Raw genomic sequence first — 53,280 nt, 5'->3', positions numbered from 1 at the left:
AAGTATGCTCAGTTTAAGTTCATGGAACATTATGTTTAAAGATTAGCCAGGCGGTGGTGGCGCATGCCTTTAATCCCAGCACTTTCGAGAAACCCTGTCTCGAAAAGCCTAAATAAATAAATAAATAAATAGATTAAATAGACAAGACTGCTCCTGAACATGCTTATAGCTTAAACATGAAATGAAGCTGCATTAATGTAGGCGTTTGGCCCGAAGGTGATTCTCTAGCTTAGCAGAGAGGCCATGTCCTGTAAACACAGTGTCTGGCTGAAGATTGGGGTGGGGGTGGGGCAGTTCGCAAGGAAAGGAACCCACTGTGAGTAGGTAGGTTATTTGAGCTTAAGGACCACTGTGGCCACATTGAGGAGTTTGGATTCCGTGCTAAGAATATTAGAGAGCCACGGAAGAGCTAATTGGTGGGGCTAGAAAGTTGACTAGGCTGTTTGAGAACAGCTGTGGCTCTTGCAGAGAGCCCGGGTTTGGTTTCTCTGAATCTACAGAGTGAGTCATAACCATTCATAGCTCCAGTTCCAGGGGAACAGACCCATCTTATGACCTAAGCAGGGATCAGACACACAGATGGTGTGCATAACACAGGTATGCAAAGCCAATTACACACAGAAAGTTAAATAAATAAACAAAGTAAGATAAAAAGTTACAATAAATACATGTTTAAAAAAGAACCAATATGTTTTGATCTACTTTACAGTGCAGTCTAAGATGCCCAGCACATCCCCTGGGAGTTTTGTTTCTGTACTAGAGTAAGAATGGCAGAATCTTCCTTAAGACTTCACCAGGGTTCTAATCTCCAGTCTGTTGGAGGACCAGGGCCTCCTGGTTTTTATGAAGACCTTGGAGAAGGAGGTCTGGGGGTCAATTAGGTTCTACCTTAGAGGCTTGATTGCAGGTGACCAGTGCTGTCTAAGAAGGGATTTGATACAGCCTCCCAGGCCTTGGTGGTCACAAAAAGCCCAGGAAATGTTTCCAGTGAAACTGAATCTTGGGAGTTCTACTTCACAGTGTATGCTCAGGATTTTGGGAGATGTTTCTTGAGATGGTGGCATGGAACCTATGAGTGATGGAGCTGTCAGCTAGAGCACCTGTTTTTATTTATACTATTAAAACCATCAGATCATGCTATCATTATGGCATATAAAATTCTATCAATAAAGTGTCAGGAATAATGTTAATAATATTCAATCAACAGTGACGGCTAGAAATCTTAAAGAAGCCTGAATCTCTTCTGTCTCACAACTGGCTCCCCTGTATGAATCTGTTGTCCTTTAATAGCTGGTTGGTGTTTTATTATTATTATTATTATTATTATTATTATTATTATTACAAGCCCTTGCCACCTGTTTCTCTCTGTCTAGTCTTTCTTCAGGCCTCATTGTTTCTATATTGGGGTTACTCGACTGATACTGCCTGAGTTTGCTCTAATTCCTACCTCTGCAGTCCATTTTCTTCCTGCTCTCTGAAAGATCTCTCTACGTTGTAAACCTGACTGTTGTGGTTTGAACTGTCCCCCAGAGTTCATGTTTGGAAAACTTTATCTCCCAGTTCCTGTGTTGATGGCATTTGGGAGGAAGGCCTTTGAGCAATGATTTAGATTAGACATTAACATGCAATGTGAAAGCCCTGGCCAGGTGCCAGAACTTTGATACTAGACACTCTTCATTTATTCATTATGTCAGGAGTTTGCTTTATTGTTGTTGGTTGGTTGGTTTGTTGGTTTTGAGACAGTCTAACTATGCGTCCCAGGCTAGTTTCTAACATGTGATGATCCTCCTGCTCTGTCTCTTGAGTTCTAGGATTGTAGGTTTGCACCACGGTGCTGAGTTCTTTTTTTATTTTCTTAACTTTAAAAACATTTAAAATCTCATGATAAAGGCGTCACTTGAGTGTGTGATGACCCCTCCTGTCTTCGCCTGTCAAGTGCTTAGATTACAGTGGACATCCCATCCTATTCTTTCGGTTTAGAAATGGGATGCCCAGCCCCTCTGGGTTTCTGAAGCCCACGATTTCTCAGTTTAGCTACTGTTTTACGTGGGAAATCTCTGACCCTCTCATTGATTCCATTCTCCTTCTGTGTTCCTGCTCTCCAGAGCAGGTTTGTTTCTTAGGACAATTGTCAGTAACTCTATTTCTGACTAGCAGCTTGTTCAACTGCCCTGCATTAAACATGATTTCCCATCTCTAGACACCCTACTTGACAGGAAACATCGTAGACATTTGTCATGAGTGTGTGTAGTGGGGTGTGTAGACCAACCAAAGACTTTCTCAGATGCTCTGTTGAAAAGATAACAGGAACTTTATTTAGTTCTGTGTCCTTGTTCAGGGATGAATCTAGTAAGGCCAGTTTGAGGCTGAAGCCAGTACCTTGAGAGAGTCAAAGCAGCAATTGCTGGTGACATGGCACTTTCTTTGATGATTAGGACTGACTTAGCTATGTCTAAGACATCTTGTGTTCTTTTTGACAGCTCTCTGATTGGCTCTCTGCTGACCTTGGTGAGGTTACCCTGGTAACAGTATAAAAGATGCTAAACTTCTTAATAAGCTTTCTTGGCATAAGTAATCAGCTGATACAAGACCTCTTGGCCCCAGTTACTGCTCTTGTCTTTTTCATTTCTCATCCCTAGTCCTCCCATTTGGTACCTTTCTGTTTGGAACTCTTATTTCTGAAGGTTCAGGTCAGTTTGTTGAGAGTAGGTGAACTGTTGAAAGCCTCTGTCTAGCCTGTGTGTTTCCACATGTAATGATGACTTTGGGTTCACTTACCACCTTTTCTGTAAGCTGTCAGAAGGTGTTAACTCTGGCTCTGTGCTTCCAGGTATTTCTTTTACAGTGAGTCACAGCTCAAGCAAAGGAATTATATGTTTGCCAGTTTCCTATAATGAAAGCACCAGGGAAAGTGCTACCAAGGAAACTGTGATATCCCACTGTATAATTGCAGGGAGAGGGACCTATTATGACTCCATTAGTCACAAAGAGTCCTTTACACTCTTCGTTTGCCCTTGTATTTTCTGTTTCAGTTTCACGGCGCTGCTTGAGATGAATTAAACCTGTAACTGGAACAGAACTTATGCTTCTGTCTTTCTGGCCCTCCCTTATTTTTCCCCTAATCTTTTTTTTTTTTTTTTTTTTTATTGTTTTTAGAGTGAGTCTTAAAAGTAACTTTTATTTGCCTGTTGTAATTGTTCTTTTGGAGACTTATTGCTGAATAAGCTGACTCTTTCTAGTTCTTCAGAACTCTGGCTGACTGGTTCAACACAGCTGTTCTGATTCAAACTCCTCTTCAAGCTGACTGATTCAAACTGGCTTCTCTCAGCTTCTGACTGAATAGTTCTGCCTAGCCTCATACTCACTTTGGCAATATGTTCTAATTGTAAGGCCCCCAGGAAGGGAAGACCTCACCCAAGCCTCAGGAATTCATAGCCACCCATTAACTTACAAGATACCGAACTTGATGCAATCAGCAAGAGGTATATTTCGATCAACATGTTGAGGTCAAGACCCATGACCCATGCAGGGGCAGTGGGGTTTGACCCCAGGGCTTTGGAAACAGAGAGAATTTAAAGCCAAAAACCACAACTCAGGGGGGAAAACCACAACCCAGGAGGAGTAAAGGAGGGCTGTTGGAGAGTACCTGTGGAAAGTGCCAGTCCATTATGCAGTTTGTGACAGGGTCCAAGGAACAGTCATGGGGAACATTTTGTATAGACTATTCTCTAAGAACCTATTCGTAATCAACCATCTATCTTATGGTCAGCCAAGTTCCTGAAACACAGAGCTCATGACCAAGCTGACCTGCACTCTTGGTTCTGCTCTGTCTGTTAGGAGTTTTTGAAATTTTTTAACCCTTTCATAATCTTATGGCTCCTTCTCATTCTTTGGCTCATTCTGTTTTCACCTGTCTAGCTTGTTCTCCCTGCAACCTGTCTCTGTAAAACTGACATTCACATGTGCGTGTGCGCGTGCACGCGCGCGCGCGCGCGCGCACACACACACACACACACACATATATACACACACACATCATACCCCCCACCTCTCTTTCTTTCTCTCTGCCATGTTCTCTTAGATCACCTCTCTTTCCTGTCTATTCTTTTGAGAGTTAGGCATCTATTCTATCTCTGACTCATTCTGTGAAATCTTTCTCTGATTCGACACTTTGTCTGCCCCTCAATTAGACATCAGTTCAAACATAGCTGCTTTTTTTCTATAAGATAGGTTACTTTCATTGTTTAGGATCAAAGGTGTATTACTGGCCGGGTGGTGGTGGCGGCGGCGCACGCCTTTAATCCCAGCACTTGGGAGGCAGAGGCAGGCAGATTTCTGAGTTGGAGGCCAGCCTGGTCTACAGAGTGAGTTCCAGGACAGCCAGGGCTACACAGAGAAACCCTGTCTCAAAAAACAAACAAACAAACAAACAAACAAACAAGGTATATTACTAAGGTTTTCTGGCCAGAGGGTGTCATTCCATTAAAGGTGTGTCATTCCAGCTGGTTCACACAGACCCAGAAAGTCTTTGGATGTGACCTCTTGCCAGAACAGCCATGTTGCTGGATTAAAATTCCTCTATAGAGTCTCATGTATTTCAGGCTTATCTCAGACACTCCTTAGGTGAGGATGACCTTGAATTTCTTATCCCCCTGTCTCCACTTTCCAAAAGTGGGGATTGTATGCAGTATTGAGGACTGAATCTGGACAAGAGCTATACCAACTAGCCAAAGCCCCAGACACACCATTACAACTTTTTTGTTTTGTTGTGTTTTTAGTTAGAATCTTACTATGTAGCCTGACCTGGCCTCAAAACCTTTCTGTGTCTCAGTCTCACCAGTGTTAGAGTTACAAATGTTCACTAGGCCCAACCTCCTCTTTCTCTTATCTGTTTTATTTTCTTTTCCTTCTTCTTCCTCCTCCCTGCTTCTTGTCAGGTTAGGGTCTTGCCATGTAGCCAGGTTGGACTCTGAATCAGAATTGTTCATTCTCTCTGGGACTACAGTATGCTTTTCTTTTGCTTCATCATTTAACAACCCTGCTTCATCTACAGGGTATCCTAAAGTTTAAAAATATCATTTAATAATCATCCTTTCTTTTTTCCTCATCTCATATGAATTGTCACAAAAAATATTGTGTCTTTACCGGTAATCCCCAGAGGTCAAGGACTAATTGATTTTGATGAGGATGAAGAGAAAACAGAGATGAGCATTACTGTGAGGAAGACCCACCTCCCTGTGGAAGGGCTTTTGCATATAAAGATGGAGCTCTGAGGCAGAAAAGATTGTTTTTTTAGGGCCTGTCACCAGCATCAGGAAATTGAATCTGATGCAGATGACTAGGTAGCCTGACAATCCTCACAGAAGCAGGGGTGCTCATGTACTTGAGAGGCAGAGGGGCTCCTTCATGACTCAGGTGCCTCTACTCAGGAGACAGAAGAGTCTCCCCAGACTCATTTGCAGGATGAGTGAGAGTGATGTGGGGAGCCGACAGAAGGCGGCTATCATCCTTGCAGCCATCTTGAGCCATATACCCTGACAAGAGACTTGATTACAATAGCCTACAACAGCTGAGCACATTCTGATAACATCTTGTTTTAGATACCCAGAATTTCCCTTGGGTGTGTGAGACTTGAAGGTGTGTGACTTAAGGGTGTGACTTAGAGATCAGATTTAGAGACAAGACCTAAGGGCATGACTTAAAGGCATGACTTAAAGGCGTGGCTTAGAAGTGAGACATATAAAAGGCGAGAGGCAGACGGAAGAAATTATTAGGTAGTAGGCACTTGAGACTTGAGACAGGCAACTTGGATTAGATTAGACACTTGTACTTGGAAGAGTACTTGAGACTTGAGACTTGAGGCAGGTAACTTGGAGCTGGGAAAGAAACTAGTATTTTAGAACTAGGATCAGGACCTGAGACTTGGTACTAGGAACTAGGGACTTGGAACTAGGAACTTGGAGAGAAGAGAGACTGAAGAATAAACGGGATTGAATCACACTCTGTCTGGTCTCCATTCTTCGCATCCATCCTCAATCTCTCTCTTGCTGAACCCCAACCCTCAGACTGGAGCAGCTTGGGGCAGTGCGGGCTCTAACAATTTAGCCCCCAAGGCTTTTGGCAGTGTGGGTTCCAACATTGATAGAGCGGTCCGCAACATTTTGACCCCCAAGTGTGGGGCAGAGAGGTTCTCAACATTTTTGGCACCCAAGTGGGGCAGAGCAGTCTGCAACAGAGTGAAGCAGCCAGTGAGTTTACTGATGAAGCAGAAAGACAAGAAGCACTTGAATGGAGTCAGGTGCCTGCATCAGGAGAGGGATGCTCATATGGACCTCAGCAGTAGCTGTGTGTGGGGTAGGGGACCATCAGGATAATAAGCTGTAACTGAGTTTAGGTGTCAGGGAAAGTGTGTACTACTGTAATCCCCCGTCTTATCTACAGAACTTGAAGAGGAGACAGTTTGAAGGTGTTCTGTGCATGCTTGATGCTGGAGCATGGTATGCTTATAGATAGAAAATGTTCATCACTGGATTCTTACTAACACCTGAATCACAAGGAGGGTAGAGTGAGGCTTATGTCATCAGCCCCGTTAGACAGTTGTGTTCAGGATGCCCTCAGAAAGTCCCACTCAGCTCCTTTTACAGATTATAGATCTCAATACACAGAAGCTCCAGTGTGTGAGCCAGAGAGATGGAAATTGGGGGTGTGGGGGGGACTTCCTTTTCCCTCTGTTTCCTAACCAGCAGTCCTGACTTACGCCATCAGGAATAAATTTATTTTCTTCTGATTCTGTCTGTCTCCCTGGTTTCCAGGACAGCAGAAAGTAGCTTAGAACCTGAAACTTAAGCATTTTTTTGTTTGTTTTTTTGAGACAGGGTTTCTCTGTGTAGCCCTGGCTGTCCTGGAACTCACTCTGTAGACCAGGCTGGCCTTGAACTCAGAAATCTGCCTGCCTCTGCCTCCCAAGTGCTGGGATTAAAGGCGTGCGCCACCACCTCCCGGCCAAACTTAAGCATTCTTTACAGAATGAACTTGCTTTCTTTTTGTTTCTACTTTCGTTCTGGTTAGGCTGTGTATCCTAGTCTCACATCACAGCACATGTGTTGCATGAATATTAAAACAACATATGCCCAACTATTACCTACAACTAGTTTTCTGCAGCAAATAAATATCTCTCAAGTATTATTCTCTAAAAAATTGCAACTGCTAGTCATTGCTGTGTATGAAGTAGATTCCCCCTCACCCCTGGTCATCCCATTTTTCTGGCCTATACAGAGTTTGATAATCAGTCTGTTCAAATATATAAAGTAAAACAAGAAGGATGGCAATAGTTTTGTGATGATTTGATGAGAATGATCTCCATATACTCCTATATTTTAATATTTGGACCCTAGTTGGTGAAACTGTTGGGGAAGGATTAAGAGGTGTGGCCTTATTGGAGGAAGTAGGAGGTACACCACTGGTGGTGGGTTTGAGGTTTCAACAGATTGGTACCATTCCCAAAGTGCACTCTGTCTCATAATTGCTGTTTGAGTTGTGAGCTTAAGTTTCCCTTTGAATTTTGGCACTGATTTCACTCCATGACAGACTGTGATTGGGAAATATAATCTGAAAGAATCCCTTTTCCTTTGTTCATGGTGCTCATCACAGTAAGAGAGAAGCAACCTAGAATAGTAATATGATTTTTTTTCAGTTATTTCAGATAGAATGCTTTCCCTAATATAGTTTTCTGTGAGTTTGTTATTGTTATGTGTGAAGAGAACTGATGGTTGTATTTTGATTTTGTATCCTGAAAATTTACTTATATTGTTTGTAGGTCTGAACTGTTTCTGGTAGAGAATCAAGGATCTTTTAACTATCCTCCATGTCGTTTGCAAATAGGGATAATTTGACTTCTTCTTTTCCTGTTTTTTTTTTTTTTTTAATCCCTTGTATTTGAACACTACATTGATTAAGAGAGGTGATAGTGGACATCCTCGTCTCATTCTTGAAGTTATTGAAAGTGATTTCAGTTTTCCCCATGTAGGATACTGTTGGCTATAGGTTTATTGCACATGATGTATATTACTTTGAAGTACATTTCATCCATTCCGCATTTATCCAGCACTTTGGCCATGAAAGCATGTTGAGCCTTATCAAGTGTTTTTTCTGCATCTGTCCAGAAGACTATGTAATTTTTTTCTGTGAGTTTATTGATCTACATATGTTGAATTATCCTTGCATCTCTGGGATGAAGCCCATATGACATAAACTCCATAATGTGCTCCTGGATTGGGTTTAGAAGTATTTAGTTAAGACTCTTTCCATCAGGAAAATATTTATGTCAGGGAAATTGCTCTATAATTTTCTTTATTTGTTATGTCTTTATCTGTTTTCCATATAGGAATAATTCTGGCTTCACAGGATAATTTTGGCTTTTTTCCCCCTTCAATTTGGTTGAATAATCTGAGGAGTATTGGAGCTAGATCTTCCTTTAGTTTTAGTAGAATTCAACTGTGGGTTCTTTTAGACTTTTTCTTTGTGAAAAAACTTTTCCTTACAGTTTCAATCTCATTGCTGGTATCTTAGCTTGGGTTTTATTGCTGAGAAGGGATACCATGACCAAGACAATTCTTATAAAGGCAAACGTTTAATTGGGCCTGGCTTACAGTTTCAGAGGTTCAGTTTATTATCATCGTGGTAGGAAGCATGGCATTGTGCAGGCAGAATTGGTGCTGAAAGGGTCAAGAGTTCTACATCTTGAACTGAAGGCAGCCAGAAGGAACTGGCTTCTGCAGACAGCCAGGAGGAAACTCGGTTCCATATTGGGCAGAACTTGAGCATCAAAGCCCATCCCTACAGTGATGCACTTCCATCAACAAGGCCACACCTCCTAATAGTAGCACTTCTCATGGGCCAACCATATTCAAACCACCACAGCTGGTGATGGCTCTATTGCAGTTATTTATATTCTGGCTTCAATTTTAGTGAGTTGCATGCATTTAGAACTTCATGCATTTCTTCATGGCATTCCAGGTTTTGAAATAAAACTTTTCAGAGAATTTCCTAATAATGATATAAATTTTAGTGGACTTCTCTCCTTTTTTACTCTCTCTCTCTCTCTCTCTCTCTCTCTCTCTCTCCCTCCCTCTTTCTCTGTTTGCTTGTTTATTTTTTCAACAGCATTTTTTTTTATTTCTAATTTTGTTAATCTGGGTGATCTCTTTTTTGTTCGTTTGTCTAAGGGATTACCAGTCACCTGAATTATTCTGAATTTCTTTCTGAGAACATTTCCTTTCAGTTTTATTTTTTAACAATTCTTTTACAGTTGGATATATTGCTGACTATTAAGACCTGAAGAGGTCTCAGGGAGATATGCAGACCTCCATTGCAATTGCCATCACTGGCTAAAGAATTCAGAGAGGAGACAATGTAAGGAATTTGGAAAGAGCTTTTATTACACAGCTAAAACACTCAAGGAAAAGTGTGGGTATTTTCACAGTGAGTCAAATGTACCAGCTTCTGGCAGCTTATCAATGAGCAAATTTTAATGGAATATTGATGAATTAAGTTGGACTGCAGGACAGAGATTCTGAAATTAGGGAGAGTGTGTTCCATACTGTTGGACTAGGGTTTACTCTCCCTTTCTGTCCTTAAGTAATAGGGTTTTCAGATGCACCAAGACATCAGGTGCATGATGGGAACAGCCGGCACTATTGGCATGTCATTATAATGAAGCAAAGGACAGCTAGCTGACATGTCAGAGGCCATGTGAATCTCATTTGGTTCTAGTGAGGCATCATCATCATCCTGGGCTGGGACCTGCTGAAATTGCTCAGCCATCTTGTTCATCTTTGGTTGTCTAGCCTGCCTCAGGCACACTGACAGTTGTTTCTGTTTGTTTTCCTTCTTCTGGGGACTCCACACCACAGATATAACACGAGTTACTTCCATGATGTGCAGATTCTGGAGTCCCCCTTTCCTTTCTTCCAGCATTTAAAGACTTTTTGCGTGCCCGGCATGAGTTTGGGTGACTCCTCTATGTCCTCTACTGTCTAATGTTGGAGCTGTTCCTCCATGCACACATGAATCACCTTACTGCAGTCTTTTCCACTTTTTTTTTTTTTTTTTTTTTTTTTTTTTTTTGCTTCTTCTAAGATCGTTGTGTTCCATCCAGAATCTATGGCACTCATCTTGGCTGCTATTATACAATCTCCTGTCTCAGCTTCCCAGGTGCTGAGGTTAAAATTCTATAAATCCTGCTTATGATTTTTGATTTGTCTTTGTCCTTCAGCTGTTTGGTTTTGATGTATGTAATAATTTTTATCTTGTTTGGGGCTTTTTGAGATTCCTAGATATGTCAATTTGTATCTCCCATCATGTTAGAGAAGTTATTAGTCAGGAGCTCTTTGAATATCTTGTCTGTCTCAGTACAATGTCCTTACCCTTTCTTTGTGCATGCAGTGATGATGAGATCCTATCCCCGGCGGTGGTGGCACACACCTTTAATCCCAGCACTTGGGAGGCAGAGGCAGGCGGATTTCTGAGTTCGAGGCCAGCCTGGTCTACAGAGTGAGTTCCAGGATAGCCAGGGCTATACAGAGAAACTCTGTCTCGAAAAAACCAAAACAAACAAACAACAAAACAAAAAAGAGATCCCATCCCCAGTTCATGTAGCTGCTGTACATTTTTATGTCATTTTGATGTCTTTTTTTCTAGATTAGCTAATTTCTACTGCTCTGCTCTCAAGTTTATTGATACAATCCTTTCTTTTCTCAATTTGCTGGGGTGCCTGCATTGTGCCCTTTTAATGTTGAGATGTTCTCCTTTCTAAATTCTCCTTTTTTTTTTTTTGGCTTTTAAGTTTAACATGCCCACTTGCATGGTAGGCAGGAAGACGACAATGGCTGCTTCTTCATGCCTAATCCTATTGCTTGATTTTTTTGCCTCACAGATTTGTCCTCTTGTACTTGACTCTTCAAGTTTTCCTGCCTGCATTGGGACTCCCTTTCCTGCACTGCCCAAAGCACAGGGCAGTTGTGTACAGTGTCAGACCGAAGACATGACTTGGATCCCCAGCTGAATTATGATTTCTCTTTCTTCTTCAGTTGTGATGAATGACCTGCATCATGTAAAAATAGTGGATTCACTGATGGAAAACTCACAGGTCCCATCTAGCCAATGTCACACTCTAAACATCTTTAGGGTTTTATGGGAGAGAAAGTTAACACTCACTTCATTTCCTTCAAGATCTTAAGCCCAATTATTACAGAAAATAGTCTTCATAAATCTAATGACATGCTGTGCTGTGATGTCATAGGATGCCAGATGGAATTCATGTATTAAAGCATCGTTATCAGTCATAGGCCAAGAGGACAAATAACTCATTTATGTGATTCATGTAAAATGACTTATCTGCTATTCATCTGCCACAGGCATCTGTTTCATGGAGGGGTTGGCAACACAGGCAAGGTTGGCATATTGGCAACATTCATTTATTCATTCATCAATCATGTCCCCAGAAATTGTTTATTGATCATGCCTTGGGTGCCAGGCACTAGCAGAGGACACTGGAGTGAAGCTGAGGCTTTGTAGTGGTTCACTGTGTAGCTCTGGGGTGATGAGTTGGCTGTGGACCTCAGGCTTCTGCTCCTCTTGCTATACAGAGTGAGGACAAAATATTTCCACTAGTGTCAGTCCCAGGAAGCCACACAATGACCATCTTGTATTGTGGGTCCATAGGTTTGCTATGCAACATTAGCAAGAGTTCAATAACGATGAACTTCAATAAGTCATGCCCAGGATCACCAATGAGCCACCATTGTTTACAGGTATTGTCTACAGAGTACACTGTTTTTGTTATTTTACTGACATGAAATTGAAGGCCAGAGTCCATGTAGATTTCACAGTGTCTTAGAGCTAGTGATTCTGTCATCTGGGAGCTCAAATTTATGACCACGGTGATTTCTCTATTAATTATTCTTATGAATGAACAGAGTTAATAAGAATTTTAATGAACATGAGATGTTTCTGTGAGGCAATCTTTTTTTTTTAAGTTAGGAAATGTAAATGTTTTATCAAAATTCTAATCACTTAGTATTTTAATGCTAACAAAACTAATCTATGTAAAATTGAATTTGGGTAAATGAATGGAATATTGTATTTGGCTTTTTTAGAGAACAGAACTGATAGAAAGACCCTATCTTACAAATGGTATTCATTAGATTGGCAGATACAATGCACACTGGGTAGTTCAAGATGGCTGCATGTGCACTGAGAGGCAGTTAGTGGGCTCTTGGCTTCTCACTTCTTCTTACGGAAGCAGCACTACTTTAGCTAAATTCTAATTTGTGTACCTTAGTATTTACTAAGCAAAATTATTAGTAAATTCATTATAGCATCAATTTTACTACTTCAAGTTTCTGGAGAAACATCACCACCTCCATTCAGAGAGAGTTATAACTATAACACATACATATCCTTACTAGCTTTTACCACAGTTCATCTGAGCATAGCTAATCTTTTTACTTATCAAAGCTCTTCAAATGATGTTGTCTCTATCTTCGTGGTCCCCAGAGAATACAGCAGGAGGGATTTCACCCCAAAGATCAGTTAATATGCAGAGAAAGGAGCTTACAGAGTTAGTATGTGACCCACTCTGACCTTCAATGGCACTTTTTCACTTCTTAAAGTGAACTCTTTAATTTTGTTCTCGGTAACAAAAGGTTTGGTCAGACAGATTCCTGAAAAATCTGTCATTATGGCTGTGACATTTGTCCCAAGAGTAACTAGCCCATCCCAGGTGAAGTGAAGCAATAGAGACTGCTGCCTAGATGCCTAATGTTGAAATAGAATGTCTGGGTGTTTCAAGTGGAGTTTCATCATGTGTCAGTTAACTCCTCACCCTTTAGTATTCCCAAGCACTGACAAATGCCTACATGACATATAACAGTGAATGATATGGCTTTTCTGAGACCTTGTCAGGAGTCTGCCATGCCAGAAACAGTCTCATTTATGTTTTCCCACAATGTTATATTTTTTAATAACAGTAAATTTACAAGTTATATTTGAGTGTTGTTGACTGCTGTTTGCCTAATTGTCCCAATTTCCCTTGATAGATGGCCTCTGGCAAACATTATTATTATTATTATTATTATTATTATTATTATTATTATTATTAATTTAGGTACTAATGTGGAGGTTTGAATAAAAATTGACATCATAGGCTCATATATGTAAAAGCTTAGTCTCTAGAGAGTGGAACTGTTTGAACACATTAAAAGGATTAGGAGTTATGGCCTTCTTGAATAGTGTGTCACACAGGTGGATTTTGAGGTTTCAAAAGTCCAAACCAACACCACTCTCTCTCTCTCTCTCTCTCTCCCTCTCTCTCTCTCTCTCTCTCTCTCTCCCTCTCCCTCTCTCCCTCTCCCTCTCCCTCTCCCTCTCCCTCTCCCTCTCCCTCTCCCTCTCCCTCTCCCTCTCCCTCTCTCCCTCTCCCTCTCCCTCTCCCTCTCCCTCTCTCCCTCTCCCTCTCCCTCTCCCTCTCCCTCTCCCTCTCCCTCTCTCCCTCTCCCTCTCCCTCTCCCTCTCCCTCTCCCTCTCCCTCTCCCTCTCCCTCTCCCTCTCCCTCTCCCTCTCCCTCTCCCTCTCCCCCTCCCCCTCCCCCTCCCTCTCTCCCTCTCCCCCTCCCCCTCCCCCTCCCTCTCCCCCTCCCTCTCTCCCTCTCCCTCTCCCCCTCCCCCTCCCCCCTCCCCCTCCCCCTCCCCCTCCCCCCCCTCCCCCTCCCCCTCCCCCTCCCCCTCTCCCTCCCTCTCTTTTTCTCTGCCTCTGGATCAGGATATAGGTATCAGCTACTTCTCCAGCACCTGCATGCAACCATGCTTCATGACATAATGTTAATGAACTGAACCTCTGAAATTGTAAATGCTTGTTTAATGCTCAGATCACACATCGAAGTTATGTGTATCTATAGATGCCACAGAATGAGTACAGGCTACAAAGAATTTAAGAAGTCTCAGAGTTTAAAGAAAGCACTGAAGAAGTAGAACGAAGGGCTGGAGCAGATGCCTGGAAGCCCTGAGGCTGCAGATAAGATATAAGATAAGTGAGCTCCTAGGAAGGGTGTCAGAGAGCATACAGACAGACCTGTGTTGTAATATGAGACAATCTGCAGAAGCACAGGACTGGTTTGAACTGGATAAAAAGGCTGAGAGACAGCAGGATGGGCCAAGGGCAAGTCCTGTGCCCTCTGTCAGGCAGTGGGGACCATGCTGAGCTGTAGCCAGAGAAAGGGGCAGTCTGCTTCTTTCTTTTGCTCTCTCTGTTTTCCCATTGCAGCAATCCAGGTAGGGGGGTGCCTGACTACTGCCTGGACAACCAGAAAAGGGACTTCACACCAATCAGAAGTACTAGGGAGATGTGAGGGAAAGACAGTGACATTAAGAAGACAGAGCCAACAGTCACTTGAGAGTTCCCTAGTCTCTTAGGGACATCCCTTCAAGTTACCCAGATCCTTGACTGTGCCATAGAAAAGAGGTTCAAGATGAACCAAAGTGAGTCAAAGTTAATGGATTAAATATTTAGACAGGAAGTTACATAGGGAAAGGACAGTACACAGTCGCAGAGCAGGAGAGTGGGCTCCTTGAAGGAGCCATGCTTATGTGTCTCCCCCTATAATCCTGTGTGTTCCCGAGTTACCAGCAAAACTACAACATGACAGAAACCTTGATATTTAAGTAAAGTTCTAAAGAGCAATTCAAAATATGTGAGCTGGTTCACTTACTCTTTACCATAAGAATTTCCTTTTGTAAATGACATCAAGGTGGTCGTGTGAAGTACATTGTATAGATTCAGGGACCAGAGAGGAAAGCTAATATGATAAAACTCTGGCCACAGTCGTTCTGGCCCTAAGTAAGTATATTTCATTTTTTATTTTAAACATCTTTGTATGAAGCATCATTAGGAAAACACATGTTCTGGGAAGCCTTAGCTTACCCTGTTGTGTTGAATTTCCTTGACTCTCAATCAGTGGAAAAGATAAGCAGACGCCAAGGTGAGGAAATTCCTCCCCTTCTTCTGTCTTGAAAGTAGAAAAAAACAGTATATGTCTAATGCAGGAGTTTTGAAGTTGAGCGACTACAGAGTTCTCATCAGAAAGCATGGGGACCATGAGGAAGTGGAACCAAAATTTAAAGTCCTAAAGGACAAAACAAAGGCACACTTACATGAAGAAAAACTAAGAATTTGTGTTCAATAGATCTACTTCAGAGAAAAGCTATCCAGGTCCTTAAGGCCAGAGGCTAATGACCTGGAGAAAAGCCTGAACTTCAGAGAAAAAGAAACAAGAATAAACCTTTGAGTTCTCCCATCTTCTGATGATTGGAAGCATGGATTATAAGATCCTGACGGCACTGCGCTGCCTGATGGAATGTTCTACCTCTAAAGAAGTAATGCACAAAAATCAAATAGGACTTTTGGAAACTCTAATGGAAATGACAAAATTATGCCACTGAGGTTGGTGTGGTTAAGTCTTGTCATCAGAACATTACAGTGAGGGATGGTGGTCTTCTAAGACTTGGGCCTATTAGAGGTCCTTGGGTCATCCTGGGTGTGCCCTTATGGCGACTGTGAGATAAAGTTCCTCTTTCCCTCTTTTCTTCTCCCTCTCTCTTATTCCACCCACCCCACCTTTCTTTGCTTCCTGATATAAGATATGGGCACTCATTCAACATACTCCACCTGCCCTGACACATCACCCTTGCAGAGGCCCAACTCAATGTGGCTGTCTGATTTTGACGTTTTAAATATAGAGTTTTATGTAGCCCAGGCTGGCTTCAATTTTGCTATATAGCTAAGGCTGGCCTTGAACTCTATCCTTCTCTCTCCAACTCCTAAGTGCTGATATTAAAGATGTGTGTGAAACTTGGAAACTTTCCTAGCCTTAAAAAGCGAAACCTCAGACCAAATTTTTATCCATTTCATTAAAAAATTGAAAATCTCATAGAAGCTTTTGTTGGTATTCTGAGTATTAATTGCCGAAGAATACAGTGTCTTCTAGTTGAGAGTGTTCAGCAGGGTGGCACAGCCTCCAAATGAGAGGGTCTTTATTTTTATAACTGGAGTCTGCTGCTATTGATGCCATAACTTTCTTCTTGATTCAACAGATGGCTATTACTTTCTATAGGTAGAAAATGAAGTGCCAACTCATTCCACTTAGAAATCAAGAGAAGCACATTTTAGAAAACTAGCAGAAAAAAAGTTCTCCCCACTTATTAAACTCATCTTCTAAGAAAGCACTCAACAGATATGTGGGGAACATTGGTTAGAAAGGAACAAAATCAGTATCTGGATGAGTGACCCTTAAAGCAACAAACAGAATAGTCACTCGTTGGGACTTATGATGCCTGTGAACTGAGAGGCCGAGAGCCTCTCATGTTCATTAAAATTCTTATTAACTCTGTTCATTCATAAGAATAATTAATAGAGAAATCACCGTGGTCATAAATTTGAGCTCCCAGATGACAGAGTCACTAGCTCTAAGACACTGTGAAATCTACATGGACTCTGGGCTTCAATTTCATGTCAGTAAAATAACAAAAACAGTGTACTCTGTAGACAATACCTGTAAACAATGGTGGCTCATTGGTGATCCTGGGCATGACTTATTGAAGTTCATCGTTATTGAACTCTTGCTAATGTTGCATAGCAAACCTATGGACCCACAATACAAGATGGTCATTGTGTGGCTTCCTGGGACTGACACTAGTGGAAATATTTTGTCCTTACTCTGTATAGCAAGAGGAGCAGAAGCCTGAGGTTCACAGCCAACTCATCATCCAGAGCTACACAGTGAACCACTACAAAGCCTCAGCTTCACTCCAGTGTCCTCTGCTAGTGCCTGGCACCCAAGGCATGATCAATAAACAATTTCTGGGGACACGATTGATGAATGAATAAATGAATGTTGCCAAAATACCAATACACTCTTAATACTACTGAGATGTACACTTAAAAATGTTCACAAGGGTGGTGGGCTCCCAGCTCCTGGGAGGTAGAGGCAGGCAGATCTCTGTGATTTGGAGGTCAGCCTGGTCTACAAAGCAAGTCCAGGACAACCAGCGCTATTACATAGACAAACCCTGTCACCCTGTCTTGACTGACAAACAAAAATAAAACAAAAAAACAAAAGTTTGCACACACTCACACAAACCACACACACACACACACACACACACACACACACACACACAGAGAGAGAGAGAGAGAGAGAGAGAGAGAGAGAGAGACAGCTTCAATATTCATTGTGCATAACTGCCTTTTTTTTTTTTTTTTTTTTTTTAAATATCTCCACCTAGGAATATCAGATCATCTTAGACTCTGGCTTTGGAGGTGGGGTGCTTTTCTATCACTACATCTTTTCAGTATGTTAAATTTAGCATTAACATCCCTGTTGGTTGTCAACTTGATTGGATCAAGAATTAAGTGAGAGACAAACCATTTGACAGGTCCCTAAAGGTATTTTAAGAGAAGATTATCCAACCGGGGAAGACCCACCCTACAGTAGAAATCACTTTCCCACGGTGGGAGGCAGGAGATGGGGTAGGTCCTAGGTAAAACTGTTGCTTCTTTACCTGTTCTCTTTCTTCCCCTTATGGTGAGTAAGGTGTATCTACTCCAGTGCAGATGCCCTCCTCCACCTCTGTAGAATCCAGCTTCTCCTGTTCTACTGAAAACCAGGGACTCTACAGGGTTCCTCCTGGCCTTCATCACTAGATGGGACTTATGAGGCACGTAGACCTTTGACTCTGAACCCATGTTATTTCTGATTGGTAAATAACGATGCTAAGAGCCAATAGTTGGGCAGAAGAGACATAGATGGGGTTTAGGTTTTATGGGCTTGACTGAGGTCAGAGGAGAACCATGAGGAAGACGAAGGTGACTAGAGCAGAGAGAAGCTGCCATGGGTTAGGTGTGTTCAAGAGGATATAGTCCTGAGGGCTGGTCAATTGAAGTTAAGAGTAGCCCAGATGAAACAGAGTGAGTAATAACTCAGGGTTAATTATTAATATTAATATTGTAATAGCACAGAGGGCAGATATCTACCCAGCTCTTGTGCTGTTTAAGGCTTATTGCAAACATAATGTCTCTGTGTGTCTTTTATCTGAGAACTAAATGGTCAAAGGCATGGTAGAAACCCCAGGTCAGGATTAAAATTTTCTACAAGACCTCATAGCCACAACTAGCACATCTTCTAAAAGCAATTACCACAATTTTTTTTTCAAAAAACAGATTAAAATTATTACACAAAATTAAATTACATTAGAATTCTTTTTTTGTTTTTTTTTGTTGTTGTTGTTTGTTTGTTTGTTTTGGCTTTGGTTTTTTCGAGACAGGGTTTCTCTGTGTAGCCCTGGCTGTCCTGGAACTCACTCTGTAGACCAGGCTGGCCTCGAACTCAGAAATCTGCCTGCCTCTGCCTCCCAAGTGCTGGGATTAAAGGTGTGTGCCACCACTGCCTGGCTACATTAGAATTCCTAATCATGTATTCTTCTGTTGAAACTCAGACCTAATCAAACATTTCCCGGCGTTCTCTCCACAAGTTCATTGTAGCCCTAAAGCCATAATTCTTTTGTCGTTGACTAACAGCGTTTAAGCAAGCCAGTCTGTGGAAGCAAGGTTTTTTCCCTATGCTTAGCTGGCAATTTGTATTTACCAAGAAACAGATCAGCATCTATCTTATTACATCTTATTTTTGAAGGCTTGTTCAGCTAAATTGGCTAATCATCCATTCTCTACTCTTATAATAGAATTATTTACTCTCTATTCATAACCCTGTCTTTTCATGGTGCACACCAAAGCCACATCCCTAGGTCATAAGATCCAGGAACCAAGACCCAACCTGGAATAAATGTTTTCTTTGATCATTAACTTGTCCCAAGCCTATTTTTTTCTTCCAAGTACAATTATGTGCTTGTAACGCATCAAGGCTCACTGTCCTCCTTTTGTAACGAACCTATGCAGCCCTCACTACAAGGGGCACATTCTATTCTTAATTCTAACTTTATTATAACTTAAGCCATCTCCTTAAACGTTTTACCAATTACCCTAACTTCCTAAAACTATTTAAGTCTTTTTGTTTGTTTGTTTGTTTGTTTGTTTGTTTGTTTGTTTTTCGAGACAGGGTTTCTCTGTGTAGTCCTGGCTGTCCTGGAACTCACTCTGTAGACCAGGCTGCCCTCAAACTCAGAAATCTGCCTGCCTCTGCCTCCCAAGTGCTGGGATTAAAGGCGTGTACCACCACTGCCGGCCTCCTAAAACTATTTAAATCAAACCAGGAATCCTGTAAAAATAATTAATTCATTTAAACAATATTAGTTTCTGAAAGTTCATCTTCCTATTGATCTGCAGAAAAATTGCTCAATGTGGTGGGCTGTCTCCCAAGAAACTCATTAGCCCACTGCTGTGCCTCCTGAATGGCATCTGCCATCCTGTGCTCTTATTAGAAACATGAATCTGCCAGGTGAGCAAGATGACTCTGGGGTGACAGCTATGGGAAAAAACCCCAATGCTGGTGAACTTAAGAAATATTCTAATTACGGCTGTCTTTGCTTTGTAAGTGACATGCCCAAGCCACTAGACTTGCACTATCTTTACCTCTGCTTAAATTGTGCAAAGTATAATCTGGGGCAAGGGCCTAGAAGAGATTTAAGGATGGCAGTGTATGTGGATATGAATGAGTCATAGCTTCTGTTTGAGCCTGACTCATCTTCAGGCACTGGCCACAGCTGGCCATATGCTTTTTTAGTAGAGTTATTTCTGTATTAATTTCCAGGTGTGCGGAGTGATTTCTCACTGGGAAGGCATATTATTTCTGTAACAGTGGTAGCCTGAGGCACTGGAGTTACAAGTGTCGATTTTTCTGGAAGGAGGATTTCTCAAAGGACTGATCACTTGGGCCATTCAAGTGAGCTGCAGAAAGCCAGGACTAGGTCAGTGAAGTGTGGAATGGTCATGAAAACACCAGGCCTTCAGAAAACTTCCAGTCTTGAAAAGCAATGGAGCCAAAGTAGACACTCATGTAATAACTGAGCTCCTACTATGGGTTAGTTCCTAGAGAACAGATGTCTAATATATAGATACAACATATATAATACTATATATACATTTAATACCACTTACATACATATGTGTGTGTGCATTTGTGTGTGTGTGCGTGTTTGTGTGTGTGCGTTTGTGTGTGTGTGTATGTGTAATAACTGTCTGTTCCTGTTGTCTGTAACAAAGGGCTTTGCTCTGTATTTATTGTATAGAACAGGGAACATGGTATGGGAAAGGAATGAGGATTTTTTTTTCAAAGTCCTTAACAGATTTTATCAGGGAAAAGAATACTTTACTCACCCCAGATGACCCAGAATAGTGCTCAGAACCTCTTCCTATATGCACATGTTGTTTCCAACATTAATAGGATATTTGTATTTTTCTTTTTGTTTTGGTTTTTTAAGGTGCTTAAAACCCCAACACACACACACAAACGCACACACACAAACACGCACACACACACAGTTACTTACTTCTGGGTCAGAGTCATTACTTTAAAATTAAAGCTATGCACATGGGAAATCCAAAGGTGTTGTAAGGGTGGGTACATTGTTTCCTTAAAGGCAGGTTAAATGTAAACAGGCTGATTATACATAATCGAGTACAAGTTTTAAATGATCTCAGGCATATTATCAACTTGGTTTCAAGGTCTGGCAAAAGTCTTGTTTCTGAAAGCAAGAGGCCTTTTCTGAAAAAGCTACATTGTATATCCCTATAAAAAATTTGGTAAACACGCTTTAATACCTACGGGGGCTTCTGAATCTGACATCCAGGGGATCTCGAGGGACAGTCTTTTACTAAGAGTTCTTGAGGCACAGGTTAAAAGTTGGGGACAAGGAACTTTGGTGTATCGGAAGTCTGAGTAGACAGAACTGAGTCCTAATTAATGCCTGAGGGGAAGAGACACTGGATCCATGAGAACAAACAGGAGCCCACCAGCCTTCAAACTATCCTTCCTGAACACTGAAGAAAGGCAGTCTGGGATCTGACAACCTCTTCTTTGTACCTACACCCATTCCTGCCCGCATTCTTAGTTGGCAGTGGGCTCTAAACTCAGTTCCACGATTTGGGGTACTTACTTTTGACTTGCTGTGCTGCTTCAACAGACTTGAAGCCAAGATGAAAATCCCCACACTCTTCATCAGAAAAGCACAACAGAGTCACCTCCCCTCCCCCAACCCTCCGGAAACCAATGGTCAGAAGTCACGAAGTCCTTCTGCTGCCACCTGGTGACGTCACATAGCAACTACATGTGTAGGGGAAAGTTTTAACATCAGGAAATAAAGTCTGCAACTGTCTTCCAAGGCGCTAGTTTTATTAAAATTAAAAATCATTAGCATCATAAAAACTTAAAATATCTGCCTTTTAATGAATTTGTCTTTACTTTCAAACCTCTAAAAACTATATAATGGCAGATAGGGCAAGAAGAGGGGAAGGTCTAAATGGGAATTTGGATGGGTGCGAAGGGCAGAGGAGGGATAACTAATACTAAAGATATTTGAAAAAGCCATGTGGAAGCCTAGCATTCGGTAAGCATTCTAAATATTTAACTGTATATGTCCCTATACTTACAAGTTTAATTGGTGTTACCTTACACAGAGGATAATAATGCTTCTCTTGAGGGCCACAGATTTCCGAAGCAGGTGTGAGACAGTACCTATGGAACTGATCAAGAAGGAAGTGTCCTGAGCACCTCCAGAGCATAGCAGGTGTCTGCTGGAGTCTGCGCTGGATTAATCTCGGAGCCCACTGCATCAATACCAGGCTGCAACAATGGGTGCTTAGTAAACTCTTAGGACTGTGTTGAGGACAGGGCTGACACACTGTATGGTCTCTTTTAGGGGTGCCATAGTTGGTTTGGGTTTTGATTGAACTTTTTGGTGAGATCTTTCCCTGCTACTCTTCCAAATTAAATGTAGCAGTGTCTGAAGCCTGTATCTTGCAGACTGTGGAAGGTACAGGAAGTAGCTCTCAGAGAACCACACACTGTCAGGATGTTGCTGTCTGCTTGTCTCCACCTTTCCTTCTGTACCACAGATGGTAAGTTCTAGAAACTGCTACAATTAAGGTGAAGGAAATGGCTGCAGCTCTTAGGGACAAATGTCTGAACAAAAGTTCTGAAAAAAAAAAGAACCAACTAAAGAGAGATGGGAGAGAGAGAGAGAGAGACTAAACATTTTTTCTCTTTCTTTCTTTCCTCCTTTCTTTCTTTCTTTCTTTCTTTCTTTCTTTCTTTCTTTCTTTCTTTCTTTCTTTCTTTCGAGACAGGGTTTCTCTGTGTAGCCCTGGCTGTCCTGGAACTCACTCTGTAGACCAGGCTGGCCTTGAACTCAGAAATCTGCCTGCCTCTGCCTCCCGAGTGTTGGGATTAAAGACGTGCACCACCACTGCCCGGCCTTATTTATTTTTTCATACAATATATTTTGATTATATTCTTTTCCCTCCCCTGACTTCTCCCATATCCTTCCCACCTTGCTACCCATATAACCTCATGATCTTTTCTTTTTCATATAGAAAAAAAGGCAGAAAAAAACCCAACAAAAATGAAGATTAAAAACAGACAAACAACCCCCCCCCCCCAAAAAAAAAACCCAGTAAGAAAAAAATACCAAACAAAACAAAAAGCACAAATAACAACCATGGAGTCTATTTTGTGTTGGCCAGCTATTTCTGGGCTTGAGACCTGCCCTGGTATATGATTGATATACCCGGTGATGCTCCATTGGAGAAAACTGATTTTTCCTTATTCAGCAGTTACAATTGCAAATAACTTCTTGGGTAGGGGTGGGACTTTGTGTGTCTACTTCCCTTTTCTCAGTGCTGGCATTTTATCTGGTTCAAACCTGTGCAGGTTTTGGCATGTTGCCACAATCTCTGTTCCTTCATGTGTGCATCAATGCTATTGTATCTGGAAGATAAAGTTCTCCTCTTCTCTTGATCACTGGCTTTCCACCTGTGGGTCCTGACCCCCTTGGAAGCTGCCTATCAGATATCCTGCATATCAGATATTTATGTTACTATCTATAAGTGTAGCAAAGTTACAGTTATGGAGTAGGGACAAAATAATTTTATCCTCAGGGGTTATCACATCATAAGGAACTATATTAAAACGTTGCAGCATTATGACAGTTGAGAACCACTGTATTAGACCCTTGAACCTTGAAAGGAAGAGTTTAATAAAGACATCCCATTTGGGACTGAGTGCTCCAAGGTGCCTCATTGCCCATTGTGCATTTGTGGATCTCTGTTAATTACCATTATCTGATAAGGATTGAATGATGCTCTGATCTCTGAGGCTTTTGTTTGGCATCCCGAGTTTTTCATTTTGAGTTTTATGACAGACAGTTTGGTTTTGCTTTAGTGACTTTCTTTGTTCAATGCTACTTTCAGGTCTTGACTTGTTTCCACTTTCTCATTCAACTGTGTTTTAATGGTTTTCATTGAGACTATTCATATCATCTTTAAGGTCTTTGCACATTCTTCTAATTATTATTTTGAAGGCTCTTGGGGTCTGTTGCAACAGGGTTACTGGCTTCTGGAGAAGCCATCTCCTCTGGGTTGTTCATGTTTGTGTTCTTCAGCTGCCACCTGGAGTTGCCATGTGATAAGCATTTCTTGGGATAGATTAGTTTTCTTTGCTGGATGGATGACTGTTCTGTTCTTTGGGTTCCCACTCTGGGTCCTAGCCAAGCGTGGCAGCTGTGGAGTCCCTGTTGCTGTTCTGCAGATTGGTGGGAGTCACAAAGGAATGGGCTAGAAGGAAAGGCTGAGAGGGGTAGCAGGGAATAACTAGGGGGACCCTGGGTCCATACCAAGAGACTGAGTCCTACCTGTGTCCCAGTCCTGTGTGGCAGCTGCGAGTCTCTGGTAGACTAGAGTCTCTACTCTCTACAGAGTCACAAAGGACTATAAGCAAAGGCTGAAGAAGACCACCAGGAAAAACTAGGGGAAGTTTGTGAGTTAAATTTTGTTTTATTAAGCAAGTAGCTACCTGTTAGAGGATTTTCAAGTGTCAAGTCCAAAGGAGCCCTGGAGGCTGAAGACGTCGGGAATTTAAATTTAAGGTGGGCTTCTGGCAGATTTTTTTTCTGACCCAGGGGATTTACTTCTGTCTTGGCTTTAATAGTTCTTCCAACTGTTTAACTGAGGTTCACCCTCATTATTTACTTTCCTGAGAGTCTGTGATTAGTGTTCACCTCATTAAATACAATTTCACAGGGACATCCAGTGTAGTGTTTGACCCAATGTTTGGATACTGTAGGCCAGTCAAGTTGACACATAAAATTAACCACCCAGCAAGGTACCAGGGAAGCACCTAGGGGCTCTATCTTCATAGCTGTCATCGAAATGTGGACTTCCTGTTAGACAGGAGCAGGTCATCCATACATGGAGCCTGTGCTCTCTTCCTGCACCCAGCAACTGGGAGGCCTCTTTGGTTCATAGCCCACATCTTTGTTTTGTTATCACTAGTTGCAAACTATTCTCCATTAGTTTCCGCTCAGTGACATTTCTGCAAATATATTCATGTTTAAATAGAAATATACTTATTTGATAGAAATAAATTAAATAAAATTGTAGAGGATTTTTTTTAAAAAAAAATTTTCCTATGTGGTGGTTTGAAGGTGCTTGACCTAGGGAGTGGCACTATTAGGAGGCGTGGCCTTTTTGGAGTAGATGTGTGCTTGTGAGAGGAAGCATGCCATCGTAGGGGTGGGTTTTGAGACACTCCTGCTAGCTTTCTAGCCAGTCTTCTCCTGTTTGCCTTCAGAACAAGACATAGAGCTCTCAGCTCCTTCAGTGCCATGTCTGCCTGGATGTGGCCACATTTCCTGCCTTGATTATAGCAGACTGAACTTTGGAACTTGTAAGCCAGCCCCAATTAACTGCTGTCCTTTATAACAGTTGCCTTAGTGATGGTGTTTCTTTACAACAATGGCAACACTAAGACACATATTTTCACAGTGTAAAGATATTTATAGAGTTGAAGATGTTCAGTTTGGGAATTCCAAGAAAATGACTTCAGGAGTATATAATAATAGTAATTAAAATCCAGCTCTGTTTTCTGTCCAGTGCTAACTTTAGGTCAGATAGTAAAAGAGGAAGTTCACATAAGCAACCACACACCTACATTTATGTAGCAGCACAGTACCTCCCTGTACTGTACGCCTTTGTTAATGTGTTTTACTGGACAGTGACTCTTTAACAAGGGGAACTGCCATTAAGTGTTTGTAATTAATAAGAAAGAGATATTCCTGCCATTTTTGCTGTTGTTTAAATTTGAGTGTATAGGATTCAGGATATTAAGACTCCACAAGAACCCCAGACTTAACAGGTCCCAAACTGAGCTCACCTTCTACCCCAACTCATCTTTGTTCCAAATCCTACATGTTTAGTCATCAAGGTATAAGTCTTTTGATGGCCTTAGGAAGTCCCATTTCTCCTATTTCCCATAGCAGGCTGTAGTTCCTAGAAGAAACCACATTTATACTGAAGGTTCTGCAAACTAACTGGCCAGGAAGTCATAATTATAAGAAGATGGAAAGTTGCATATGGAGCCAAATATCTTCATCTCTCTTAATGGTCGTTTGCCACCACTGACCTATGTATCAGACTTAACATCTTTGTGATGGAAAGTAAAACTTTTGGGATATATTGTAAATTTAGCAGACCATTAGCTTCCACCAAACCCAAGCTAAGAACGCCACAAGATGGCACCTGGAACCTACAGAAGAAATCCTTGCTGCTTGGAACCACACCTACCTGATGTCCCCACCACAGCATTTGTTACACACATTGACGTGTGACTTTCTTTTGTTCTAGGTCTATAAATGTTTAAGTTTCTTCCTTAGTGGAGCATACCATCCAGGGCAACTTGAACCAGGGTGCACATGCTATAGCCAACTTTGGCTCAGGATAAACCATTTCTTATTCCCTTTGGAAGAAGAGCTATGTTTTTCACTGATACCATGTTTAGCATCAAATCCCAGGGTTCCTCCTTCAGTAGTTTTTGCCACTTGCCCAAGTTTCTCATCACTCATGCTGGGAGTTCACAGTAACTCTTAATGAGGTCTTTCTACCTCCCAGCCAACTCTGATTCTGCCAGGAGATCCTCGAGAAATGTATATTTCATTATTTTACTTCCTGTCATCAACCTCTTAATGGTCCCTCACGCTGCGGTGTGGCCCAGAAGGTGGCTGGTTCTTGTCTACTCCTCTTAATCTTGACCCCATTCGCATTGGCCCTTTGCTGTAGTCATACCATCAACCTGTTCTTTATAAAGCCACAGAGCTCTTACTTCCCCTCACTTAGCTGGTTTCTGTGTAGCCAAATGTTTCTTAGTCTGCAATCACCAGCTCCTCCTCCTTATTCTTCAGAACCTGTGTTCTCTCCAACCCCTGTGTGGCTGTGGATGTGTCAGCTGTAGGCTCTGCTCTCCACTGGCCCAGGAAGAAGGGCATGGCTCTTCCTAGGTTCCTGGGTCCTTCAGAGGTGGGCCCTTCAGAGGTGCTCATTGTGGAGGGGATCTGGCCTTTTGAATGAATTAATGTCATTTTTCTCAAGGCAATGGCCATCTTGAGAATTTTGCCCCTCTTCCTACTTCTACCCACTACCCAGCCATTATTCTGACACATAAAGCCTTCTACTGTGTTCCTTGTTTTACGTCTCAAGAGACTCACTGGAAGCTAAGCATCTTCTGGCACCACCAGCATGAATTTCTAGATATGTAGGCCCAAGTGAACCTCTTTTCCTTATAGATTACCCATTCACAAGTTCTCAGAGTACTTGGAAATTGGCGTAAAACAGTCAGATTCTATATTTAGAATATAAAAACCCCTCAATTAACCCACCTTTCACCCTCTATAACAAAGCTTCTGGAAGATTCTCAACCACTTATCTTGAGAGAGAGCTCCTCTCCTTTGTTCCCTAGGGCAGAAGATACATTGGAGCAAATACTACTGCCTTCCTCTACTTGGGTCACATCACACAGTCCAAGTATGTCAATAGCCTGAGGCTAGATGCCTGGCAGTGTCTTTGTCTCATGACTGTCATGTGATAGACACCTGCTACCTCCCTTCAGTGAAAGTAAACTGAGGGCCCGGAAAGCACTGTATAGAAATCAGAGAGAGAAAATATTTTTAGGACTCAAATAAAAAAAAAAATTCAATGAAAACCTTAAAATCTATAAAACTTCTGTACATCAAACAACAGAAATAGAATGAATTTCCCCCCTGTTGAAGGCTCTTAATATAGCTGGATGCTCTGAGCAGGCTAGGAACATCACCCTTGGGACATTGTCAAGAGGCCTCTGGAGCTGCCTTATGATTGCTGGAGTGTGGCCTCTTTCCTTTTGCTGCTGTACCAACATTTAATATGCATGTTTCTTTGGTTCATTGTTAAGGAAATACTTGTTGAGGTCTTGCTACTTGGCAGCCACTGGGTTGAGCACTAGCGGGCACACCACAGTTACATTCTAAAGGACATCCATCTGGGAGTGGGGGTGTACTAATGAGAAGTGATTTGAGGAGAGATGTGTGTGTTGGATATTGAGAACATCTGCAGGGCTCCTGATCTACACAGGATCAGAGAACTTTTGTTTATTTAGGTATACCCTTGACAGAAAAATCGACATTTTCCAGATGAAGAGGAAGGATGTATGCGAGGTATGTGTGTAGTATGTATGTAGTATGTGTAGTATATGTGTTTGAAGTATGTGTGTGTATGTGTATGTATAGTATGTGTGTGTAGTGTATGTGCACAAGTCTGTTGGGTGCACTATTCCATGATTCTTGGTCTTATTCCCTTGAGATTGGGTCTTCCAATGTAGAGCCCAGTATTTTGACTGGTTTGCTAAAACAGATGTCTCTGTCTTCCAACCCTCACTACTCTCCTTATAGGCTTGTTTGTGTGGCCAAACCCAGACCTTTAAAAAACAAAAACAAAACCAACTCTTTGGGGTGGTGGTGGGGGGGGGGGGAGCCATGGGACAGGGAGAGGGCTGGGAGATGGGAAGTGGGAGGAGGGGAGTGTGGGGGAGCCTACTAGAGCAAGGATGAGGCATGAATTGGAAGGAGTAGGATTGCTCCCCTGCTGCCTTGGGCCTGCATGCTCTGGTACACAAGCCCTGTGCCCCAACCTCTGTATAACCTGGAGGAGTTCATGAAGCCCCCACCCGCATCCCGTAGCCAGGTTAAACTTCCTCTCATAAGTCACATAAGGGCAGCACCTGGAGTTCCTCCTTATGCAAATGAAGCATCCACAGCACCCTCACTCTGAAAGCCCCTTACCCATTCCCCAAAGGTATAAGTAGCCTTCTGTCACTTGACTAAGTGAGCTATCTCACTGAAGCCTCTCCTAAGAGCTTGTTCACATTATACTCGCAGCCACCTGAGACCTCTTCTGCTCCTTGCAGCTCCTGCCTGCTTTCCTTCTCAGGATTTGCTGGTCTCAATTTTAGGTGATTGCATCAGGATGGGTAGAGAAGTAGAGCAAAAACCGCACAACCCGCCCCCTCTCCCCCCTCCCCCCCCCCCAGGATCCAAACTCAGTTCCTCATGTTTGCACAGTAAGATCTCTTTCTCGATGAGTCCCAAGAAACAATTTTCTGAGCCTGCTTGGGTATCTGTGTAGTGGGATAGACACCTCTTCCCCTTCCTTCCTTCTTTCCTTCCTTCCTTCCTTCCTTCCTTCCTTCCTTCCTTCCTTCCTTCCTTCCCACCATGGCAGCTCCTCTGCTCTAATTCTGCAGTTCAGGAGTTGCTGGAATTCTGGAGAGTTCTTCCTTGAGCACTACAAGTAACTAGCATTGTGAGTAGTTGGTATGGCCACAGGTGACTCCTGTTCAAGGAGGCATAAGTCTCCAGAGTGCTTTGAATTGCCAGTGAATGTCCCTTTGTGGAGCTCAGAACAGTAGGATGTGAGACTCAAGGTATGAATTCCGTGTCTCTTGCCTTATGGCAGAAGTTCCATCACAGGGAGGGAGAAGGGTAGAGCCTTCAGCAGGGAGGTGCAGAGAGAGGAGAGAGAGATATGAAGAAATGGTCACATACATTCTTATTCTTTGTGTCTCTAAGTCTCAAGCACATCTCTGTTTGTCTCATGGCTCGAGAGCCAGCCTTTCGTGTATCAGTTTGTTCTCTGCTCTATAATGAAATGCCACAGGCTGCATGACTTAGAAAGGGAGAGCTTCATTTAACTTTGGATTTTGGAGGTAGTGGCAATGATGGTGGAGAGGGCTTTCCTGGCTGTGTCACAGCATGGTGGATGACATCATGGCAGGGAGCACATGGGAAGAAGGGATCATGTGTAAGACAGGAGGCCAGAGATGGGTCCTAAGAGAGCTATGATAATCCCAAAAGCAAAATGCCCAATGACCCAACATCCTCCTATCACACCCCAGCTCCCAGATCTCCACCTTGGGTATTGGGAGTCCAGCAAATGAGCCACCAGGGGAACAAACCACAACCCAACCATAACAGATTGCATAGTTAATGACAGTATTTTCTAATACTTTCTGAAATCATTCTATGAGTAATTTATGATGAATACTAACTTCCTAAGAAAGAGCCCAAGCTATTCTATGTGGGTTTTTCATCATTTGTATATCTAAATATATGTGGTGGTAACCACAGCACCCTAATCTCTGGCCATCTCCTGGAACCAAGAGTCCACAAACACCAGAAGGTACACATTCTTGCTCATAAAACTGTTCCACATGGGGGAGGCTGGCATTAAGGGCTAGTTGGCATTGCCACTCTGCACACTTGGTGTCCAGATAGATTTACAAATTTGAAATGTCAGACTGTGTTGAAAATATGAAGATTGGCAGTGGCAGCAGTAAGTATGGATGCCAGGTTTCCTGCAGCCATCAGAGGCTGGCAGTCACCATGCATAGACAACTGTGCCTCTTATACCATGTCCTGACTGCCACCAGGCTGCCTCTGACTTCTCTTACTTCTTGAGCTTTGTCACCTTTAATATCAGACTACCCCTTGCCTGGGATCATCATATCTCCTCAACCAGATGAGAGCTGTTTCCTTCAGCATCTCCTCTGTAGCCCAACTCTGTTGGTGTTTTCCTGGTACTCCCTGGAGTCTGTTCTGCCCTGTTATGACCATGCTGGAAACCTGAATGTGGCTCTGAGCTGCAAAGAGATGCAAGCTAAGTGACTACATATGTGCCAACCAGATTAACACTGATTTTTAAGTGAATTCTACCCGAGTTTTAGAATAGTAGAGACCCAGTGTGATCTGGCACATGGGATGTTAATATAATCCATAAAACTCAAAAAGCAAAAAAATAGCTCAAAGAAAGAAACATCTAAAGATGCCATCTCAGTGGGAATCATGTGACCACACAGGATGGAGTCTGGGGATGCTGGGGACAAGTCCTAATGTAATAGTCATAAGATCCTGTGGTCTGGGAAAACTTAGACTAGTATCAGTCTTTGTTCTGATATCCCCCAGGCATCTCTGTGAACATCTGTCCCAGCACCAGAGCTCAGCTGTGTCCCAGCAAGAGTAAAGTACAGCAGAGAAATTGTCCTCACTTTTCTGTGACAGAAGTGAAGGTCAACACCCATGTGACTCTATTGTTCTTCAACTTTGCTCTCCTACTCCAAACCACACAGGGCCACTAAAAGGGCCAGAGGAACAGCTTTTCTTTTTCTTTTTGGTCCGCTCCACCCCCATACCCCCTCATCCCCCTCCCTCACTCCAGGCTCCTCCTGTAAGTACACTTTAGCTTGTCTTCAGACACCCATAAGAGGGCATCAGATCTCATTACAGATGGCTGTAGGTCACCACGTGGATGCTAGGATTTGAACTCATGACCTCCGAAGGAGCAGTCAATGCTCATCTCATCAGCCCCACGCCTGAATTTTAAAGTGCCGAATTCAGCATGCATTCCGTGGTTAGATTTGCCCATATGGATTGTTACCATGGATGCTTTTGTTAGCTCTTATGAAAACACAAACGGTTTCTTACTGCTTGGAAGGGTTCTCAGAGAAAAAGCCTTAAGTTGACAAGATAAGGGATGGCGGCTCAGTTGGGCCAGCGGCACTCTCTCATTTCCTGATGGAAAGCACACATTCCTTCCTCTCTGACTTCGGGTCTTTCATTAGTCCACATTTGTCCTACAAAAAATTTGAAGGAGAGATCAGAGACAAATATTTTTGATGACAGCCTTTAAACAGAGCCAATTCAATTTTGGGAGAGAAAGGAGCCCTGGGAAGAGAGGGAGCTGGAATGTGGAGGGGAGGGGACAGCTGGAGGGAACAGGAAGGAGATGAAATGAATGAAAGATTGGTTCTGGGATATGAGAAATCTGTATCACGTGCCAGGAAAGAAGTCAACAAAACGTACTCCTCGGGTCTCTGCAGAAGCCAAGGAGGGCGGTACAGGTCTACTGCTTCCTTTGTACAGGACATGTACCGCATCCTCACCTCGGAGTCTGCAGCCTGGATCTGGAGATGGACTGGTCTCCATTTGGGTCAGGCCATAGCAAGCCGGTTCATTTTGTAGTAGTCAAATTAGAATCAATGTCTGAGTGACAAAGCCCCTTCTGGCTTCTTGGAAAAGTGGCAGTGTTCCAAGCAAGCCTTGGTAGACCTGATCCTTGACAGGGAAGGAAAAGGGTGTATTTCAAAATAAATCATTAACACATTGTCATGATAAGATTGTAATTGAGAAGAGATAGAGGGTAGAGCAACCAGAGGTGAGATGTTTCACCATTGGGAACTATAAAAAAAACCCCAAGGATGCTGGGAAGTTGCTCTTTCTAACCCATAATCTAATAACTCCCTGGGTTTATGTGTCAAGATCATCAGGTTACTAGACGGACCCCTCAGGCTCCAAGAAAATGGAGACTTTGTGGCTTTACTGCCCCTCCCCAAACCTTAGAGACCAGTAGTCTTCACTTCCAACCCTAGTGGGTTGTATAAACAACTAATGGGTGTGTATAAACAACACCAGAGTAGTGAAGGACATCATAGAAGGAATTGGGTGATACTTGGGACCCCGAATCTTTGGACCAATAGCTAACACAATTCACTGGATCTATATGGAGGGTGCTGTGATCCCCAGGACAAAATCCATGTTTATTATCCCAATATTTATTGGTTTTTGGGTATAAGCCCTTTAGCAAATTTAGTTATTTGGTCATTAGTTCCTAAAGAATCAAATTTTGTAGGAGTAAAAGTCCTTCAGGGCTGGGGGCCTACCCTTGGCTGGGTCTTCTCTGGACTGTAGCCTATTGATTGTGGGGGTTGAGAATATTGAGGGGGGGAGGCAAAAGTTGGTTTTGTTAGTGTAAAGGTTGCTTAGTATGAATAGAATTTAATCTCTTTGATTCTTAGTTATACTGAGGCCAGAGGCAAATGGCTTTAGAGGAATTACCAGCTTTGGTTTAACAGCAGGGGTGGGGTAGATGGGAGGTGGAGGATGGAGGGTGGAGGATGATTAGATAAAGGATTTATTGCTATTGTTCCCTTCTCTGGCCAGGCGGCCAGAAGCTTCTCTGGTTAGGCTGCTTAACTCTTGTGAACCAGAGAGGATGGAAAGGAAAAGAGTTAAAATCTTTTACACAGGCAAATATGCATAGACACATATACATTCATACACACATTTACATTTTCATTTACATTCTCATTTACACACTAAAGCAATCACATTTTTGTTGGGCCCAACCACCTGTCTCATACAACTCCACAAGTATTCATGCATGCTTACATACATCCTACCTACCTACATATAAACAGACATGTACATTTGGATGGATGGATGGATGGATGGATGGATGGATGGATGGGGCTGAGCTCCCCAAGCCACCATAACATGCCACGCCATGCCACATCACATCACACCACACCACACCACACCACACCACACCACACCACCTTTCTTCCTTTACTCTGGCCTTTTTATAGACAAAAATTCTTAGAAAATTACCTCATCAATAAAATGTTACACAAAATGGGAGTTATAGAAGGATATTGATATTAATTTCAAAGCAGTGTTTCATTCTATAAGCTCATTATAAGTTCAAAGAAACAATTTCTCATGGCCTTGCTTTAACACAGTGCACACCTGTGGCTTTATCCTTGGACATGAATTCTTTTCCTTGAACACAAATTTGTCCCAAGCCTATTTCTCTTTTTAGTGTAATCATGAAAGCTCATTGTATTTATTGTGCAGCCTTTATTTACTATTACTTGGAGTGGGCACATTCTATTCTTGATTCTAACTTTATTGTATCTTTCTAGCAAAACAGCTAAAAGCATCTCTTAAAACTTTTTCCTAAGATTATTTGAATCAAATCAGGAATTTTATAAAATCATGAATTTATCTAAACAGCATTAATTAAGTTCATCTTTATGTTGATCTGTAGGAAATCTGCTCAATGGGGTGGGCTAAAGCCTAGGGATTATTATATTAATTTAATAATGACAGGAAATGCATATCAGCTGCAAGAAGCAATCTTGAGATGAAGTCTCTTTGGCACCTTGCCTCTCAGAGCTCACCCATTATAGACCATGCCAAAAAAAAAAAAAAAAAAAAAAAAAAAAAAACCTAACTAAACAAACAAAAAAAAGCGGGTCACCTCCAGGAAGGCCACCTGCTAGCCTTAGCCTATCCTAGATGGCTTCTGTCACTCTAAAGCCTGCTTTGCAGTGTAGGAATTTAAAAATGAAGACAAGGCCCTCTGAGCATCTGGGTGACTTGGGGCTTGGTGTGATATACTGCACCTAGGCAGGACCTTCCCACGGCTGCTATGTCCTTCTGTTCTCTGCAGTTGGAAAGTGAGGCTGGATGGAGACAGAAGTCAGTATCAGCCAACATATGTTGGGAAGAGTTAGTTTGGAGATGGTGCATGGAGCAAGGGTATCAAAGGCAAGAAGAGAGAGGACTGCTCTGAACTGCCAGTAGGATTGGAAGGCATCAGACTGAGAACTGTCTGGATGTCTCAGGGTGAGTCACCTGTAACTTCTTTGTTCATAGCCAAATATTTCTGGTCCTTTGCTTGGTGAGACTATCATTATAAGAACCTGTTTGGTGCCTAAATCTCACCCAAGCGAAGAGTTCCTCTTGTCGGATAGGCACTACCAGGCCTGTCTCAGGCTCTCAGATGGCTCTTGGTACCCATCAATTCCCTGTAGTGAGCCTTGGATTATTTATGTGATTTCTGCTCATGTGGCCACAGCTGCTGTCTCCTTTTGCATGCCGGTTCTGTTCTGTCTGCTTATGTTTTTGTTATGATCATTTTCTTTGTAGGGGTGTGCTTTCTGCTCTAGGATAGGATTCTTCCCCAGCCTCCCAATGAGGCTTGAAAGATGATGAGGTTCCTCAGGGTGGCTGGTGATCTGGGGATGAGAACTGGCACATGTTTTACCTTGCCCCTAGCTTGGGTAAGAAGATGGTTCTCGACTTCCTTTTCTCTTTTCTTTTTCTTTCCTTTTCCTTTCTCTTATTTTTCTTCTTCTTTCTTTAAATGTTGAAAGTGGGCTGGGGGTGGGATTGAAAGGTATAGAAAACTTATGAAAAATATAGGAAGTTTTTATGACCCCTAGACCTGAGCAAAAGAATGCAGGCTAGCCGGTTCACTAGTTCCACCAAGAAAGCAGAACTAAATGTGAGATTTTAGGTCTTCACTGCCCTGGGATACATTCTACATTCTGGGGAGGGGTACATTACTCCTGAGTCAGAGGACACTTGCTGGATTAACATTCAGGAGAGGAAGGAAGAGGCTGATTAACATTCCTCAGACCTCAGGGAAGAGAACCCACCTGCGGGTGGGGAAGGCCCAAAGCCCAAAGCACAGATGGTTGGGCAAGGTAACATTCTTTCGAAAAATGAGTGTGCAAGATGTTTCCACATGACTCTGGCTGATTTATGGGTTGGGACTTTTTTGAGACTTTCCACTGTTTTTATGTTTCCTTAGTTACCCCCTCACCGCCCCCTCCCCATTTGTGGGTTCCCCTATAGAAGACCACCCCTAACCAGACTGTCTTGTCAATTCTTCTGCTCCTGCGTGAGTTATGAGTTGACCATCAGCCTGTTGATCCCGAAATATACCTCTTGCTGATTGCATCTAGATTAGTGTCTTGTGAATTATTGGGTGGTGGTGACATCCCAAGACTTGAGTAAGGGACTCCTCTCTCAGGGAATCTTTCAGGACATGTGGCTCAGTGACACAATACTTGACAAACTTATGTGAGGCTGTGGGTTTACATTCTCAGCACTGCAAAAGCAACAGCAGGGTAAATTCAAGTCATATTTATAGTTCTTTTTCACTTACAAAAAACAAAACAAAATCCCCCAAAACCTCAATGTTATGGAGTCACAATAGTTTCTGTGTTAATTCTCTCTCTCTCTTCCCTTCCTTTCTTCCTTTCTCTCTCTCTCTCTCCCTCCCTCCTTCCCTTCCTCCCTTCCTTCCTTCCTTCCTTCCTTCCTTCCTTCCTTCCTTCCTTCCTCTCTCTCTCCCCCTCTTTCTTTCTTTCTTTCTTTCTTTCTTTCTTTCTTTCTTTCTTTCTTTCTCTCTCTTTCTCTTCCTTTTTTCAGTGCTAGGAATTGAGCTCAGGTCCTCACATATGACAGGTAAATGCTTTGCCAATGAACTGCACTTGCAGCCCATGACTCGATATTTTAACTCCATGACGTTGGGGAAGATGTGAGGAAAGCAACACTCTTCAAGTTTGGCTGCACTTGTGCCTCCCTGAGGAGAAGCAGTAGGCTTCAGTGGAAGAGCCCCTCAAGGAGGCACAAGCTTATCCAGAGATCAGGGCATCAGACTGTGGACATGCACCTTGGTTCTGGATATTGTAGGAAGGAACAGGCAAGGCAAGGCTGGTGGGCTCCAAACAGGCCAGTTCAAACAGCTTTAGAATTTAATGGCATGGGGCCTGTCCCTGGTTGACTGGTACCTGGCTCTGAGTTGATTAGAGCAGGAGAATTGAGTTCCTCTATAATATGACCTCCAGGTAAGTAAGGGAGGTGGTTGGGAGTGTGGCCTCTTCAGCTACTCAGGAAAGCCAAGCTACTTGCTAGGGCCTCAAAACTGCACAACGACAGTATTTGAAAGATGGCATTCTGCTGACATTCAATAAACTGCACACATTTGCAGTCTACAGTTTGATGATGTTGACACATGCAGAAACCTGACAACAGCAAGATAGTGATAGTAGCCATCACCTTGCAAGGGTTTCTCATGCCCCTTAGAGATCTTTCCTGACCATGGAGCCATGAATCCTCTCTATAAATGGGGCAGCACAGGGTATTCCCTCTTTTGTCTGATTTCCACTCAGCTTTGTGATCTGAGAATTGCCCATGATGTTGCACGTGCCAGTGGCATTTGGTTGCTGGCTAACTGTCACCATGTGAATGCCACTCACTGTTGGTCAGTCCATGTGCTGAAAACGCTTGGATTATCCACAGTGTAGGCTGTTTCCATAGAGCTGCTGTGAGCCTCACAAACAGTTATGCACTTGACTTTCAATGTGTGTGTGTGCAGATACCTTGTTTTCTTTTGGATACCTGTACCTAGAAGTTCAATGGCTGAGATCTATAGTATAGCCAGCCCCATGTATGCACTGCAGATCGGTACCAAGAACCCTCCCTGGATATGAAAAATCCATGGTTGCTCAAGCCAAACATATAAAAAGAGGAGGTATTTATATAGACTCTATGCATGGACTCCTGTGGACTTTAAATCATCTCTTGATAACGTATGATACTAAAGACAAGATGAATGCTAAATAGTCAAACTGCTTTGCTGAGGGAGCAATGACTAGGAGGAAGTCTATGCAAGTTCAATACAGATGCTGTCTTAGTCAGGGTTTCTATTCCTGCACAAAACATCATAACCAAGAAGCAAGTTGGAGAGGAAAAGATTCATTCAGCTTACACTTCCACACTGCTGTTCATCAACCAAAGGAAGTCAGGACTGGAATTCACACAGGGCAGCAACCTGGAGGCAGGAGCTAATGCACAGACCATGGAGGAGTGCTGCTTACTGGCTTGCTTCCCCTGGCTTGTTCAGCTTGTTTTCTTATAGAGCCCAGGACTACCAGCCCAGGAATGGCACCACCCACAAAGGGCCCTCCTTCTTTGATCACTAATTAAGAAAATGCCTTACAGCTGGATCTCATGGGGGCATTTCCTCAAGGGAGGCTCCTTTCTCTGCGATAACTAAAACTTCTGTAAAGTTGACATACAAAACCAGCCAGTCCAGAAGCCATGTTTTCTTTTTCCTTTTTTTTCGTGTGTGTATGTGTGTATTTGCATCTGAGTCTGAGAATGTGGAACACTTGCATAAAGATATGTAACCTTCTAAGAAACAGCTGTTACCATTCTTATTGGGTCGTTTTTCATCTTTGTTAACAGCGTACTGGGCTCCAGTTGTATCGCTTCTGCCAGCAGGGTTATGAGTTTAGTATGTGCTTGTTGAACAGCTTTGGAGGGTGAGCCCCTTTTCCCTGTGCTAATTCACTACCAATGACAATGATGCATTTAGGTTGTTCCCTTTTCCTAGCTATTGTGAGCACAGCAGCAATGAACACAGCTGAGTATTTGTGGAGTAAGAGGTTGAGCCTTTGGGTATATGCTGAGGAGTGGACATTGGTCACATGGTAGATTTATTATTAGCTTTCTGAGGGTTCTCCACACTGATTTCCAGACTGGTTGCACCAGTTTGTCATCTCACCGACAGTGAACAGAGTTCCCTTGCTTTCCCCTACACCCTTTCCAGCAGTTGTTGCTTTTTGCTTTGTTGCTTTTTACCGTTCTGACTGGGGTAAGATGCAATCTCATAGTTGTTTGCACTTCAAAATAATTGATAGGAATGATGAACATTTTAAAAAGTTATTTCTTAGAGATTTTAATTTCATCTTTTGAAAACTCCGTTTACATCCCAAGCCAATGTTTGGTTGGGTCATTTTTTTTTTTTTAATTCTTTGCTTTTTTGAGTTCTTTATATATCATGAGTATTAATCTTCTCTCAGATGTGTATCTGGAAAAGATTGCCCTCCATCTGTAGGCTTCTTCATTATTAAGTTGTTTCTTTGGTTGGTGGATTATGAAGGGGAGCTACTGCTGTGATCTTTCATATGGTTTGTGTTTTTGCTATGAAACCTAGACACATGGACTTTGACTTTTGTTAGAGCTGTGTCTGATGAGGGCAGGGCAAATTGGAGCAGAACATGGAGTGATATAAGATAGGACATATTGGTTCTAACAATTCGACATGGCTTAGGTGTAACGAAGCCAGGTGGACGCCGGTACTAGGCAGGCCGACAGCGTATGCATCCTGGTCCAAGCCTGGGGTTTGGGGGTCATGCGGACTCATCAGCTGTATTGAGCGTGTAAAACAGCACTCTGTGGAAGATCACAGCAGTTTTTGGCTATGATTTTTGATGATGACTATTACAGTGCTCTTCCTGATGTCCTTTGTGCCATCCCACTGTGCCACACTGTGTACGACATGTGAAATGAAGTGGGGTGACACAAATATCTCCCTACAAAGCCCGAGGTTAATATGTACAATTTTGAGCGTCTGGATTCAGCCTCCGACAGCAGTCAGGCAACAAGTGGTTCTAATTTAAAGATCCCAAGAAAAATTGTGTCACCTTGGAATTCTTACAGCGAAGTCTGAGTGGTCATGACTTTAGAATGTGAGTTTATTTAGAAACAGGATCAATGTAAATGTAATTAGTTCAGTTCAAATGGGGCCCCGCACTGGAGTAGGGTGAGTTCTAATCTGGTTTGACTGATGTCCCTATTAGGAGGAAAATGTGGACATGGGCAGACACAAATACAGGGAGGGGGAACACTGTGTGAAGGTTTGGGTACCTTCTCAAAGCCAAGGAGCTACTGGCTACCAGGAGGTTCATCTTCAGCCTGCTGGAGGAAGCCTGGCCCTCCCCACACCAGGCACTTGAACTTCTAGCCTCCAGAATTATAAGACAGTAAGTTTCTTTGATTTATCATTCAATTTTTATAACTAAAAATACATTTGTAGCATATTATCTCTCTCTATTCACCATATCTTTTTTTTTTTTTGTAGTTTCCATTAGTTGCCTACGGTTAGCTATAGTCTGAAAACATTAAATAGTAGCCTCTGGAAATAACTCAAAAGTTTTAATTTGAGCCCTCTGTCAGGCATATTCTTTCTATTACCTGCCCACCCATCTCCTGGCAGCCGTCATATTCATCAGGTCAGTTGTGTACAGTAGTGTTTGAATTCAAGTGGTGCATATTTTTTTTTACTTAATAATGTCCTCAAAATATGAGATTAGTGGGTCTGACAATGTGGATCTGTGAAAGAATAGCCACAAAACATTTCCTGCAAGAGAAAATGTGAACCTTTCCCGCTTGAAAAGCAAAGAAAAAATTACTTAGGTTGCCGAGATCTACAGAAAGGTATAATTTGTAAGTTAATGTTTATCATAAGGGTAGATGTGTCAGAAAACAGTATGCATGGGGTTTGGCACTATTCCTAGTTTCGGGCACATATTTGGAATGGATTAAAGACGAGGGTGGGTCAATGTATGCTGTTATGGCAGCCCTAGAAACCTAACCATCTATATAGTAATTTAGTCTTCTGGGCCTGGTTTATGGAGGTTCAGTTATAAATGCTGAACAAGTGTTTCTAACCATGATCTGTCTCACTTGCCAGGAAGCCCATGGTTTAGAGTTGTGTGAAGAACCCTCAGCAACCCTTTTCTGAATTCCTGAAGTGCAGAATGTCACTTGCTTGGTCCTCCAGTTTCCTCTCTAATTGAAGCCTCTCTTGTCCTCAGATCAGACGGTCCTTGGAATCAGGCTCCACAGAGCATTTTCTGCCTGAAAGGCTGGGCCTTTTGGACAGTTGGATCTCCTGAAACAGTGCAGAATGCCAGGGACGTCTGTGTGCTCCATCTCTGCCCTCGATTTTCATGGGGCATCTATCCCTGGGCTCATGTCCGACCATGAGCTCACTTCCGGAGCTGAAACTGGACCTGGAGCACCCTGGTGGGCTCTGCTTAGATTAGCTTGGTTGCTGGTTGGTCTAAGCAGTGCTGTGTCTGCCTGGCCTTTGCTCAGAGCTTCCTGGCACTAGAACTATGTCATGGTACCTTCACCAGTTCCCAGAGGTAAGGCACATCTGGCCAGTCAGATAGTCAGTCTTAGAATCCATTGCATCCGTTTTCCTGGACTTGTCTTTCCTGCCGCTCTTAGAATGCCCTGCTGTGTTTATTGTGTTTGTTGCTTACTGCTTGCTGTACAAATGATCTTGTGGTGGGTACTGATGCTCATGCCATTGGCTGCACAGCAGAGCACATTTTTATTGGGTGACTATGTAGCAAAGGAACTTTGGTGCGTTAAGTTTTCCCTCTAGCTGGTAAGTGAGACATGAAATCTTACTGTTTTCTAATTCCTCTGGGTGTTATTGATACTGACTTTGGATTTTGAGTTCCCTTTTTGGAAAAATTCTTTTTATATTCTTTGTTCAAATATCTTCTGGCTCCCTGCCTTTTTTCCCATTGAAAGGATGCCATTGTGAATTCCAGATACTAACTTTTGACCTATTTCCTGGCTCCTCGCTTCATTAAATCTGTAAGCTGGTTCTTCAGTATACATAATACTCCTTTATCATGTGTGTTTTACATTTTATAATGGTAGAAACATAAGAATTAAATTTACCACCCTGAATTAAAATTTATTCGTGTTTCTATGGGACATACATCTAGATATTTTTTCCCCCAGATTTAAAAAAACATTTCTATGAAAGTCAACGCACATTTTCCTTTATCATCTATGGCCTCAATAGCTTTAGAGACGCTTCTATGTATGTTCTACAGACAGATATTTGTTCATGCCTTTTCTGTGTATTTCTCTTCTTTGTATCTGTGTTACCATCTGGGGAATAGGAAACGACTTCCATCATAAGGACCATCATTTGTTCGTTCCAACATCACTTATTGAACAGCCCATTTTCCCCTTGTTTATAAGTTACCACTTTCATAGATAAAAGATAACATATGTAGCCATGTAACTTCAAGGCTCCCCTGCTGACTTCAGTTGCCACTGTTGTGTCAGTATTCTGAAGAGTTTTTCTAGAACCACAGAGGCTAAATGACTGGGAGTCAAAATCCTGTGGGAGCAGTTCACAATCTAAGTCAAAGGAACTAAGCTATGAATACCCCAGATCTCAGCTCACATTGCCCTCTGGTACTGGTTCCAAAATACATTCTAATATCCTCACAGGAAATGGTTTCACCATCCACTCCTGTGATGGCTTAAGCCGTTGTTTCACCCTTTGTAAGTGCCTTGCCTACCATCCCACTTACACCTCCCTAAATAAGTTGCTGACACCCAAGGGTTTGTCTCTAGGGGAACTAAAATGTGTGGCTCCTTCAAGGTTTTCTGTTTGGCTCCATCATTCTCTTTGTCTTTGAGGCATTTAGCTCCACCCTAGTTTTCCGTAGCAGGTGCACATGGAAACAGGGCTCCTAGGTCCTCTAGGGACTTACCCTGTTCTCTGTTACACACTTGTCTGTCAGAGTCAGCACTCCGATTTCATAGCCGTTCTTCCTGGGCTGGCGCTGAGGATTCACCTCCTTGCTTCTGCCCCGGTTGGCTCAGTGCAGGTCTCTGTGGGACTTTAGACTGGCTTGGTGTGTGTGTGTGTGTGTGTGTGTGTGTGTGTGTGTGTGTGTGTAGTAAGAGAGAGAGAGCGAGAGAGCGAGAGAGCGAGAGAGCAAGAGAGAGAGAGAGAGAGAGAGAAGAGAAAAGCCAACTGGCAAGGGATGTAAACCATTATTAATTTATCCATTTAGTGCCCCTTTTGGTGTCTCTTGGATTATCATTGTCTCCCGTATTCTCCTGTCTCCTCTTGAAGGGAAATCTGGGGTATTTATAGGCTTTTGCCATGTGCCTTGTAGGCGCGTGGATATCACGTGCCTTGCAGGTGTGGATATGACATAAGCCTTACAGGCGTCTATAGCGTGGATAGCACGTGCACCATGTACCTTGTAGGCTTGGATACCAGTGCACCTTACAGGCATGTATGGCGTGGATAGCACGTGAACCGCACGCCTTGCAGGCATGGATACCACGTGCGCCTTGCAGCTGGGGGCAGTAAACCGCAAAACAAAATATGTGGGATATCAGAGTGTGCTTCAGCTGTTGTAGGCTGTTGAAAAACAGGTCTCATGTCAGGGTATATGGCTTGAGATGGCTGCAAAGCTGATAGCTGCTTTCTGTTAAAAGTTGGCTCCCAACACAGGTCCTTAGGGAGAGCATTGCTTGCTCTTAAATGCTAAGTCATCAGGTTTTGAAGGGTTCTCTGCATCCTGCACCATCCTGCTGTGTCTCACTGAAGCAAGGAGCCTAGAACATTCTGCTCAGATGTTCTCAAAATCTGAGCACATTGGAACATTCTACTTTCTTTGAGGAAGTCAGTCATGGACACCAGAATGGACTGTTAGGAGTATACATTGTGATTTGAATACAATAATCACACAGCCAAGAAAGCAACCTTTCTATTTTTTATTTGATATTTTATTTATTTACATTTGAGATGTTATCCCCTTTCCCCATCCCCCACCATTAACCCCCTATCCTATCCCTCCTCCTCCCTTTTTGCTTTTATGCCTTGTAATTTACATGCAAGTATTAAGGTCAGTTCTAGGTTGAGCAATACAATAGATGCAAATAGTCAAGGATCAAGCAAGACAATAAACCCAGATAGTCAAAAAACAAGCAGGACAATAAACAGAGTCCCGTGAACACTCCCATGATCACTGTTTCTAAGGGCTTATCAGGATGACCAAAATATCTGAGCCTACTTCCCTGTCCTAGCCCAAAGTCATTTTCATGTCTGAAGCCTGCTTCCTTGTTCTAGCCTAGGATTTAGATTCCTACCTGAAATTACTTCTTTGTTCTAGCCTAATGTCAGATTCCTTCCAAGCAGCCCATTTCCTTGTCCTTGGCCAATGTCAGATTCTTGCCAGGCAGCCCCAAAATCTCTTCACATCTCTCCCTTTTTATTGCATAAACCAGACTGAGCCTGTCTTAGGTGGTTCTGACAGGAATGTCTTTTTTTTTTTTTTTTAAACTAACACTTTCATTTAAAAGTGCTGCTGTAGCTATTGTGACATGTTAATGTCTGAGCCCTGTGGTCCTTATTTCAATAGTTACAGCCAAAATTCTAGGATAAGCAAATGAGAAAAAAGAGCCTTTGTATAGAATTCTTGTTATAACCCTTTTAAGTTTTGTCCTGGAGAACTGTACTTAATATCATAACTCAATATGGTGGGGGTGACAGCAAGGTGAAGGACGAGATACTATGTGATTTGGTCAAGATTTGAGGAGATTGGTAAGGGCATCTGAGTCCACTTTGGCCCCACTTCCATTTCTAGTTGTTCCATTCAGGGGTTTACTATGAGATCCTTCTTGGATGCAAGTATGGCTTTGTTAAGCTCTAGAGAACACCTGAAGTAATCTATGGCCCCAACCTGTGTTGAATCTGACAGAATTAGTCTGACTAAGGCAGCCGTGCTGCTGACAATTAAAACATAGTATATGCATCAGCTGTTAGTCACTATGACAAATACTCCAGAAAATCAGCTTATGAAGAGAAAAGATTTAGGGTCATGGTTCTGCAATGGCCTAGTCTATCCTTGATTGGCTCCAATATTTTGGGATTGTGGTGAGGTGACAAGGGAGTGCATGTCAAAGCCAACCTTCTTATCTCATGACTAGGAAGTAAATGAAAATGAGGCAAGAGCTGAGGTTTTACTATCTCTTTCAAGGGCACACCTCCAGTGACCTACAGACCTCCCTCTTGATGCCACCTCTAGAAGCTTCTGGCACTTCCCCTGGTCTCAGGCTGACAACTATGCCTTTAACACATGGGCTTTACCGGGACCATCAAGACTCAACTGTAGCAGTGCAGTGTGAAAGACTATCAAGATCATGTGACAGGCAGAGTGGCCATGACAATGAGTCTGGACTGGAATTAAGTCTGCATACAGCCTAAGAATGAGGGAGGTTATAGCCAAGTAGCAGGGTGCCTGTGAATAGAGACTTACTAACATGGAGGAAAAGAGGGCTTCTGGTTGATGTAACTAAATGGGATGCTTGTTGAAGAAAGTCCCAGGTCACATGAGGGACAGTGGAGGCAGAGAAATCTAATCAGACATAGAAATTTCTGGCTGAACTAGCTTAGGAGGGTTCTTAAACTGGATTTTACAAGGAAATGCACAAGTAGATCATAAGATTCAAAAACCTGTGGAAGTTTGATCAAACAAAGCATCCTTGCCAGTAGTCACAAACTATATATATTTGTAGTTACCATATTGCTAGCTGCAGTAAGCACACATCTTGACATGGACTAGGTTTTACTTACTTTATGTTTCCAGTTTTTCAAATTCCACTGAAGCTATGAATTCATTTAGTTTGTTTGCCTGCAGTCCTTATCAGATGTTAAAATGGTTTTTTTTTTTTTTTTTTTTTTTTTTTTTTTTTTTTTCGTTGTTGTTCTTTCTGCTTTGAGGCTCTGGACTACAGTTGTATAGGTGCTTTTAAATCCATGTAGCAAACTGATCAGTACTGACAGCTTGGACAGATTTGCCCCAGGTATTTTCTCTGTAGATTCATAGCTTCTGACCAGAAGTAGAATTCTGCTAGCAGGCAGAGCATTGAGGTCACAGCCATCCACACTGCCCATACAGCCCCTCTGAATGTCTAACTCCCTTTCCTGCTCCAGCTGTCTTAATCATGCCTTTGTCCCTAAAAAGAACATAGGTTCAAACCATGTAAAGTCATTCCTCAGGAAAGATTCTTGGATTTCAAAGCTCTGTGACTAAGGAGCAAGGGGTTTCTTCACAGACAACTGAAAGACCATGCCAGAGACCACAGAGGGTGCGCTCATACACATGAACTTGTGTGCATTTTCCTCTTGAAACCCATATTCCTTGCCTGCAAAGATAGCTCAGCAGTTTGAGCAGAGGTTGAAGGGACAGGTTGGCATCTGTGCTAGAATCTCTGCAGGTTCTTTATCAGGCCCGTTAAAGTGTGCATCACTGTGCCTGGCAAGATATAGGTTTTATGACCTAATTTATTGTATTGTGGGGCCACTCAGCTACTGGAGTGATCTATTTACCTGAGTCTTGGTGGTGGGGGAAATGTCTTTAGGTACTATGTTTATGGAAGGGGTAGGATACCCTCAAACTGTCTTTGCCATAAACTTGTCTACCTGATGCAATGGCTCCCAGTTTAGGATCTTGGAATTGGTATGAAAAGGTAGTTTGGCCTCAGTGATCAATTTTAAGCAACCAACCCTGACACAGAAACCCTTGAGAACAAAAACACAGAAACTTCTCTCCTCTGATCAAAGTGACCTTTCATGGCACTATTCCAGTGATCACACACGTGCCTGATGCACAACCAGCACTGGGTAGCTCCCAAGGGAGAGTTCTAGGCCAGAATGGTCTTCATAGCAAGTTCCAGGCTAGTCAGAACTAACAGGGTCCTGTTAAAAACAGACAGACAGACAGACAGACAGCAGACCTCAACTGCCTCAGTTTCCACAGTGAAGGTTTCAAGGATTATTGATCTTTATGCCTCAGGATCTTGCACATTACATCTTAATTGTGGGCCCTGGTTAATAGTAAGTATCTTGGGTGGAGTAGGCACCTCTCCTTGAGTGACTATCCTTTCAGCTCCACCAAGTTTCCTTTGAGCATCCCTGGAGATCTCAGAGTTTTTCTTTGTATGTTTGAAGATAGGCACTGTTTCTCATAAAGATAATGAAGGGGTGGCCTTATGTTGCATCACTCTGCTGCCTTGTGGTGTTCCTGGGAAGTGCAGCTCAGCCTCTGCTAAATGATTTTTCCGTCCTTGAGCCCTAGAGCTGACCAGTCTGGGAATTTATGCAAGGCCTCATTCAAGAAAATGGCCAGGAACAGGAGCATACTGAATTTGTGTGCTTCAGTCTGTGTGATCAGATGCTTCTAAAAATTTACTTCTGTCTTGAATTGGGAAACAACAACTATTGCAAACAGAACAAAACATTTCTGTGCTCATAGGTACAGAATTGGACTGCAGACACATGCACTTCCCAATGGAGTTGGTGTGGGTCTCCCTAACTCTTTCTAGCCTCCTTGGTGGCTTCTTCAAACCAGGAGGTAAATAGGGACTTTATGATACTCTTTCCTGTAGGCATTCCCCCAACCCACTGGAGACAGGTTTTCATGGAAACCAAATCTATAGGGAACATTCTGGAAGAGGCAGTGTGTCAAGCAAGGTGTGCAAATACTGAAAGGGGCGAGAGAAGGCATCCTCCCTGGGTTGTATGATGAAATATGAACACATGAGCTCAGAGGAAGCAGAAAGTACATTTAGTTCCTGTTCGTGTTATAGATCAGGGCCAAGGTGTTCTTTCCCTTGGCCCTTTTAACCTATGGTGCTCCCCACTCAAAATACAAACAAACAGCAACCCACTTTAAAATGTTGCTACTTGGCAGAAATGAAAAGTTCTAGAACTCACGGGCCCACAGCACACCCTTTGAGAATGAGATGAGGGACTAATTCAGGTGGCAGACTGTGACCTGTGTCTGGGAATGGCATCCTCTTGGGAGTGGAGCACTGCAGAGTTATAAACCCCAGCGGGAGGCAGGCCTGCAGAGGCCAATTTGTTTTTAACTTGACTGCCTTGTTATTTTAAAATAAACACCAAGGAGAGCATGCTCTGTTTGTGAGTGATGAATGGAACTCAGTCTGCAGCTCTGGTTCTCAACCTTGGTCAAAGGAGAAGTTTAAAATATGGGAGACAGACATCATATCATAGCAATCATAGCTAAGAGAAAGAGGCAGGGGAAGAAGATGTTTTATAGCCTTGGCTACACCAGCTCATCCCCAGGAAAGTTTTGACATCTGCTCTATTCTCAGGGACTCATGAACTTGAAATGGGTCCAGAGAGCTTGGGCACTGGGATTTTAAATCAATCTTCTGATGATCCCATTGAACAGCCAAGTTTTAGAGGCATTAAAAGAGCCCCCTCCCACCCTAACATCTTCCTCTTCTAGCTAAGGCAACACAGACACAAAGGCATACAGACATAGACATGCACAGAGACATAGACACACATGTACACATGCTGTTAAAGATTTCAGCTTTGCAGAAATATGGATTAAATGTAAATGCAGTAGGATTTCAGAATACTCAATTTAGCAGGCACATCATTATTTGCTTAATATGCTAATGAAGGGGTGCTGCGACCTATAGGCTGCAGTGGATTGTGGGAAAGACTTGAATACAATAGTTGTATGCCCCTGACCCTTGACACATTTCACTCCGTAACTGTAGTTCTGACTCTGAGCCAGTTTTGGTGGAGTGATGTCTGGGCCAAAGGTCATGAAAACAGAACATGGTTTTTTGATGTCCACTAGGACACATCGAATGCCTTCTCCCCAGTCACTGTGTCCCTGAGGCTATGTCCACTGACTGCTCTCTTTTTGGCCATGCTTTTCTTTCAGAGCCTATGTTCAAAACCAAACACGAGACAGCAGGGAGAGATAACTTGTTATCTCTGGACAACAGTGACCTTGTGACCTCAGAGGGATAAGATGTATACTTCATGAAATGTTTGGACCAATGAAATGTCACTATGGCATATAGCACTCTCCTGGTTTTCTTGGGGTGACTGAGAGTTTGCTGTTGGTGTCAAGAACTTACTTATGGGCTGTGACTTTAGGAGGACTAAATCCAACGCTAAGTTTGGATGGATGCCCCAGCTTCACTGTTTTCTCATTCTTTGCTTTTATGACTTGTTTTAGGAGTTGCTTCCATGGCTAATTTAGAAGGTTTAGACTCCATGTAGCTCAGCTGTAGAGGATTTCTCTGATGCAGACCCACTGCAGTAAGGATCGTTGAAGCTGTTTCTCAAGAGCTTTCAGGCAGCCTTGTCTAACATAATCCAGGTGAAGCCACTAAGTTCTTCGGTTGGATCTGAGGAAGTGTCTGATGGATGATCTTTTGAGGTCAGAGGGTTAAAAACTTCACTTGTGAATCGTTCCAATGCTAGCATTTTCTGACCATGGAAAGAAGAGCCTATGAAGAGCCATGATTGAAGTGTGCATGAACAGAATACTGATTTACTCCATTCTGTCTGGAATTCTGTCTTCCAGGCATGGCTACTGAAATCAACACATCTGTCATTACCTGCATAAGACCTTCAGAAAATCAGGCCTATTAGCAGTCTCTGTACAGAAGGCCAGGAAGGCTGTCAGACCCTCAGTTGAGGTTCAACTCCCTCCTGCCTCCAGCCATGTGTAATTCTTCCCTACGGTCTTGGGGTGTGGGGTGGGACTTTTCAATCATGCTGCTACTTGAATCTCCCCCACTCCCGTAGGTTCTCTTCCACCCATGTGTCTCTAAGCCTACCTAACCGACTAACTGGTTCCCAGGCTGGACTTGAATAGATTCTGTGGTCTTGGATCTCTCACCTGAAGAAGTGAGTTTATATCTAATGGGGGAACTTGGGGGGCACACATCTTGTTCCCCATCTCCTGTACTTCCTGCATGGGAATTAAATAGCCTGGCTACAGGTTTGTCCCGTGAAACCACCCCCAGTCTCAGAAGTGTAAACAGATTCCATATCACATTGGCTCTGACTCAGCTCTTCAGAGAGCCCACCATGCTATCTGTCTCTGGTGAGGGGAGCTATGAACTGTCCTAAGAATCCCTGCCATGCTGCTGTCTACCTGTCTGTCTGTCCACCATGTTAATAACTTTTCTAACAAACTCTTTACTCCTCAGCAATCTGTCTCAGTGTCCCTGTTAAACTCCCCCAACTTTCAACTATTTTTTTTATTTCATATTCTTTCAACTGGTTTATAAATTTTTTTTATTATTTTAGAATTTCATGCGATATATTTTTTATTATATTTTCTCCTCTTTCAATTCCTCCCAGCTCTCCCCCTACATTCCCATTCACCCAACTTCATGTTGTTTCTCTTTTGAAGAAACACCCAAACCTAAAACAAAACAAAAAGCACACACACGAAAAAAATGGAGTCTGTTTGGTGTTGCCTAACTACTCCTCAGAATAGGGCCTGCTCTGGAGTGAGGTTGATAAACTCAGTATCACTCCACTGAAGAAAATTAATGTTCCCTCTTGAAGCAACTATTATTTGTGAATAGTTTCTTGGTTAGGTGTGGGACTTGTGCCCACTTTCCCACCTTCACACTTGAGTCTGTGCATGTCTTGTGCATGCTCACACAGTCTATGTGAGTTCATAGGTGCATCAGACCTGCTGTGTCTAGAAGACAGTATTTGCTTTGAAGTCATCCACCATCTCTGGCTCTTATAGTCTTTCTACCTCCTCATCCACATAGATCCACATAGGAAGGGTTTGATAAAGACCTCCTATTTAGGACTGACTGCTCCAGAGTAACACTTTGTAAATTGTCTGGTTGTGGGTCCCTATGTTAGTTACCATTTACTGCAAGAAGAAGCTCCTTTGAGGGCTGAGCAATACTCTGATATACACATAATCAATTCTATCATTTTATACCTTCTCTCATATCTCATTTAGTCTTTATTGTGCATTTAAGTATGTATTTAGTTTTTTCTGAACTTGTTAGTTGACATGATGTAGTGGTTTGAATGAGAATGTCTCCCATAGGCTCTGGCACTTGAACCCTCATTTCCCAGTTGGTGGTGTTGTTTCTGGAGGTCTATGATGTATGGCCTGGCTGTAGAAAGTATGTTACTAGGGGAAAGCTTTAAGGTTTCAAAGCATCACACCATTCCTGGATCACTCTCTCTGATTTGTACTTGAGGTTCAAGACATGAGCTCTCAGCTTGCTTGTTAATCCTCTGGAACCATAAGCTAAAATAATATTCCATACATTGCCTTGGTCATGGTGTTTTAGCGTAGTGATAGGGTACGTTAGACATCATAGGTCCTGTGGCAGAGATCACATGCTACTGAGTAATAAAGATGAAGATAAAGCTCTGAGAACTTCAGGGAATCATCCTTAAACCCCTGTCCTCTGGCATACATCCCTTACTCTGTGGAACCCCTGTTCTCTGGTGTCCCTCCCTTGCTCAGTGATCATCCCTGTTGTGCTTTAGATCAATAAAAAACATTCAAAAGTTAGGATCCCAAATTGCATAATCCAGATAAGTTGCTTTGAATCTCTAGGGTAGCGCCTAGGCAATTGTTGTTATAAAGGCTTCCTAAAGAATTATGTGTGGCCAAGGATGAGAACCAGTGTTGGCAATTATGAAGCAGTGTGACTAAGAAACTGTCTGGATTTATTAAATACTCCGTGTTCCATGCTATTCATATCTCAGCTTGTGTGTTGGGACAAATCCCCTTTTCTCAGTTTAATTCAGTATTCTTATTACTAACCATGGGCACACATGCGCACATGCTCACTCTCTTTCTCTCCCTCTCCCTCTCCCTCTCCCCGCTCTTTCTCTTCTTTTCATGTAAGCTGTAAAAGGGATTCCAGGCCCAAAGTGGAGTGTGTATTTTGTAGATTCCAAGGTGAAACACAGGTGGACCATCATTCATGCAAAGCTGCAGTGGACCAAGCCAAGATATGATTTGAAAGGCAAGTCTTAGGAGACTGAATTCAACATTTGGCAGAAAGTCTTCCATACAGAGAAACAAGAGAGCAAGAGACAATTTGGGAGTATTGTCTGGGGAGGGGGACCAGATGGTTAAGGATTTTTATAGAGCTTTAATGATGTTGGGTCAATAGGGAACCATGCATACAGAGGTCATTAACTATTTGTTTGTGGATAGATCTTTCCCCCTTTGTTCTAACCTTCTAAAGCACTTCAGTCAAAATTTGAAAACCTCACAGAACTAAATGAGAACACACAGAAATTGGATTATTATTATTATTTTAAATACCAACCCAAAGATTTGGCACAAGCCAATCCTTGTTTCCACAGGACAACAAGCAGGTCTTAGAGATAGCCATTTTCAATGGGACTGGGAGTTTTCAGTTCTCTCCAGTCCATACAGGGCTAAATACCTTTATTTAGGTTATGTACTGACACTGGTGGCTTGAATTTTAGGATTACAAACCTGCTTGGACAGTAAGTTGTCGCTGAATACCAACTTGCATTAATCAATTTCTGTGGTCATTTTTGCTTCTCTCCAAAAATTCTTTCAAGATGGTAGGGGCAGTGCTTTCATTAGAGAATGAGATTGGCTACTCAATGCTATACAGTGTGTGTGCACTCATTTCTCAGAGCTGCCTTCTGCCCTGTGGTCTTGCACATGGTCTCTCTGTGCATTCTGCATTTTGGAGTTCAGTCTGATCAAGGAATGTGTTGCCCCATGGAACTTCCATCAGGGTACCCAGTTTCTCCCAACTCTGGAGTCTACACTAATATCTATTTAATCACAGCCTGCTAGGCCCATTAAGGGCTATATCAGTGTCTGTTTTGCTTTTTATTAACCACCTTTGACAGTACAGGTGGAATGTTTTGGTTTGTTGTTCACAAGGTCAGCCTGGCCCATTTTCCTGGACTTTCTTTGGTAGAATCATAAGCATCTTCCTTCCATTTGATTGACAGCCCAGGGAATGGCTGGAGTGTTCTGGACTTTCTGTCCCTTCTCAGGAGGCATGACCTCTCTGAAGATAGCAACCACTGGAAATGAGATCAGATCACTTTTGCAAGTCTTCCTAGGTGAGCAAGACAGGCTTTGAGTTCCTTGTTGTGAAAATAAATAAGCAAATATGTATAAAAAGTACAACACCACAGGGGAAATGATTGCTATTTTTATATTATTACATTATTATAAACTAAACTTAGTTTATTTAATTTTATTTAGTTTTAAATAAACTAAGTTACATTATTATAAACTAAAAATGCTAAATTTTTAAATTTTATATTCTTCAAATATACTTGATTTATTTCTTTGTATATTTATGATGTGAAGGAAAAATATTCCAAACCTACTATGTTTAAGGAAGACCATTTCTTTCAATTGTCACATTTGAGTGTTGACTAGAGTCATCAGCTGCTAGATATAAGATACTACAGGGTACAGAGTCTGTGAAATGATTTGCTAATTTATAGACTTATTGGAGGAAATAACTTTTAAAATTTAAGTTTGTTGTTAGTAGAAGCACAAAGATATAAAAATCATTCATGGGATTGTCTACCATGTAATATATCAGGTCCATTGATTTCTCTGCTCAGTAATGTTGCTATAATTTCTCTTCATTCAAAGAGATAACAAAGACTAGCCAGATGGCTCAGCCCCATAAAAGACCCTGCCCTGCAATTTTGATAATCTGAGTTCAATCCCCAGAACCCTTGACGCAAGGAGCTAACTGGCTCCTGAAAGTTGTTCTCTGACCTCTACTTGTGCACACATGTAGGCTTGCATTCATATACATGGTGCTCATGTGCACACACTCACACAAAGTTATCAGAAATAAAAATTTAAAAGCTAACAAAGGTTATGGTTTTATTGCCTTGCTGGCCAGGAACCAATTTTCTATCTCAAGAATCTTATTCCAGAGCATTTCTTTTAAAGTCTAGATACACTCAGTGTCTCCAATTTCTTTTGCATTAACTTTACAATTCTGCTACTGATTCAGTAATGAATAGAATGAATTGTTAAAACATACTCATTTTAAATTTGTAGGCATTCATGTCTTTCACTCTCTGGCATTTTACCTGGCACTAGTTATATCCCCAAAGAATTTCAGATGACCTCCACACCCCGGTCACACATAGAGCCTCTTGCCTTAGTTACATCTGGCACAGCTTTGCAAGTGCTTTTTGTAGTGAAGAAGGAAGGGTAATTTTTGTTGTTCTTGTTGTTGTTGAGAAAAAGAGGAGTAGTCAATGAATTCCAGACTAGGGAAGGAAAACACACACACACACACACACACACACGCACACGCACACGCACACGCACACGCACACGCACACGCACACGCACACGCACACGCACAATTGTTCCTTGGTAGAACAATGCTATTGAGTTGTCCCTCTGAACTCCATATGACCTCCATTCTTTCCATGGAAGCTCCAGGTCCACATTTGCAGAGAGATACAGATGATTGCTGTATTTTTATTTACTCCTCCATGTCTTGCCCCAGTGTTACAGCATCCAAAGAGAAGAGGCTTCTAAGTCACCAGACTATACTACTCCAGGGCCTGAACAAACTCCCTCAATTAACA

The 53,280-nt window shown here is 42.5% G+C and overlaps 1 long non-coding RNA gene across 1 annotated transcript; it reads right to left on the bottom strand.

Annotated features, from left to right (window-relative positions):
* Positions 1–9,458: 9,458 nt before the first annotated feature.
* Positions 9,459–37,115, bottom strand: LOC143443313 (uncharacterized). The gene is made up of 4 exons (XR_013112169.1): positions 36,979–37,115; positions 31,520–31,691; positions 31,062–31,210; positions 9,459–11,101 (listed from the first exon to the last, which is right to left on the bottom strand). It is a non-coding gene; the product is annotated as an uncharacterized LOC143443313 (long non-coding RNA).
* Positions 37,116–53,280: the final 16,165 nt, after the last annotated feature.

This window comes from Arvicanthis niloticus, chromosome 8, assembly GCF_011762505.2.
Source record: "Arvicanthis niloticus isolate mArvNil1 chromosome 8, mArvNil1.pat.X, whole genome shotgun sequence".
NCBI classification, from domain to species: Eukaryota; Metazoa; Chordata; class Mammalia; order Rodentia; family Muridae; genus Arvicanthis; species Arvicanthis niloticus.
Note: the sequence above shows the minus strand (reverse complement) of the source record. Positions and strands in the feature narration are given on the sequence as shown.